Source organism: Mixophyes fleayi, chromosome 4 (genome assembly GCF_038048845.1).
Source record: "Mixophyes fleayi isolate aMixFle1 chromosome 4, aMixFle1.hap1, whole genome shotgun sequence".
In the NCBI taxonomy this organism is placed as follows: Eukaryota; Metazoa; Chordata; class Amphibia; order Anura; family Limnodynastidae; genus Mixophyes; species Mixophyes fleayi.
The window spans coordinates 103,459,359-103,531,447 of NC_134405.1; the positions used below are offsets into that span (position 1 = coordinate 103,459,359).

Genomic DNA, 72,089 nt, shown 5'->3' on the forward strand with positions numbered 1-72,089 from the left:
TCAAAATTCCCCACTTATTTCAATCAATAAAGCCATCCAATTCCTAGTATGAGATGTATCACTTTACATTATTATGAGGGGCTTCTTGATCTCAGATGGGCCGAATTCACAGTATAATCTCTTTGGGATCTCGTAACTTGCTGGATTTGCTATATTATACAATTTGTTGAAGTCGTATAATTGGATGAACGAAAGTATATTGGTTTAATATTGGTTTGCCGTGCGTATTGCGAAGAGTACGCCACGTGTTACGTGGCGTGGTGCGTTCGCACGGTAAAATACGCACGCACACACTCGCATTACAACAGTTAGTTATTTATATAATTTCATATTGGTTCTGTTACACTGTAATTCAGGAGCAGATAGTATTCGGTTTATTATTAGTCTATATATATATATAAATATATATATATATATATATATATATATATATATATATATATATATATATATATAGTGATTATATGTACATTGTAGTGTTATTAAAGGTTTAGGTAATAGGAAAGGTGTCATGCCTGATATCATATTGAAGCCCTAATCATCAGCAGCTGTCCGGTGCAGTCGGCGAAGAGATCGCACATTGCATACTTTAGTTATTGATATTAGAGAGTAAACCTTTGTATGATACTGGCTATGGAAAGGAGCAGACCCCCTGGAGAGAAGACCCCCCACCTTTGGATTCCTTAGATTGAATCAACCTATTACCTGTCTGGCCTGGACCCACCCAACGTCTGGACCTATAGAAACAATCTACGTCATCTCTATTGTTCACAATGAAACACTGACTGTATATATATTAGCTGCATCTCACTGGGGCCTCAGTCAACTCTGACACAGTATTCTAAACAGAATATTGTCCATCGGGTCCCGTGGGTGCGCAGCGTGCGCAAGCGATTGCAGCTGGTATGTATTTATCTTTTGGTATTGGCTGTGCTGTACTGTACTTTATCATAATATAATAATGTATTGAATTGTTGACTATTTACATCTGCTAAAATAAATTACTTTGTGCTTTGGACACACATTCAATTGATTGGGCAATGCTTATTTTAAAACGATAGAATTACTTTAATAAATTTCAGCATTATTTAAATTTATTTCTCCACTACAGATGTCAGACTCACTGGTCTATAGTTGTCAGCCACTTGTCTACTTACACTTTTGTGAATCAGGGCAGCACTTCCTCTTTTCCAGTCCTGTGGGACTACTAATGCTGATAGGGACTGGTTGAGTAATTCAGATAATGGTGTAAAGCTGGGTACACAATGATGCAATTATTGCGCAGATCACCTGATAAACAACCATTTGGACAGATATTGCATTAGTGTGTATGCTCCCACAATCATGTTTTTATCTTACCAAAATACATCTTATCTATTGATTTGGTTTTATAAACTTCTTAAAAATCATGATCAACCATGGAACGCTGTTGGACAAATGTGGACGTATGTATGTACTCACGATTAACAGTGTAGGCAGATCTCTATAGAGTGTACAGAGTCACTGTCTTTTCAGAAGATGGTCATGATAGATGAAGAGCACAGATCTGAAGATAAATTGTATAGGTGTGTACACATGAATCTGTATGCTCATCTGGACTATAAGTTGTTGGAAAATCGTTACAAAAATTGCACCTGAAGTAAAATGCAATAGTGTGTACCCAACTTTAACTTTATGTTGTTTTATTATTCTAGAGTGTATCCCATCTGGCCCTACAGACTTATCTTGTTTAAGTTTTGAGAGTTCTGTCAGGTTTATCGCCTCTGGAAATTGTCTCATGTCTACCTACTTTGCATTAATATTGCTGCTACTTAACTTAGGTTCCTCTCTTTATTATTTGTCTGTAAGTGCTGAGCAGAAATACCTATTTAGATTTGTTTTTCCCTTGTAGTCCTCCACAAGAGTTCTTCCCACCGTCTTTAAACGTACTTCTCCTGTCCCCTTTACTTGACAGTGCCATTTTATCCTTAGCATGAGCCTTTGTACATCTGGAGGCAGATGTATCAAGCTGAGAGTTTCTGGCGGATTTAAAAAGTGGAGATGTCGCCTATAGCAACCAATCAGATTCTAGCTGTCATTTTGGAGAATGTACTAAATAAATGATAACTAAAATCTGATTAGTTGCTATAGGGAACATCTCCACTTTTCAAACCTGTTTGATACATTTATCACCTTATGTCTTTCTTAGCCTCCTTCTGCTTAACCAAATATACTACTTTATCTCCATTCTTCATAGTCTGCTTATATTAAATAAAGGCAATCTTCTTTTTTTATTGCTTTTGAAGTACTTCTAACTCCTTTGAAGTCTAGATTGGCTTGCTTCTGTTAGGAACCCCTCCAGCCGGCACAACACAACCCGGAATCTACTCTGCCAATCAGGTGTTCACTGGAGCCCCTGATGGTGGGGACAGACTGGGCAGCAGACTGACAGAGGGTCGTGAAGTGTGTACCGGCTGGGGAGAACCCAGGCAAGCGGAGTGAGGTCCACGCAGAGGTCAAGGGCTGGCAGCAGACAACAGTATTGGTAAGCAAGCTGAGGTCAGGGGTCACAGGTGGATAGCAGAAACGGTAAACAGGCCAGAGATCAGGGTCACAGGAAACACAAGCGAAGTCCAATTCAAAGCCAGGGGTCATACACGGGAAATCAGTAGCGGTATCAAAATACAGGAACAGGAACAAGCAGGTCAGCAGACTGGAGCACAGAAGCTATAACCGGCAATGAGGCAGCAGACCTCATTGCCTTAAATACAGACACAGACCTATCAGCAGTTGAACACACTCCTGCAGAGTAATTACAAGAATCCAGCAGGGCCAATCAGGGCTAGTCCCTGACCTACACAGTTGCAGGCTAATGCCTGTTAATCAGCCCATAGACTGACTATTTATGCGCATGCGCCCGGCTACCAGCACCGCCGGGACGCAGCGCTAGTGAACTAGCATCCGGCCGTTGCCCTGGTGACGGCCGGACAGGAGGAGGAAATGACGTCCCAGTCGTCAAGGTGACGGTCGGGACGCTGGGGCGCATGAGAAGCGAGCCGCGGCGGCTGTGAGTACCGCCGCGGCTCGTGACAGCTTCATGTGAATATGCCTGATACAAATGTCTGTTGCTTTTAGGATTGTATTCTTTATTTTTCCCACTGCCACTGATGTATATTCAAAATGCCTCCACTCTGTCAACTTACATATTTTCCAACCACTACAAAGTCAGAACTCCTGAAATATGACACCTTTGTTTTTGGGTGGTATGTTTCATCACGTGTCACAAAAAATTCCACCTCGACATGCATGACATGTGGGTGTGAATGAGCTAATCAACACAAAATCAGCTGGTCTATCTATAAAAGAAATACTCAAAGACCCCTGACATTTACTATTAAACAAAGATCTGCCACTAACATTTACTTCAAGAGCTGATACTTTTCAGAAGTGTACTCCCTGGCTAATTCCAAGATGGAATCTTAACCTCATTTCATCAGAGCTACTGTAAAAACAAACAATTATACCACCCCTCTCCCATCATTAACAGCCTAATTTTAACCACATTTACCTTTTCACTCATTACTCAATGTATTTATATACCTCAAGCTTCATTCTTTCATTCCACACTGCAGTCCTATTAAATGCTTCACTAGCTTCCATTTAAAAACTACAAAAAAACAAAACAAAACAAAAAAATGGGGAGCCCAAATATCTCCTGTCACCTACACCCTTGTAAGCCCCTACTTCCAACGAGGGGACACATAGAAGTGGTGTCCAACAAACGGTCTAGTGTTTGGGTAAACAGAACTGTGGGGTTGGGGGTCACACAGGAAGCATTCAGACTTCACACTGGATATAGAGAAGACTACCTCAGGCCTCTGGTATGCCCTATCAGGCCCTCTGATATGCCCTATCACGTCTGTCCTTTGCAATGCTAGGTAATAAACAAGACTGCTATAATTGCCGACCTTATTTTATCATCAAATCTAGCATGCACAACGGAGACCTGGCTAGATGAGAAAGCAGCTGCCATCTTGGCAACCGCAGTTCCAACCAATTATTCTGTGATTAATTACGCAAGACAGAACCGCAGTGGAGGTGGAGAGGCAATCTTCTTTAGAAAAAAAAAAAAACACTTAATCTTACGGCCCACCCAGTGGCAATAACTTGCTCATTTGAGCATTGTCACGAGCTATAACACGGAAATGGCGCTCTACAGATCCGATACCGTCAGATTATATAAGAATAGTAATGAGTATAGGCTGACTATACCGGCAGCTACCAAATAGGCATCATACTGGAATGTCTCGAATGAATAAGATATGGGGAAATCAGACAAATTTATTCTCTAATAAAATATCACAAAATTACAACATAAAACATATATAAAACATGATAACAATAATATAAATCACAATAGTGTGGAACCAAGGATATATATCCTAGGATAGCAAGAAACTGGATATACGCTACCACAAATCTTATGTAATAGATATATATATCAATAAGGAACAGTCCTAGATTGAACAATAATTAATAAAAATAAAATACATAGTAATATCTAATAAAAACAATATTTCAGATATATCCGGATTAGGACTTCCTGCTAGTATACATAGTGTGAACAAACTTGAAAAAAAACTTAGTATGAGCTATAACAGCCCGCTTCCATTGTCCCAGGCCTGCATCCCAGCTGTCATGGCAACAGCCAGGACATCATTTCCGCCCTCCTCTGCCTGGACATCACCATGGCAGTGGCCGGGATGCTAAATTGGCACTGCATCCCGGCAAGTGTGGCAGCCGGGTATGTGTGCATAATGGGATTTTCTATTTGGCAGCATCTGGGGCTCATTAGTGTGTTGCTGGAGCTTGGCTCTTGATTGGTCACTTTCAGTATTTAGGGCAGGGATGGCTTAGCCTCCCTGACGGTTATAGCAACAGTGTACTGTACTATTGCTGACCAACTCTGCTCCTGACCTGATTCCTGTTGTGAGTCTAGTATTCCGGATTCCTCTACCCTGAGCTACGGTATTCTCAGAAGATTTTACTACCGTAAAGCTTAAGTCCTGGGGGCATCTGAGTACTTTTGAACAACAGCAGTTCTACAGGAAAAGGCAGCTGCTAAAGGTGAAGACCTCTAATAGCCCAGATCAAAAAACTTATCTAATAGCCGTAGTCCTAACAAGCATATTGTTGCCTGGAGGCCTACAGGTTTGTGTTTCAAAGTACTTCTCATCTACCGCCCCCCTGGATATGGGAAAATATTTCTACAAGAAAACTCAGATATTGTTTCTGGTCTTGTCCTGAAGCATCAAAGATGGTTTATCCTGAGGGATTTCAATGCATGGGTTGATGAACAACTCTCACATTTTAACTGACCAGAGTTCCCACCAGGTTTAATACCCTCTGTGTTTTCTTCCTGGCACACCCGAGGTATTAGCTATCTGAATTACCTCTCACGCGATGCCTTGTTCCCTCAATTCTCAGATATCCAAACAGCTATCGGCATACCCACGCGTTCCTTCTATCAATATCTGCAAATAAGAAACCTTCACAACTCCGTTAAATCCCACCTATCCTTCCGGCAGCTCACTACACTGTGCCGAACATCCATGCCTGGCCTTATCGACACTATTTACTTTGAGTTGACCTCCCCATCCACTCCTTCTCATGGCCCCTATGAGTTAGCTTGGGAACGGGACCTGGGTGACGCACTTTATGATGATGACTGGACCGAAATTAGAGACAATGCAGCCTCTAGCTCTATCTGTGTAAAGATAATAGAAAATGTTTTTAAGCTCTTGTACCGCTGTTACTTTGTTCCCACTCGCGTTCACAAGATGTTACTTGACTCCTCTGATAGATGCTGGCATGGGAACATTTCTTCACATATGGTGGGGCTGCCCAAATATAACCAGATTCTGGTTGGCCATACTTCATATTGACCTTCCATTAGAACATAAGTTTTTATTGCAGCAAACAAACAGACCAGCTCATTTTTTTCATGTAGTGGAGACACTTTGCAGACCAGCAAGTTTGGAGCCTCTTCCAAAGTGCAATGAATTTGAATTTTCTTTGTGGAGGTATCCTCCATCTGGGCTAGAATCCCAACAGTGCTGTCAAACAAGTGTCAAGGTTGCAATCTTGCGAATGTGGGCTATTTAGCCCCTCGGACTAATATCCACAATGAAGACATTGTGGATATTACCCTAAGGTTGCATCTCATCACCAGTAATCTGGTCCCAGTCTCAACAAACTTTTTATTATTGTGTATTGATGTAATAGGCCCAATATTCTCCAAAAAATAACAATGTCTTTTGCAGACAGGCATTTTTCCTGAATCTGTCAAGGAAGCAGTTGTCAGAACTCTTCTAAAAACCATGACCATGGGATTCTAATAGTGCACCTGATGAATTTCTGTTTACTGGATGGCACAGTCCTTAGCTGGTACAAATCATTTCACACTGGCAGGTCACAGAGAGTGCACCAGTGTCCAGCCTCGGACTAGCCTGCCAGGTAGCCGGACTATCCACCGATAGGCCCGGCGGGGTTGAAGCTCCATCCCCTCCGCTGTTAGGGCGGAGCTTATGGGGAACACCGGAGTTCAGATGTCGGCGGCGGCATAGCCGGATTAGGGGAAGGGGGCACGTGCCCTGGCCCCCCCTCTCTGCGAGGGCCCCCCGCATCAGATGGTCTCTAAATCTTTCGGGTAGTACAGCACCGCAGCTGCTGTACTACTGTCAAAAATGGCCGAATTGGAGCTGCTGCGTATGTGCAGCAACAGCAGCTCCAAGAAGCAACAAGAAAGTTAGCAGGTGAGTGTCAGTTTCACTGGACACATTTATACCATTAAAAACAAATAAATATATATAAATAAATATCAAGAAGGCCCTTCACAGCATAGCATGTTTATTGCTTGATTAAATATGTCACCTATAGCAGTGAAAATATATATATTTTCTTGCTGCTATAGGTGGCTACATTTGACATATTTAATCAAGCAGTCAAATAATAATCATGCTATGAAGGATCTTCTTAAATATGTGTATTTGCTGAGAGGAAGGAGCTTTCAAATCATGTAAGTTAACCAAACTTTAAACTATACATAAGTCTTTACCTGGTTTAACCTCAATCTAGGTGCATAACTGCGGCAATGTCTTACTCTGCTTGTATGCTTTCTCTGCATCTTGTCAGATAAATGCCTCCCTTTGTTACAATATATATATATATGTGGCAGGCTTCGATAATTGCTTTAATATTGATTAATAAAATAGAGGATCCTCTAACATAGTTGCTGCATTATATAAGGGTATACATACATACATACATAGCTACACACATACAGACATATATAGTCAAAATTGATGTTATGCTATCAATGTTTATTTTTTTATGCTAATTCTAATGTGCGGTATCATTGCTAGTTTTAATGTGTGGTGTCAATGCCCATTTTAATGTGGGGTTTTGTTGATTGTTTTAATGTAAAGTATTTTAGTTTGTGGAAGTAATGACCGTTCTTGTGCAGACAAGCTAGTACAGCCCTCTGGGAGAGCTGTAAATGTCGTACTAGCGGGCTATAGGTCTCGTAATGCAGCATGTGTCAATGCTTACAGCCTTATACCCAATGAAGACACTTTGCTCTTAATTTTAGATTTTAGCCCCCCCCCCCTCCCTGTCTTAAGTGCCCCGGGCCCTCCAAAGCCTTAATCCAGCTCTGGGCGGCGGGGCCATTTCCGTCAAAAACTCACTACCGCGCAGGTGTAGAGAGCCGTGTCTGGGCTCTCTGCACCTGAACGGTAGTGTGTTTTTCACTTCAGCAGGGGAGGAGGAGTGTGCTGTCTTCCTGGTATCACGGCCACCGAGGAGCAGGATGCTGGAGCTTTCCACACAGGTAAGTGAGTGCCCTTCCAAGCCAGCTTGTCATTTTTTTTTTTTACCAGAAAGGAGCAGAGAAGCCCGGAGGGAAATGGGGGAATGGAATCAATACACATACTGCAGACCCCATCTAAATGGCACCTTATAATGAAACTTGTTAATGTCCTTCAAAATAATACTGCTGTCACGGATCTCAAACAGAAGTACAGCTAGGAGTCATGGATAGGTGAAAACACTCTGTGTTTATTTGCAGAGAGGTATTAACAACAGGTAATAAGGAGCAGTGATAAATACCAGGTTCCAGCTGATGCAGAAAGTAGCATGAATGTCCAGAAACAATCAGGTAAGGACAACAGAAAATTACATCAGGATAGGACAACAGGAAAGGACAACACAGGATGGGACAACAATAACCAGCCATGTGTGCTGGGGGAAACAGGTTTAAATGGACCACACCCAGGTGCATGGAATGATTAGTGAACAGGAGGGTTAACCCCTAATGCACACAATAAGCACAATAGCAGCTCCTCTGGTGAGTGGAGGAACTGCCAATACAATAATAGGACGAAAGGGCAGGAGCTGCCATGCAAAGCAGTATGTACTGCGAGTGGCTTGCAGGCAGATCCTGACATCTGCAGCATAAAAGAAAAAATCTACAAAAAATGTAGGGAATGGAAGCTTTTTGTTTGACAGCAAGTTTTACTTGTGTAGCTTAAACATACTAAAGCCTTATAAGATGGATCACAAGTAAAAATAAAGACTTATTTACCATGCCCCAGTCCAACACTGCCAGTGTCTCTGTCATGCTGCAATCCAGGGGGCTCTATCCTATCTCCCATGCTATTTGCAGCATACATGCTACCACTGGGTGAAATAATCAGATGTCATGGCCTGGACTACCACTGTTATGCAGACGACACTCAACTGTACCTGTATTTCAGGTACGAAGAACCAAATGGAGTGGTTGAGTGGTTTTTGGCTGACGTTGAATTCTGAAAAAAACAGTTCTGCAGCCGTGCCAACCAGCTGGGATTTAGTTTGGGGGTTCTGATCATGTGCGCAATCTTGATGTTGTACTCGATTGTGGCTTGATATTTAAACGTCAGTTTCAGTCATGATCATATCTGCATTATTGCATCTGAAGAACATAGCCATAGCCAGAAGATCTTCCTACACTTATACATGCATTTGTGTCCTCATACTTGGACTACTGCAATGCACTCTGCTTCGGCCTCTCAGAAAAAGAATTGCACCATTTGCAGCTGGTACAAAATGCAGCAGCCTAACCAGCCCTTTTCCTGCCAAATAACATCTCTTTTCCATTCCCTTTACTGGCTGCCTGATAGATGGTGAATCAGTTTCAAGATTGGCGTATTGATATTTAAACTCCTATACAACCAGGGTCCTAGGTACTTAAAGCATTTTCCGATTCCCTACACTCCCACTTGCTCACTTCGATACACAGATGAAGGACTACTAACAGTTCCTATAATCTTCCATAACTAATTTGGGGCTTAAGCTTTTAGCTTTGCAGCTCATACTCTCTGGAACTCGCTGCCTCATACAGTCCGCCAGGCCCCCAGTCTCGAAATCTTCAAAAACAGACTAAAAAGACTTACTTATTTACTGAAGCATTTGATTAATGCCCCTTAATTTTTGAAAAACAAACAAATACGTAGCCCTTTTGTTCTATACTCGGTTAATCCTTTATGTTCATTTTATATTATGTATTTTTAATCTATTACTGTAAAGCACTTTGAACGCGACTGGGAGAAAAGTGCTATATAAAGAAAATGATCATTTTTATTATTGTATATTTGTCTTAGTGTTCCTCTTTGCAACACCAGTATAACACCCCCTTGTGGCGTAACCATGCATGACACCCAGATGTCTAAGTTTGCAAGAGCAGGAGCTGAACAACAAGATCTGAGTTCAAAATAGAAAGTTCAGTGGTTCTAAGATTTGAGAATGAGAGAGGAATAAAGAGAGGATTTGAGGAGTCAATAGAGAAATATGTAACAGAGAAATTAAGTGTTGTGGGTACATATGGCAACTTCAAGAGGAGGAGAGCTTAGGCGAAAAAACCTAACTTATATGAAAGAGTCGGATGCAGAGAGTGTGGGAGCAGGCTGATGAGAAGCCTAGGTTGAGAACTTGGGTACCCCCAAGTCCTAGATCGATCTATATAGGAAAGAGATATTGGGAAGATAATAATTCAACTGGGGTTACGAGGGCATTTATCAATTACCCAAACATTTGCACGGCAGAAAGAGAAGGGAAATGGAGAACACTTGGTATGCAGCTAGTGATTGTTAATTTCTGAGACAAGCTTAATATCTCCCAATAAGCCCGAATAGAATGAGGTGATATATTATGATTATGCTGTAACCAGTTGAATGTGCTCACATTATTTATGTTCCAGTGACTTATGATATGTGAAGTGAAGAGAATGTGTATTATGACCTGGCACACATATTACCATCACCTGTATATGTGTATTACTTCATGCACCTCATTATAGTAACTATACTAAACATGCATGTGAAGGGACTCTCGCCTACTTTGACCTACAGGATCCTTAAGTTGGAGAGACTAAGCTTCCGCTGGGTGTTAGACTTAAGTGTAATATCAGGTAGGAGTCCCGAAGGACACACTACCACAACACACCCCTGCAAACAGGGATAACACTAGATATCACTCCCCCAAACACTGCTGACAAATGATAGTAAATGTGTTAAAATACACAGAGAAGACAAGTCCAGCATTAAGTTTGTCTTATGCCAGTGTGACTGTCACTTATTTAGGTGTGATAAAGCAACTACTTTTAGAAAAGAATTATGTTTGGCATCTTTACTAATTGTTTACTGTGTCTCATATTCATTTTGGAAAGCTGTGCAGGAATTGTGATGACTTAAAGCATCATCTAGCAGCAGAGTAACCTTCAAGCATGTCGCTTGACAGCCATTCCTCATGTGTCAGCAGAGGTAAGGCCATTCACAAAGAAAGTGTAATGACAGACTGCCCAAGACAACTGTCATACTAAGCTGAGGGATAGGAATAGAAACAAAAGGTTTCACACGTGGATATTGCCCATTGCAACTTTCTAAATCCTTTTGAAAAAAGGCAACATATTTATGTCACTGTGCTTTTAATATGTTTTGGTAAGCTGGCACATAGCCCTTTCAGCTACATGATCTGACGTATAACTCAAGGATTATGGTTTACCAAAAAGTTACACTAAGAAAATCATACCATACTTCTATGATTACATGGGTTCGTGGGTACCTCCCTGCTAAGAGTGGACGCTAGCTCTCTACCAGCTTAATAAAGGATGGCCTACAGCCCCGTTTTATTGAGATAGTGATTTAGATCTTAATACCAGACAATAGATTTGTGAAAACCCTGCTTGACTAGTAGTTGCTTTGTAACCCAAGTTCATAAATTAGAGTACATTGTGTTGGGCATCCAAGTCACTCAAACTGGTGAGCATAGTATGGGTTCCAATGGGACCTCATAATCCAGGATCCCCAATTTAGAGTTCATGACATAGCATCCATATAAACCAGTTGTACAGATAGTCCACCCAGTATAAACATCACATTTAAAGTCCAATCTCAAGCCACATTAGAACTACACCTTTCATTAAATTAATTAATTTTTAGTTTTCTCATTAAATACTGCTCGGCTTGGACTTATTCATGCTGTAAATGAATCATTAGTGTAAAAGGACATCAGAAGTGTCTTTATTAGATTCAGCACTTTCTGTGGTTAAAACTTTTTTTTCCTTTTTACATTTGGCAGTCCCCCTAGAAGTGTACTTTTCTTCCATTGTGCAATTGAGTGGTACATAATGTGTCTTATTAAGAATATAGAACCAGACCCGCTAACTGAGAGCTGGGGCACAATTAAAAGTAATTTTGTATAGTAAAAATGGCTATATGCCCCTCTACATTCCAAAAATGCCCCTAAAAAATGCATCCTCTCCACCCATTTATATCATTCTTATTATCACAAAAACACAAAATTAAATGTTGTCTCTGCACTGCTTAGCACCAGGGTGCTGACTTTTGATCTGCGCTCTGGTCATTTGTGACTCATAAATGAGGAGGAGGAATAACTTGCATGTTATGATGTCAACATTCAGTATACATTGTAGAGCAGTACAAAAAGACAATACAATGTATCACCAATACAGTGATTAACTTAAATTCTAAACCCCAGGGTCTGATTAAGGGTTTAGGCTGCCCTAGGCTAATACTTACATAGCAACCTTCCACGCCAGGCTAATAAGCAGTAGGTAAAAATTAATCCATCCTTAATTTAAAAATGTGTCTTTTTTTATACACACACACACACACACACACACACACACACACACACACACACACACACACACACACACACACACACACACACACACACACACACACACACACACACACACAATGGGAGTACGTCAAGTTTAAAGTCTTATCTTCTTTCATGTTTTCTTTTTGCTTTGGAGAACAGCTATTCTCTTATATTTTAAAATGACTTTCAGATTCTACATCTCCCTGTCACAAATTTGAATGCCTAAATATCCTTGCGCCCTAGGCTGCAGCCTGTTGGATATTCAGGTCCTGCTAAGCCCTTTCATTAGGTAAAACATTTCTGACACTTCTGACAGTGAGTCACTATTTAAAGTCAACCAAGCTAGCAGCTGGTTTACAAGTATCAGGGGCAAAATGTAATAAATCTTAGCTATCCCTGTCCAGCAGATTCCAACATCATAAGAATGTGAGAGGTGTTTATGCCTCCTTATAGTGTAAGCTATAGCTTATCCTAGAGGTGAGGTGTTTATGCCTCCTTATAGTGTAAGATATAGCTTATCCTAGAGGTGAGGTGTTTATGCCTCCTTATAGTGTAAGATATAGCTTATCCTTAATAGAGGTGAGCTGCAGCAACAATTCATAACACGTTTCTAAAACTAGTGATCAGGATTAAAAGGACAATGCTATCTAATTCCCTGGAAATGAAATCACTGTATGTTTATACCCTTACCTGGTATGGAGTCTGAAGTAATCTTGCAAGGTTTTGACCCTAAAAATGTATCTTGTCCACCCCTTTATATCATTCTAGTTATGGCAAATCACAAAATTAAATCTCGTTTCAGTGCGCCTACTCCATACTTTGCAAGGAATGCGTTTACTCTTCCCAAATCCTCGCATCGGCTGATGCAAACTTCTGCTGCTCTGCAAACTGCTTTGGAAAAATCTCTGCGCATCTGTGCAAATCGAAGAGTAGACTGCCATCTAAAGGGATTCTGCTCTTCACCCTGGTAGTTTGTGATTACTAAATGAGGCCCAATAAAGTGGAGAAGGAATAACTGGAATGTTAAAATATCAACCGATACAGCAGGAATTTCCTGTACAAAATACAGCACAATATATCACCAATACAGTTAATGATTTAACCATATTATTATGCAACACATTTCTGACACTTCTGACAGCAAAAAGCTATTTAAAGTCAGCCAAGCTAGCAGCTGGTTTACAAGTATCAGGGGCAAAATGTAATAAATCTTAGCCAACCCTCTCCGGCAGATTCCAACATCATAAGTATGCAAGGGGTGTTTAGTCTCCTTATAGTGTAAGATATAGATTATTCTTAATGGAGATGAGCTGCAGCAACAATTCATAACACGTATTTCTTTAGCTAGATATAGTGATCAGGCCTTGAAAATAACAATGCTTTCTGCTTCCCTGGAAATTAAATAACTGTACGCTCATACCCTTCCCTAGTATGAAGGCTAAAGTAATCTTGAAGGTTGTTCTTGCTGAGAGAGCCAAAACACACAGACAAGACAGAAGGGTAAGGACACTTCTCTGGTAGGAGCTAAAAAACAGCTATGTACAGAAAATGCATGGCATACAGTAAATATGTAACCATGTGCTGTGTTATGGATATGAATGTATGGGCTCAGCACCTAATAATTGTAATCTATTTTTGTTTATATTGATTGTATAACCCCGAAGGTTGAGATTGTCTCATGATCTGCCACAATGCCTAGATGAACAGAAATGTAACATTTTAAACAGTGATAATTTAGCATATATTTAAGCTGTATCATTACTAAAGTAACAGCTGTGTCAGCAAAAATTTCAAGGAAATTCAGGGACTATTAATTCATATTGTTTTGCATCTTAATTAATATTGTTTTGTAACTTTTTCTGCAAAGCTGTAAACTTGGGGGTAAACATATGCTTAAAGTATTGTACAACAGTATATTCACTTATAAGCGGACAGAAAACATCGAGCATGCACATCCAATTCTCCCAGTACTTTTTTTTTTTACTTCCAGTATTATTTACACATGTTTTTTTTTACACTTTTGTTGTCCTAGGACATTATGGCTAAATCGGGAAGTGGGGCTGCTCTTAGAAATGAAGATGTTTCCAATGTATCCCTTAGTGACGTGCGGAACAAGACAGAGGGAACGTCAGGGCTGCACACTGTAACACCTGCATTGCCCCAGGGACTGGACCGGGAACCTACGTATAACTGGCAGGCTACAAAAGGCTCCCTTAAAGAGAGATTTGCTTTCCTCTTCAACAACGAGCTGCTAAGTGACGTGAAATTTGTTGTGGGAAAGGGCAGGCAGGCCCAAAAGATACCATCCCACAAATTTGTCTTGGCTACAGGGAGCGCTGTGTTTGATGCAATGTTTAACGGTGGAATGGCCACCACCTCTGCAGAGATTGACTTACCGGATGTGGAGCCGGCAGCTTTCCTGGCACTCCTCAGGTACCCAATAACATTGCCAAAATTAACCATAAACCAAAACATCTTTAGTTGATAACAGTCCTTGTTTATATTGGGAAAAAGCACACCATCACCATTTAAAATGTGTTGGATGCAGCTTTATGACTACAGTCATTAGCCATGTTTCATGGGATGCTAGGACTTTTTGGACCAGCAATAGCTATGACATAGCCTGCAGCTATTCTATTCAAGTACTTGGTCACTTAATTTAAAATATCCCTGAGCCCAATATCTAGTAATCCAAATCCTCAGTAATGAGTCACAGTCTGTGTTTACTGTCCGAGACATCTGCCCAGTTCTGCAGCGTCAGTTGTCATCATGAGCTCAACAACATTCAAAACAACGTATACAGTCTGGCTGATCTAAATAGCCAATTATAAATCAATGTTGGCATCCATGTACAAACACTTATAAGATTAATACAACTAATAGATCTTTGGACGAAAAAAATTCAAGAATATACATGTGAAATTCACACTTAGCACACGTGATAAGCATATTTAGATTCCCTTTCAGCATGATTATCAACATCCTGTAACGATGACACATTTGTACAACTATTCAGTTTATTTCATGTACAGACTTCTGCATAGACTCATTTTGGCGTCTGTACACTAAAAACTAATGTGGCAAAACAACCACAGTGTACTCTCTCCCTTGCAGATTAGTCTATTTGCTATTTTTGATTTCTACCATATAAAACAAATAAATGTTATCTATATAGTACTGGTTCAGGATTATTTTACATATATATTATGATATATATATAATATTTATAAAGAAAGTTTACTGTCCATGACTTCTGTAAGCTTTTCAGGAAGTAGCCTGGTTTTACAGTACTAGTCTGCTGGGTAAGAGCAGGGCATTGCTTTACATGGCCCTGGTCCTCCACATTCACCCAATAGACCAGGATGTGCTTTGATCTAGTGCAAGTAATCATTCTACTTATCATTTGTGGTTAATTTTTATCTGTAATTTTAATCAAGTTCATTATTAGGAACCTTTACTGTCCATCTAAAACTGATAAAATCTGTTAGATATTAATGCAGACTTGCATTGTATTATTATACATCCATCTCACAGAGATTGCCTTATTGGTTCCTGTTGTACTATACTACATCTAGGATTTATACAGAATTAAGGTACCCAAACAAATGCTGGCAGTTAAGCTGAATGTTGAGATCTTTGTCAGATATGACAATGAAGTCAGGGCACCATTAGGGGGAATTGGTCATGTACAACATACACTGTCAGATGCAATCAATGTTTAACTGAATTTACTGTCCATCCTGATTTATTGATCTTCAACAGCTGTTTATCTGGTACAACTGTCTCGTTGGGTCCTTGCATGTTGCAGTTTGCAGCCAATTAGGTCTAAAATGGTCATCAATATTGCAGTATGTATGGCTCTTTTAGACAGTCTCAGCCAGTGCTTACAGATATCTGGTTGATATGACACTGTTCATTTTGACACCAACCACAGCCATGCATAAACTACTCCTTTATAATGAGAACTAATATAATAGTTATTTAACTTTTTATTACCCTATGTATGTGAAACATAGATTTCCACATTTTAAACTGTATGATACTACTCCACTTGACACAAAAAAGTCCATCTTTTTCCATGTTAGATTTCTCTACTCTGACGAAGTGCAAATTGGCCCAGAGACAGTGATGACCACTCTATACACTGCTAAAAAATATGCTGTTCCAGCTCTGGAGGCTCACTGTGTGGATTTTCTCACCAAGCATCTTAGGGCGGATAATGCATTCATGCTCCTCACTCAGGTAACTCACGTATATGATGCAAAACATTCACTAAGCCTACTGCCACCAATACAATCCCCACTCACTTTAAGCATGAGCGGAGCAACAAAGGTTCCTAAGAAAGGCAATCTAGACAATCAACTCCAATGTTGCCCCTAAATTATACTCATTATTTAACATGTGTTACAATTTTACTCACCCTGCTATCTCATCCTCCAGATACATTCATCAGTAATACCACAGACATAATGTTTGAAACTTAAGTACACTTGCTCTGTCTGTGAGAAATCCATTAAAGAACATCTTGAGGCCATTCTGCAGAACAACTACGCAGGAAAACTAAAAGTGACCCTTAAATTGCAGATCTGAACCTCCAGCCCAAATACTGAATAGACAAATTTATGTTGTGTATGTACAGACTGCTCTCTCCTTGTGACACTTTAGACTTAGACAATGCATTAGCTAAGAAATATAAACATGCATGACAATTAATTACTAATTACCATGTTTAACTTCCATTTATGCCATCCACATGTACTCTCTCTCACCTACTCTCTCCACCCTTCAATACTCAAAGCAAGAACCCGATCTTGTAATATCCTCTCTCCCGTGGGTGTCCCACTTTGCCCCTTCATATATGTCTCCTCCTGCTTATTACACTAATATAAATATAAATATATATATATATATATATATATATATATATATATATATATATATATAGATTAACCTTCTTTACCAAGAACGTTCTTGGGGGCAATTAGTGACTGCAATAAAATTAAGTTTGAGACTTGAGACTGCATAATTTGTTTTCCTTTGTTGGCTAGTCTCTTGTGGCTTCTGTGACTGATCTTGTGATTGCAAGTATCATATATCCCAACTAAGTTAGGAGGGGCAAAAATGATTTTGAGGGGACTGTTCCTCCATTCTGTGGATCAGTACTTTTGACTCGATTCTATGTCAGTTTGTAAGATGACGAGTGTCCCTTTAATGCCATATGTGCCACCAGCAGCAGGTACATGCAGCATTGAAGGGTTGTTTTTAGGGAAGAAGGAGTGGCTGGGTCCCCTGCGTAGGAGTTGTAAATGCTTCATTTTAGCATGACCAACCCATTTTTTGCATCACAGACCCCACCTGTCAAGATTTGGGACAACCAGCAGTTGGGAGGTATGCAGTATTATTGCTTATTATATATTAGTCCTTCTCCACCTCCCATACACTTTTCAAGAACAATGATACAGTAAAATTTCTCCATCTGTAAATTACAATCCACAACCTGGATTTACTCAATTTACATAATTACAATGCAATAGAATATTGTAAAAGACATGTCAATTTAAAATGTGAATTATTTATGCAAGCAGCAATCTAGCCAACAAGCACACACTATACAAAATACACTGAGTTCTGTTAAGATACAGAGGGGCATATTCAATTGATGGCGGGATCGCCGAAAATCCCGCGCTCAAAAAATATTACCGTTATTATGGTAATATCTCGCTGGATTTCAGCTCGCAGCGAAATCCAGCGAGTAAATTACCGTATTAACCGCCGTCAATTGAATATGCCCCAGAAAGTTCCACAAATATTATTCAATATTGCAACATACATGTATTAGTTGCAGATTCTTTTTCATGGCAAGCAGAGGTTGGAAATCATGGAAGTAAAAGACACAAATTAGATACAATATATGCCACTAATATAACAATTAGACCAAGAAATACAAGTGAACACACTACACATCAGCTCAGTATTTAGTTTCCTGATGATAACTGAAACTAAATAATGGTCATTGTGATTTGAGGCATGCGAGTTGCTTGTGATAAATGGATGTATAGCTTGGGAGTCAGGAGAAATGTACTAGTTTATTTCTGGACATGTTTAGTAGGAGTTTGTATTCCTGTCTGTAGCCAAGGAGGTATGTGAACTGAGTGTCATGCCTAACAGTTTATAAATAAGTAACAAGTCACATGTACCCTTATAATATACACATATATGAGATCAGGGCCACCTTAACTACTTTATGGGCCCCCGCAATGCAGTGTACCGGGCCCCTAAAAGAATATATATATATATATATATATATATATATATATAAATAGTGTGTGTGTGTAAAAAAAATATATATGTATGTAAAAAAAAACGTGATTATATATATAATCACTTTTTTTTTTTACATATATATATATATATATATATATATATATATATATATATATATATATATATATATATATATATAGGGGCCCCCTTAACTTACCTTAAGTCCGATCCTCTTCTTTTTTCCACGCCGCTGAGTCTCTTCTGCCTTCTTCCGTGCTGTGGTTGCAGTGAATGCTGGGCGTGACATCACACCCAGCATTCACTGCGATGACAGCACGGAAGAGGGGACCAGGGAGGGAGCCGGATCACCGCTGATGTGACCGCAAGGTAAGTATTAAAAAAAAACAAAAAACATTTTTTTATTTTTTATTAGGATTCGGACGTGCCCCCCTTGCCTGCAGGGCCCCCGGGCACCTGCCCATCGTGCCCAATGGAAGAGACGGCTGTATGAGATCATTTACTAACATTGCATTTAGTTGCAAAATTTGCAGTGACCCAGAGCAACCAATCAGCAATTAGCTTTTCTCTGTCTAGACAATGAAAGCAGTCAAGTAGTTTAGTGCAAATTGTGCACCTTAAGGCAATATTCATAAACAAGCCACATACTATATTTTAAATAGAACAGAATCCATTGTAAGTAGAGGTGAACAATGCTTGACATTCTAGTCATTCTGGGTTTTCTGTCTATGGAATTAGTTGCTTCACCTATAAACTGTTGCTATTGTCAAAATCAACAGAGTTGTCAGTGCCTATTTTTACCAGTGCATACTGTATACATCCAGCACATTGGAATACCTGGTTCATATTTTGAGCAACATGATAAGGAGTACCCTGGCATATATGCCACACAACCAAGAAAGCTAGAATGTGACAAAATGGTTGTTGTTTTTTTTTAAAACACACTCTAAGAACTATATAAAGGGGGGAATTCAGCACAGCATTAACCCTATTACCATTAATACCATTAACAAAAAGCCAGCGTTGTAATTATGTGCAGTAATAACGGCTCTTACCGTAATAATGGTAAGAGCCCACAGGTCACTATACTTTTGACAGTAATGCGACCAAGTGAATATGCCCCATAGACTGGCTAGGCAGCAGCTAAGACAACGTTAGGCAACACTTGCAAGCACGATAAAAAAAAGTATACGCTCAAGCTTGGCCACACCTGCATTTTTTGGAGGGTCATCTACACTATACACTATAAATACACTGTATGAATACAAACAGAAAAAAGTTGTTGTCAGATCTTATCCTTACCAGTACAAATATGTATATGTGTAGCACAATAGAAATATAAAGTATTGGTTCTTATTTTGATCAAAACATTTAAGTCTGCAAGCCAACATCAATGGTCCTCATTGTTTATGAGTTGCTACAGTCAGTTGTAGTCATGTTATTAGTGTCCACTAACAATACTGAAGGAGATTAGTAATGAAAATAATTCTGCAACAGCAACCTTAGCTAAAAAGTTGCCTTTGTTTTAAACAGAAAAACAAGTCACATGTCGAACATGAACAGCATTCCCAGGTACAAGCCATCATCACACTACAAAATAAACAGAAAACATGCGTAACTTATATCATTTGAACATATGTAGAGTATTGCTTCAGTCCCACTGTGTTCACATATTTCTTGTACTTCCAGGCTCGGCTGTTTGATGAACCTCAGCTGGCTAGTCTCTGTTTAGACACAATAGACAAGAGCACAGTAGATGCCTTAAGTGCAGACGGGTTTACTGATATAGATATTGGTAAGTTTTTCGTGTTTTTTTTTTGTTTTGTTTTTTACAAGGAGTATAAATTCTAAAATAGATGCTTATCATTTGTTTATGCCAGGGGATTTTGTATTCATCCGAGATCAAAACTTTATCTGTGAATCAGTTTTGCAACTTATCTGAATCCTGTTATTCAACGTTATAGGTCCTTAGCTAATTCTAGTATCTTGTATCAGCTCCAAATAATCAGATTCTGGTATCAAGCGCTATATGATTCTCACCTAATCCTAGTATCCTGACATCCGGTATCCATTACTGTTCAAATATCCTATTTCCTGGCCTTCTAATTCTGGTCTCCTTGTTGACTAACAACATCTTCTCATGTCAGTCTCCCCTGGTACTCATCTGGAGAACCCTGACCTATGGAATGTAAACATTGAAGCCCAAAACTCCTTGCAGGTGTACCTGGCTAAAACCTTTGCCTCGTTAGACTCCGTGCCTCCGTGGTGGGTGGAGCTAAACCGGGCAGATTGTAAAGAATCCAACTGTTCCTGTGTATTCTGTGATAGTAAGATCTGGCCAGCATGGATTTGTCCCCCAAGAACATGCTCCAATATCTTTTGGGCAGAATGAACCAGCAGGAAGCTACTCAAGTCCAGTTGGTCAATGCCTTCAAGGCCCGTCTACTCGGCTAGACGCTCTTCAAAATATTCTGGGTAAACCTCGTCCTCCTTCATCTGTAGCCGAACTTCCTGCTGCTATAGCTGCCCCATTACCTGTCTCCAGTTTGTGACTTCCTGCTCCCGCCTAGTACAACGGAGATGCTATAACCTGCTGAGGCTTTCTGAATCAATGTTCCATCCAATTTTAACTGCTTCCACATAATTTCACTACTGAGAGTGCGAATTATTATAACTCTGCTGTCAGGGCAAGCTCTAGCCTGGGTCTCCCCCTCTATGGGAACGAAACCCAAGACTGTGCCTCCCATATTGTTTCTTTTCTCAGAATACTTGAACCCTGTCGTACCTCATCTGCCACCTCCATTATCCTGCGGTTTAGTCAGGAATCACGCTTCCTTGGATCAATACGTGACCTAATTCCACACTCTTTCTTCTGAACTACAGTGGAATAATGAAGCTTTGGTAGCAGCATTTTGGCAATGGTTGTTGAATCGCATTAAGGATGAATTAACTCTCGAGAGTTAACTTCCTCCCTTGACTTCTTGATCTCTCTTTGCAAATTGGGTGTACATCAGTTTTCGTGAAAGATCTCTAGAGAAAGCCTAATAACTGGTCAGCAAATTGGTTCTAACACCACGCTTCCAAAATTCCATTTACCCTGAGGATCAGGAGAGGAGATTAAAGAATAATCTGTGTCTTTGCTGTACTAACTCTTGTCACGTCCTTGTGGCTTGCCTCAAGCGTGCAGGAAATGCCAGGTCTTAACCTGTTTGGGAGAGATCAGGTTAGATTCCTCCAAACACTCCTCTTTCTCATAGTCCAAACATCTGATCCATCTCAGTTACCTTTCATTGTCTTTCTGGGATGCAGACCACTTCAGCTTTTATCAATTCTGGAGAAGCAGGGAATTTCATCTCCTCCACTCTTGTAAACCAGTAATCCCTTCCAACCTCTCTTCCTGTGGTTTTTATCTCCATTGATGGCAGTTGTATTTCCAGTGGTAATATTCATTATCATACATCTCCTTTAACTCTTCAAGTGGGAGCTTTACACCTGGAACAGATATTTCAACAAACAATTTGAGATCTTGCCACCTCATCAGGCATGGGACTGCCCCATTGATTTTCTTCCTGGGAAAACCGCTCTGTGGGGCCATGGGCGAGTATATCATAGAAAACGGACAGCGGGAATTCATCAGACCTTCTTCTTCACCAGCCGTGTTGTAAGAAAAAAAGGACGGAACCCTTCGCCCATCCATATTGTGGCCTCAATGCTTTTACCCTTAAAAAAAAACGCTACCCTATTCCTTTTATTATCAAGTTATTTGATTGCCAAAATCTTCACTAAGCACGATCTTCTTGGCGTCTACAATTTGATTTGTAACTAAAAAGGAGATTGTAAAACAGCGTTTAATACTAGACATGGCCATTACAAGTATTTAGTGATGCTCTTTGGCATCTGTAATGCCCCAGCATTTTTCCAGGGCTTTCTTAATGAAATTTACAGATGTCTACTCCACTCCTGTGGGGCTGTCTATTTTGGATGACATCTTAACATTTTCTAAGGATCTTGTTTCTCAACCTCTTCAAGTTTCAGAACTCCTTACTCGTCTACGCAAACATCAGCTCTACTGTAAACTAGTGAAGTGTTCCTTCAAACTCACTCAAATGCCTTTTCTTGGGTATATTGTCTCTTGCTCTGGTCTACAAATGGACCAAGAAAGTTTGTGCCATTCTGCAAAGGCTTTGTCAATTACTACAGACAATGTATTCAGGGATACTCCATGCTAGCCAGTCCTAAAAAAGGGGCAGATGTTAAGAATAGGAATAGGACTGCAGCTGCGTCTGAAGCATTTATTTCCCTCAGAGTGGAATTTTCTTCACCACCTGTCCTCAAACAAACTGACACAAATATGCCTTTCTTCTTGGAAGTTGATATCTCTTCAATCGATGTAGGAGCTGTACTTTCTCAGAGATCTTCCATGGGGAAGTTGCACCCTTGCGTTTTTTTCCTGAAAATGCCCTCCTGCCGAAAGAAACGATACAATTGGAGATAAGGCCATCAAACTTGCCCTTGCTGAATGGAAATATCTTCTTGAAGATTCCCGCTTTCCTTTAACCATATTTACCAATCGTAAAAATCTTCTGTATCTCCAATCTGCTCAATGGTTGAATCTATCGCCAAGCCCGCTGGTCCCTGTCTTTTTTCTTTATTTTATCTTCATATTACCTTTGGACCGAGGAACAGGAACAAAAAAAGCTGATACTCTCTCTCAAGTGTTTGAAGACAGTCAGAATCTTGAATTGACAGAAAATCATTCTATTCTGGATCCCAAATTTCTCCTCTCTACCTCTGTGAATCCCACTATGACTCCTCTTCCCAGCAAGACCTTTGTTCCTCCCAAATTTCGGAAGAAACTTCTACAATGACCGCATTCTTCTCACTTCTCTGGGCATGCTGGTTCTCAAAAAACTCTGGAGTTCATATCAAGAAATTTCTGGTGGCCAACCTTCCATCAGGATGTAAAGGAATTCTTTTCTGACTCTGTAACCTGTTCTCAATACAAGATCCCTAGTCAAGCACCCTTCGGTCCTCTTCTTCTTCTGCCCATTCCTATGAGACCATGGATCCACATTGCCATGGAATTCATCACTGATCTGCCTCAGCGTAAAATAATGTAACACAATCTGGGTAGTTGTGGATCATTTCTCTAAAATGGCCCATTTAATCCCACAAATTGGTTTACGTTCTGCCTCGACCCTTGCTAAAAGCTTCGTCAAAGAATTTCCATCTACATGGATACCCTCAGGAGATCATTTAAGACAGTGGAGTTCACTTTGTAGAGGTCTTAATATCAAGAAACGAAGTACTACTCCAGCACTATAAAATGGAGACAAAGGGCTATATTTAGTAAGCTGCGGGTTTGAAAAAGTGGGGATGTTGCCTATAGCAACCAATCAGATTCTAGCTTCCATTTACATAGTACCTTCTACAAAATGATAGCTAGAATCTGATTGGTTGCTATAGGCAACATCCCCACTTTTTCAAACCCGCAGCTTAGTAAATCTAGCCCAAAGTCTTTCTTGCAATGAGAAACATACATTTAAGAGTTCCATGTATGAAATTTGTGCCCAAGTGCATTGGACCCTTAAATTCTTTAAGCAATCAAACCAGTGGTATTCAATTTGAAGTTCACTTCACATCTCCAGTACCTTCCATATTTCTTTATATAAACCGCTCATTATCAATCTTTTTTCTTCTATGTCTCCTCTCCATCTATAATCAACATTTAGCATGAGGATGAATGTATAGTTAAACATATAATCGATTCCAGACATTTGAGTGAAGATTCAGTACTTGGTGGATTGGAAGGGTTTTGGCCCTGAAGAACGAGCGTGGGTTGACTCCTCTAATGTTCACGCTCCTACTCTTTTGAAGTAATGCCAAGTTAAATTTACCAACAAAACCTTTGTAGGATGTTCAGTGCACACCCTTAAGAGGGGGGGGGGGGACAGTCATACGCAGGACCCTCTGGCTGACTTACCTGGGTCCGGTGCACAGGCCTGGCCTCCTCCTCCATCGGGCTCCCCTTCAGTAGCTCCAACGCTCCATGATCCAATGGCAGTCACCATCTTGGTTTTTTTTGTAATTTTATTTTTATATAATCTTACATGTTTAGCCATTGCCAGATTATTTGTCACTCATCTGCCTGACTATTTAAGGCACCTGTTCTGGCAATATGGTGCCAGATTTTCAAGTCCAGTTAGCCTGTTAGCTGCTGGATTGTTTGGCTCCTGTATGTTGTGTTTCCCTTGTGAATCCTGATGCAGCTAATCCAGGTATCCTGTATCCGTTCTTATTTAGCAGATCCCTGTATCCAGAGATTTATGCTTATCAGCTAATCCTGCTATCCTTGTATTCGTTATTCTTCAAATATCCTGTTTCCTGGCCTTACAATTCTATTCTCTCCTTGTCTACTAACAACATCTTCTCCTGTCAGTCTCTCCTGGTACCCATCTGGAGAATCATGACCTGTGGGGTGTAAGCAGCAAAGCCCAAACCTTCTTGTGGGGATCCCTGGCGAAAACCTTTGCATTATACTCCGCGCCTCCATGGTGGGTGGAGCTAAACCAGACAAATTGCAAAGAATCCAACTGTTCCTGTATATTCAGTGATAATTTATACCCATGCCAGAGAGCTAGCCAAGGCAGAGGAAAGTGCAAAAGTCAAGAAGTACATTACCCACTTATGCATCCCATGCCAGGGAGTTACACAAGTATAGTTTAAAAAAAATTATATAATGGATTAAAAATGTAACAAAAAAAATTCCTTTTCCTAAGGTGTAATCATACAACACCAATTGAAACATTTAGGGCTAGATTTACTAAGCTGCGGGTTTGAAAAAGTGGGGATGTTGCCTATAGCAACCAATCAGATTATAGGTTTCATTTATTTAGAACCTTCTACCAAATGACAGCTAGAATCTGATTGGTTGCTATAGGCAACATCCCCACTTTTTCAAACCCGCAGCTTAGTAAATCTAGCCCTTAGTCTCAGCAAACAATACAGCATATTCTCCTTCTGTGTTGTTAGTAGAGATGTTCACTGACCCCCATCAAGTCATTTGCAGTCAATTTTGACCACCTCACAGGGCACAATATTATTTTCATACACTTTCAAACAAAGACTGCAGCAACCTGGTTGGATGCTAAGCGACAGAGCAATGACTCAAATACACGTCAGTTCCTAGCAAATCTAGGAAACTTTGCCACACAGCAGTGTCAGTAAAGAAAAGTTGTGCAATTAGCAATGAAGCAATGGAGCTCTCCTCTTGGTGTTTTACCTATATAACAAAGTACAATGTGACTGCAGATTTAGAAGACCAAGCCTGCCAGACCTATTATTTCTATTTCAGCAATGACAATTAGCAATGGAGCTCTCCTCTTTTTATGTTACCTATATAATACAGTACAATGTGACTGCAGATTTAGAAGACCAAGCCTGCCAGACCTATTATTTCTATTTCAGCAATGACAATTAGCAATGGAGCTCTCCTGAATGTAACTGGAGACTTTGAAGAACACTACTACCCCTCCTCTTTCTATTCTACCTATGACGCTGCCCAACCACACTACAGACTGCAAAGAACTGTGCTACCCCTTATGTGTCCCTCTGTGAAATGGCGCTGGATCGCCGTGGAGGGCGGTACTTATAGAATCCAAAGCTTGCGAGATCCGACGACGTAACAATGACATTTTGCCTCGTTTTCAATTCCGAGTGCGTGCAAGAGTACCGATCCAGCTTGGCTCGGTACTCAGATCTGCTAAGTTCGTGTGTGTTCGGTTCTCGGGGAACCAAGCCTGAGCATCTCTAGTTGTTAGTTAACTTTTTCAAATCTTTTGTCTGTTGTAAATACTATGCTTGATGGTTAAAACAATTTTATAAAATGTTAAATAAACTTTACTGAAAAAAAAAGCTGTAAAACATAATTGATGTAGTAAAGAAAACTTCACCAGAAATCAGAATTCCTTGTTTAATCCTTTAGATATTTACAAAATATTTTTTTAAATTACTTGTGCTTTGAATTAATACTTACTATATGACATATGTCACTTTTGTCTCTCTCCTGCAAGCCTCCATCAAAGGATATTGTGTAAACCCACAATAATGTGTCTCTTTGAATTTTGCACAATAGAACAATAGATCCAAAAAGTCTTGATTGGCCTTGACATTGGCATCTATAGCAGAGAATGGAGGGATGTGTTCTGTTTAGCTTTAATCTGAAATATAAGCTGTCCACCAATTCAGAATTCAAATCACTATTTCACTACAAAATTGTAAGGACATTTTAAATGAAGAGGTCAGATTTACCTAAGGAGGTGCTTATATCATCTTTAGGTGTACATGGCTAAGCATGGGGATACAGACCTGTTACACCTTTGCCAAGGGTAATACAATACTTTGTGGTTTGTATAGAAACTATAATTAGCATATAGTATTATAATAATTGTATCTGTGTCTTTAGAAGTGTACAGTGACTTCTCTTTAGGGGCAGCACCCTCCTTGTTCTTTTGGGTGCATATTTTGTGTTGGTTCGATGAGAGATAATTCAGTTGTTAATATTCATTTTTTTAGCAACCTACTTTCCCTTACTCTTTTTTTTTGGTTTATTATGATAATTTATTTTGAATGTTAGAGTACTGCTTATGGTATCAATATATTCATGTTGTCAGAGCAACTATCTGCATTCTCACCAATGTATGTTCTAGAAACTTGTATTCAATAGCTGGTTTTAAATTCTCTTTAGATACACTGCATGCAGTTCTGGAAAGAGATACACTGAGCATTCGGGAGAGTTGTCTCTTTGGAGCTGCAGTACGCTGGGCTGAAGCAGAGTGTCAAAGACAAAAGATTCCAAATAATACAGAGAACAAGGTGAAGGTTCTTGGAAAATCCATGTCATTGATCCGCTTCCCATTGATGACAGTTGAAGAGTTCGCTGCTGGTAACTTTACAACATGCATTTCATTTTAGCAGAGACGATTTTCCCTTATCAGCTTATGCAAATGCCATATAAACAGAATGTTAAGGGTTATGTTGGGAAATAGTGTGCTACTCTGCTGTTTCTTTATTTTGATAATCATTAGAGAATATCCCCCGCACAAGAATTTTTTTCTTTTTCTCTTATAATATTTTACACACAAGGGCAGTACAAAAATTGAGATCGTTGCTATTAGGTGCTACTTTTAGTAGTAATATATCACAATAGAATAAAAAAAGAAAGAAAAGCAATACTATTTCCAGTGAAGGCTCACTAAAGACGCAAATATTTAGTCCAATACTGGGAAATTATTGTTAATTGTGTTAATAACACAATATAAAGATTTATTCATTTAGATGACCTGTGCAGTTTTTGATCATGTTTGATGGTTAATTAGGGATTCTCATTGTGATTATCGTGGATAGGGAGATACATAAATATAGGTGATTCTACCACCACTACACTCTCATATGTACTCCCATCACATTTACCTGTCCCAGACTCCAACATTTTAATATTTTGCTTTTTAATTATTAAATTCTTTTTTAATGCATATCAATAAAAAAAATTTGGTTTTATGAGTTATGTTTATGTATTATCCATCTTCAACAATCCCCTCAATGATATGGAATAATTTCCCAGTATTGGACTAAATATTTGCATCTTTATTGTGCCTTCATTGGAAGTAGTACTGCTTTTCTTTCTTTTTTATTCTTTATTTTGATGTCTACTGTCCATAATGTTGGCAAGCATGGATATCATACCTATAAGAAGGCCCGCCAGCTATTACTAGGATTATGCAAAACCGCCATTCCAGGATAAGCAAATCGACTTTTAGACAAAATTAGAATCAATCAAATCACCAGAACTCTAATTTAATTAAATTACATTTTAATTGTTTTCCCAACTTAAAGAAACAACTTGCATTAGTTATAAAGTTTCCTTTGATTTTCAATGTAGCTGCACTAGCACCTAGTAAAATATTTCACTAATGTCCCGGCTTCCCCCTAGCTGGAGCTCTGGTGATTTTCAACTGGGGCTGTGAGAGGAACAGAGAAACTTCGGAACAAAACAGCTGCATGTATCAGCTCCTGAGGATTCAAACTAGCAGTAGGCGGCATGATAGTAAAATATTTTCATAGGTTGCAGTGCTGCTTTAAAGTAATGGCTGTCCCACATCTATTTGACTAAATATCACAGTATATGACAACTGTCAACTTCCAGAGCTAAGGGTAACCCAAATCATATACGTGAAAGGGATGGCAGATTTTAGAATGCCAAATTCCTACTTTCATACAGAAGCCAAGGTATCTTCCAGGTAAAGTAGATAACCCAAAGACATCATCACCAGGGTTCCGCTGCAGGAGAGAGGGTGTGTTTTAGAAACACCAGAGTAGCTTTCCCAAAATGTCTCATTAGATACATATTTGAAGTCTACCATATTGTTACCATGGCATGCGCCAACTCTTGGGAAACAAGCTACAAATTTATCATTAGCAAATCAATTTCTATGGCAATATGGCTGCATTAATATTTTCACTTTTCACAACCAGTGTCACCAGGAAAAACATGGCTGATAAGCAGTTCAAAAACAATAAACTAGAGACATTCCTATATTTTGTTTTTGTCATGGCAGGTCCTGCCCAGTCTGGAATTTTGTCAGATCGGGAAGTGGTAAACCTCTTTCTGCATTTTACAGTAAACCCTAAACCTCGTGTAGACTATATTGACCGACCACGGTGCTGCCTCAGGGGAAAAGAATGCAGCATCACCAGGTTCCAGCATGTGGAGAGTCGCTGGGGCTACAGTGGAACAAGTGACAGGGTCAGGTGATGACACAGACCATTACAATTCCTTAGATGTCTAACACAATCATAACTACATGCCCTATTATTAAAAATAAGGCATAACGATGGGTCAGCAAAATATACTGACATGAGTTGTTCTCCCCAGGGAACCTGTGTTGAAAGTGTACTATCTTGTGGGCTAAAAAACTATTCAGTCTATCAATTCCCTAGGAACTAGTGGCACCATTGAGGCATGAGGCACTGCATATTAGCATTTATTAACATAAAATGTGGTAAATATGAGCTGTCATACTCACGAACACTAGATATTTATGTATTTATACACACACATCTCATGGCCAAACGTGAAGATGCATAAAATCATGCAATCTCCATAGTCAAACATTAGCAATACAATGGGTCATACTGAAGAGCTCAGTGACTTTCAACTTGCCACTGTCATAGGATGCCACCTTTCCAACAAGTCATTTTGTCACATTTCTGCCTTGCTACAGCTGCCCCAGTCCACTATTAATTTCTGTTATTGTGAAGTGGAAACATCTAGGAGCAACAGCTCAGCTGCGAACCAGAATGCCACTCAAGCTCACAGAATGGGCGTGCCGAGTGCTGAAACATGTAAAATTAAGCTATCCTCAGTTGCAACACTCTACATGGTTCTAAACTGCCTCTGGAAGCAATGTCAGCAGAACTGTTTTTCGGCATCTTCATCCTCATGTACTGGATTTCCATGGCCGAGCAACAACACACAAGCCTCAGAACTCCCATTTGCAATTCCAAACTTCTACTGGGGTGGTGAAAAGCACGAGATCCATCAATAAATGGTTTGGTGTGGAAGAACTTGGCTGGCCTGCACCTGGCCTCAACTCCATTGAACACCTTTGAGATGAATTGAAACGCAAATTGAGAGCTAGTGCTCATCTCACAACATCAGTTCCAGACCTCGCTAATGCTACTGTGGCTGAATGGATGTGAATCCCAGCAACCTTGTTCAAAAGCCTTCCCAGAAGAGTGGGGTATATTATATCAGTAAAGAAGGGACCAATTTCATATTAATGCTCATAGTTTTGGAATGAGATATTCAACAAGCTCATATGAATGTGATGTTTTGAAGCCACGAGGCACAGTGATATTGAAATATACCTGCATCTGGGGATAACACATATTGATGCGCTTGATTCAGCTGGCAATCTGCAGATCAAGGCTGCATACAGAGTTACACACTTGTATAGTAGTGCACCCAGGTTAAAGGCGCGCGCGCGTGCGTGTGCGTGTGTGTGTATATGTATATGTATATGTATATATATATATCTATACACACACACACAGGGACTGTGTGTGTGTGGAGAGCAAGGCATAAAAAAGGAGGACCTTTGCACCTGGGCAAAACCATGTTGCATTGGAGGGGGAGGTACATTTAAAATGTGGGGACAGATTTATAGTTGGGGTAGAGCATGTCCTAGATTAACTTTGAATTTCAGGGGGGTAAAAATAAAGCAATCAAGTATTTGTGTGCTAGATGACAAAACAGACAGTCTTTAACTTATGTGCAAAATAATAAACTAATTGGCACCCATTGCATTGTAACATGGTTTGTCCCGGAGAACATTTACTCCTTTTTTGCCTCACTTTCCTTAATGCCTCAGGCCCATAGTGTGGAGTACTAGAGTACTGTTTCCCAATGTTATATTGTTCCATTGGATCCTATGAATAATAGCTGATGTGCCCGAGTGTGTTAGTAGATGTTAATTTGCGTTGCCTCATACCTCACTGATGTCAGTAGTTTCTTGGGAATTCATTATCCGGAATACTTGGTGCTTCCCATGCTTTGGAGTACCATGCCTACAATATGGTGACTTTGCACTGCCCCTGGCAATTCCCTTATAATTAAACATGTAGAAGTTTCTTCCTAGTAACTTTTTTGGTTATATACACAGATCATGGGGTAAATGTATTACCTTCCCTTTACAAGGCAGCGCCGCTTTAAATTTAAATGCCGAAGACGCCGAACTCGCGGGTGTTGAAGATCCCGGAGCTTAATACATTTACCCCCATGTCTTTTTATAAGACCATATCCCCCGAATAGCAACAATAGCTGTTGTTTTTTATTTTGGCACATTCTGGACAAAGTTTATGAATAACAGATCCTACATATGTCTATGCATGTATACATACATTTATATCTATACTCTTATGTTTATATGAGCCTTTCTCTCCTCCAGATTTACAGTTAGTAGAAGTATATCTATAGTTGGTTTTGGACTTTATGGCTCTATACATGGACCCACAGATTACCAGGTCAATATACAGGTACATAATATTTTCTCAATCTATGTATATAGTTGTGTATTTGTGTCATAGAAATATGTTCCAATGCTGCACCATTTGTGTTTTTTTAATTGCTAGGCAAATAGATGTACAGAGAATGTTATGAAGATATACATGGTTATAAGGGATGGGGAGGGGTGCGTCAGTGAAGTAGGTTGCATGGTTTTTTTAAGTGATTGTATAGGGTTTGTCATCCCCAAAAAAAGACATTGGTGTCATTAAAACATCCAATCAATACTTGTGTAAATCACTATATGTCAAAAACAAAAGTGGATTGCAATAATTACCCTTTCATTACTTCACAAGGAACTGACATTGGCAGAGGCTCTGCTTCCTCTTAGAGTGGACCACCTAAACATTAAACTGAGACATGAATTGGCATCATAGCTTTTTTTTTTGTTTTTTTTACAGTTGCCATCTGCTACAAAACTTTTTTTTCATACTCAGAGTCAGTGCCAGATGACATTGTTATAAAGTATTTGAGAGAGTTTGTCCCACGCTACTGTTGGCAACATGCACAAACCACTTCTAAACCCCCATACAGTCACATTCTGAGGAGTCCATGTTATTATTGGTTTAAGAAACTTGCATTTACTACTCAGCAGAGGTACACAGACTGGTTCAAATCATAAATGCATTGCAGGAAGTGGGGACAGTGTTCAAATAAGAGGCTAGTTAGTAGCAAAGGGTAAGTTGGCACTAGAGAAAGCAAAGGGGGAGGTGTCACTAGAGAAGGAGGATCACCGAATTTCAGGTGATGAACACTATAAGGTGAAGTTTAGGGTACTAGGTTTAAATAGCATATAGCTGTTATTTGGGCTGAACGAACAGCCCTAAATGATAGGCTCAGTTTAAGCTAATAACACATCTCATTATAGGGACTGTCACCTTAAATATTTTCTATCCTTGTTAGTGCCTATTACAGAATACATACTAGCCATAGTTTATGACCAAAATCAGTGGCTGTATCCTCTATTTCTTTGCCTGCTTTCGGACATATTTTTGATCTTTTCTGACAAGGTCACAACCCCACTAACATCCCAGACTATGTCACACCTATCCCATGCCAGTAGTAGGGATGTGCACCGGCCACTTTTGGTGTCTCGTGTTTTGTGTTTTGGATTCGGATTTGCTTGAGGTTTTGGGTTCGGATTTGTTTCGCAAAACTCCTGACGAAAGGTTTTGGTTCGGATTTAAGGTTTTGGATTCGGATTTATTTTGAAAAAAACATAAAAAGTGTTAAAATCAAGTTTTTTTGGTTTATTTTCACTCCTACGCTATTATTAACCTCAATAACATTCAATAACAATCATTTCCACTAATTCCCAGTCTATTCTGAACACCTCACACCTCACAATATTGTTTTTAGTCCAAAACGTTTCACCGAGGTAGCTTTCTGGACTGCATAGTACACAATTTGGTACCGGGGCCACAATACCTCCGCCTTCAAATGGTCTGAATTCCACTGCACAGCTGCCTGCTCCTACATCCTCTGCAGCATATACAGGGTGTAGTTCGAGCGTGTCAATACCTCTTGTTTTTGACGATGACAGGTCATTTTCATTCATTTATGATTTGGCAGCAACAGTCAACGTTGTTTAATATCTGATACGCCTCTATCTGGACTGCATAGTGAAGTGGCCCCGGTACCACAATACCTCCTCCAACTTTCAAGTGTAGTGTTTATAATTTATAAAAACTACAGTAGTTATAGCACGTCAATAACTCTTGTTTTAGACGACCATGGTACAGAGCATTCATCATTGAGATCCCATCAAGTATGTGAAAGACAGACAGCGTCGAAGTGTTATTTGTTGACTTTGTTAACCAAAAAATTGTCCCTGTTGCAAATATTCATGCAATAAAGAGTGACTTTTTCATATAAAGGCTCAAGCTTTCAAGTGTAGTGTTTATAAGTTATAAACACTACAGTAGTTCAAGCACGTCAATACCTCTTGTTTTTGATTATGACAGGGCATTTTACTTTTGGTTTAATTTGTTGAATTTGTTTTAATTTTGTTTTACTTTGTGCTCATGGCAAACGACTGTTGAATGGTCACATAATGGCAAAAAAAGAGTTGCAAGATGGAATTGTCCTTGGGCCCTCCCACCCACCCTTATGTTGTTGAAATAGGACATGCACACTTTAACAAACCAATCATTTCAGCGACAGGGCCTATCAAACAACTGTGGCTGAAATTATTGGTTTGTTTGGGCCCCCACACCAAAAAAGCTATTCATCTCTCCCTGTACAAACTAAACAGGCTCTACTGAGGCAAAATGTCGTCCTCATCCTCAACCTCTCCCCCTACAGTGTGTACTTCCTCCTCCTCACACATTATCAATTCGTCCTCGCTGGACTCCACGACCACAGGTCCCTCTGTACTATCTGGAGGGCAGTGCTGTACTTGATTGAGGAATTGATAATTCATTTTTATGAACATCATTTTTTCAACGTTCTGAGGAAGCAACCTCCTTCGCCGCTCACTGACCAGGTTCCCCGCTGCACTAAAAACTCTTTCCAAATACACACTGGAGGGGGGTCAACTCAGGTAAAATAGAGCCAGTTTGTACAGGGGCTTCCAAACTGCCTTTTTTTCCTGCCAGTAACATAGCAGTACCACTGGATTTATACTGCTGAATCAGTGAACTTTGTAATATTGCAGTACCAATGGACTTATACTGCTGAATCAGTGAACTTTGTAATATTGCAGTATCACTGGACTTTTACTGCAGAATCAGTGAACTTTGTAATATTGCAGTACCACTGGACTTATACTGCAGAATCAGTGAACTTTGTAATATAGCAGTACCACTGGACTTATACTGCTGAATCAGTGAACTTTGTAATATAGCAGTACCAATGGACTTATACTGCAGAATGAGTGAACTTTGTAATATTGCAGTACCACTGGACCTATACTGCAGAATGAGTGAACTTTGTAATATTGCAGTACCACTGGACTTATACTGCAGAATGAGTGAACTTTGTAATATTGCAGTACCAATGGACTTATACTGCAGAATGAGTGAACTTTGTAATATAGCAGTACCAATGGACTTATACTGCTGAATCAGTGAACTTTGTAATATAGCAGTACCAATGGACTTATACTGCAGGATTGTTTTAGGATATTTTTTTTTTTTTTATAATTACTTTTTTTGTTATTTTTTTTATAACTTTTTTTGAAATTTTTTATAATTTGGGAATAATGGGGAAATAACAATGCCCTTAGAAGGACAGAGCACAGGACACAGCACCACTGGACTGAACAGGACACAGCACAGGACCCAGCAGCACCACTGAACTCAGAAGGACAGAGCACAGGACACAGCACCACTGGACTGAACAGGACACAGCACAGGACCCAGCAGCACCACTGAACTCAGAAGGACAGAGCACAGGACACAGCACCACTGGACTGAGCAGAACACAGAGCACAGCACAGCACAGCACAGCACAGAACTGAACAGCACGAGATATAGCAGGACAGAGGACCACCTAACACACCCTCCCTCCCTCTACCCTGATCAATGCCCGAGTGAAGATGGCGGCGATCTGAGTATCGCGAGATCCGACAGCGGGATTATGACTCAGAGCCTCGCTTTCAGTTTTGCAATTGGCGGGAATACCCGGATCTGTCTCGGATCCGGCTCGGATCCGCAACGTTCAGGTGGGCTCAGATTTCAGAAATCCAAGTGCGCTCATCTCTAGCCAGTAGATCACACCAAACACCAAACTTGTAGCAGAAATATAACAGCACAATAACACTGTCAGCGGACCTCTGAGAGGAGATAATAGGATTCTTGGTTTGAGGAATCAAACAGTTGTAGTGTACTAAATGGTTTGTTTTGCAAGCAGACTGGTAGCACCATTGTAGAAACTAAGCAGCATTTTATAACAAGAGTATTTGTATACATCATTCAATTAATATTTATATTAGACAAGTACTAAAGGTAAAAAAATAAAAACTATATAGGGTTAATGTCTCTACCTTTACAAAGTTAAATAATAGTTTGTCTTGTCATTTTGTTCATTGTCTCTCTTTAATATTCCTTCAACTTTCTTACAAGTTGTGTGTTTTTTTTTAAGTAAAATAATTTAAAAAGCATTAAAGCTTTACTTAATCAAGTAAGGAAGCAGGGTTGACAATTCTCTATTGTCAACCCTGCTTCCTTTCTATTTAATCATAAATCATTAATCCATGGTGACATGACTTTAAGTTATTAGATGCCCCTGTGTTTGTCTAAATATAAATGACATAAATAAACCAGCCAGTGAGATTACATAATACAGATTTCCAACAAGTCAATGTTGGCTATAACATGATGAATCCAATATCCAAGTTTTGTGTGCGTCAATCATGTCAGGTTTTAGGTCGTTGGTGGATCCTTTGGTAACTTCTAAGGCCAATTCAAGCCTGCTGCTGAACAACATAAGTTCAATGCTATACAAGTCTACAAATATAAATATATAGTGAAGAGTTAAATTTCTTTGAACAAAGTAGTTTTAATTGTACTCCCATGAAAAATAGGAAATCTGAAATGTTTTATGAGAACTTAAAGGCGTTTTTTGGACTTGAGAACATTTAATAATAATTCCGCAGAACATTTCTGCCACTTCATAAGACCTTAATAGTGAGCACTTAACGCTAAATTACAGTCGCATCAAGTAAATTCTTGCTTTCACTTCATAGCAGTCATGTTTTGTACATCATTGCAGATCATTGAATATGAAAAGAATCAAACAGTGGGACAGAATGATACTGGATTTAGCTGTGATGGAACACCTAACATATTTCGTGTTATGTTCAAGGAGCCTATAGAGATTTTGCCAAATGTCTGCTACACAGCATGTGCCACACTGAAGGTGAGCAAGTATACTTACAGGAGTTCAGGGTATTTGTACCTCTTTACTTGTATATCATTTCCTGCTTTGCTTTTTATAAAGGGACCCGATTCTCATTACGGCACTAAGGGACTAAAGAAGGTGATTCATGAACTTCCAACATCCAGCCAGACGTGCTTTTATTTCTTCAGTTCTCCTGGTAACAACAACGGCACTTCAGTGGAAGATGGGCAGATACCAGAGATAATATTCTATTCATGACATTTCTTTAATATGGCATCTAAACCATAAACCTTTCATATTTTGTTGATATATTAAATACATATTTTATTTTTATCAGAGTCATTTTTTAATGTTGCTTTGTATTACCATGCTAAACTCACAAGTCATGAGGCTTAATAGGAACAGTTCAGCTAAAATACAACTTGAATGTCCACTTAAAGAGGTTAGATTTATTTGACATTATTATATAACAATACAAGTGTACATATCCACTGATATTTTTTAAATGCAGTTTACATGTTTGACATTAGAAATTATTGTTTCTGCAGTTACCATACCTATTATTGTTTATACTTGTGTTAATGTTGCATTGTGGAAATGTTTTTCAGAGAACTTGTTCCATTTCTGTGTGTTTCCACACACTGTAAAGCATAACAGTAGTAGTAACAATGGGCCGGATTCATTAAAGAAAGGTAAATAAAAAATTGAGTAAGTAGTCTCCTGGACAAAACCATGTTAAGCTGGGTACACACTACAGGGTTTTTGTCCAATAATCGGCTCAACCAGCAGATATACGACCCCTCGTTCGAAAGTCGGGTCAGTGTGTGTAGTGACACAATGGTCAAAAGTCTGCCCAAATGGACGATTGTCGCATCATTTGGTTGGTCGTAACGTCCAATATTTTCTTTCCAATCTCCTTTCCGTTGTGTAGTGTGTATAAATTTCCGACCTATCCAACCGACATTGCTTTAGTGTGTACGAAATTAAAATCATTGCTCACGACAACATGGCTGTAAAAAGTCGCTAACGGGACAGCCGCTCTTCCCTTTATTGTCCTAAACAAGGCTAGTGTGTATGCAGTCCATGGACCGAGCGATCGGACCATCGATCGGATGTAAAAATCGATCGGCATAAAAAGTTGGTGGAAAATTCTGTACTGTGTACCCAGCTTTACAATGCAAGGGGAGCAAATTAGTTTTGTATTTTGCACATAAGTTAAATACTGCCTGTTTCTTTATGTAACACACACATACTTGATAGCTTATTTGTACACTGAAATTTAAACTTGATATTTGTGTGCTACATGAAAAAACAGTCAGTATTTAACTTATGTGCAAAATACAAAACTAATTTGAACCCCTTGCATTGTAATATGGTTTTACCCAGGAGACTTACTCAATTTTTACTTAACTTTCCTTAAAGAATCAGGCACAATATGTATATTTTTACTAGTGTTAAAAAAATCATCTATAAATACCAGTGGGTATCTACCTTTACTGAGCTGCAATACATATGAAATAACTGAACAGTTTGTACTTAACTAATATGTCCCCCCATGCTCTTTTTCACGTCTCTGCAGTAGATTGTCATATTAGGCAGGAGATGATTATCTAATTGAACAGACAGAGTTTGAGTGACAGCTTTGCTGGCTTGCCTTGTAGAAATACCATGTGGATTGGTTTTATTCATACACTAAGGCAGGGCCAGTGATCTCACAATAACTCAAATGCCTGCAGAATCAGCTTTTTAACCTGTATGAGATTCCACCAGAATTTTGGAGCTTTAGCCGTCTAAAATGCAATGAGGAGGTAGCAGTTTACAGAGGTGCAGTGGAATGTAAGGTTCCCACTAAAGAATGTATTGTACCTCCATGCTTCATAGTTGAAATGTTCAATTTTGGGGTATAGCACTCCTTAAAGATGGAGAAAAAGCCAGACATTGAAGGATGGTGTCCTTTTTATGACGGTCACTGTTATCCTACATGACTTTTACATAGTTTTATGTGCCGGTTTGCTGTTATATGTCTGAGAAAAACTATTTGATAAGGCGGTGACTTGAGTTTATACATTTTAGACTGGTGTCATGCAAATGGCTAGTGTTAGATGAGGTACAAAATGCCAATATTAAGATATGCGGTAACATTAACTCTAAAAAAGGATCACGACTTAGAGTGTTGATATTTTTATTTTATATTTTTAAAGCATGGGATCTTGACGAGTTACTAAATCTTCCAATAGGTCCTACATTTTTACCATTAACAGATCCATTGCAAACTGCTACATAGTAATGGCTTTTATGGGAGGTCCTTGGTAGAGGTGAGCAAATCCATTGTGCTGAATTTGAAAGATTCAACGATTTCAGAATCATTGAAGAAGACCATAGAAGGACAATTATTGTTCATCTGTTTGGGGTCTTGCAACTTTTTGAATCGTATAGATACATATAAATAGTTACCCCATTTCAAAATCATCATCACCGTTTATTTATTTGTAAAGCACCACAAAACTCAGTCTGTGTTACAAATCATACAAATTCCACATAAAACAGAAGTACATGTAAACATGAGACAGAGGGAACAGAGGGCCCTGCTTGCAAGAGCTTACAGTATAGATGATATATGACAACAGGGTGCCCAGTTCCCATTCCTCCCATAATTAAAACACAAAAAGTCTGGGTAAAAAAGGTCATGTCCTCAATTTGCCCAGCCAAAACCCCAACCTAGTAGGCCAGGTCCTATTTGACACCAGAAATTGAATATTGGAACTGTTGGGAGGGTGATATGACTTCCTTGCTCCATTTATCTGTAACTCAAACACTGGGCACCAGCTGCATTGTATAAATGTTGTATACAGCTCTGGAGGTTTTCTCTCCAGAATGACTAATTCTGTATGCAATTCTCAGTATGTGTTATTATTTTGTGCAATTTATGTAGATCCCTGTTTACTGATTGCATTTACATTGGCACATTGGCATGCGCGGGCGCATGCGCAGCAGCTCTCTCTCGTGGTTTTTGGGTGTTTTTTGGTCGGGGGGGGGGGGGGAGAAACCCCCCCTGACAATCCTGCGTGTGCCCCTGACAGTGGCCACTAGATTAAAGTATATATAAATTAGAACTACACAGCACTCTCATTTTGTATGCTGCCCTACTCAACAGCTTCTGGGTATCACCAAATTACCCAATATATATGTAAAACAAGTCAGTATGGGCGCTGGCTAATACACACAAAAGGTTGTTTCAATACAATGAAAAAAGTCTTGAATTATACCAAAGCAAAGTTAATCAAAAGCTCATGTGATCTATGTAATAATGATTCATCCTATGGAATCTTCTTTATTTGGGCTTCGTTATAAATTTTCTTTCAATTCAGAAAACATAAACTGAAAGAAATATGTATTGCAGTGCAATACTTTGGTATATACCATACAATACCTCCAAAAGTGTTCAAAAAGATAAAGGGAGAACTAAAACCAGACGGCTATGTAGATCTCCTGAATGGTGTTTTAAACTGGCAAAATCACCTCCACCAAGAAGAGTTAGGTTAAATATAGGATAAAATATCCCTCATACCACCCCCATGTAAATGCACTCACAATGTTTTACTAATGCTGCGACTTAAAGATGAAAATAGGCAACACTTCTATACTAGATCCTCTGCATTCATCAGCTGCGATTTTCATGGATCACTACACTCAAAATATCATAGATGTCATAAATTCACATGAAAGGAAAGAGACTGGAACAATATTGTGTATTACCCTTTATTATAGTGCACATAAAATGATTTGCCTGTTTAAAACACTATGGGGGAGATGTTACAGGGGCAAGGGACACAAAATACTCCGTAATGTTTAATGAAAACTCTAAGGCTTTTTCTTGATTCTAGGTATTCACCCATTTTAGTAAAGTACACCTAAAAAATCCCTGGTGCAACCAGTTGTCATTAGAGATCTCATAGCTGATTGAAGTTCAACTATGTACATCTTCCAAAGAACAATATCTCTTTTGTAGAACATGGTAACATAAGCATAATGTTATGGTAATGCTTCCCTGCTTTAGTGAATGAAAAACATACCAAAAAAGAGGTTAAAATGTATTTAGCAAGATATAGATAAATCTTGGAGGAAACCCAGATGCAGTGTGTAAGGTGCCAAGGAATTGGAAACAGATTTGTACTGCAGTAGTACAATAACCCAAAGTATACCGCAAAAGCAACATTGGCTTTGCTTAAATACAAAAAACACTCAAGTACTGGAATGGCACAGACCTCAATCCCACTGAAAATCTATGGAATGCTTTAACAATTGCTGTTCACTAATTGTCCCTATCCAACCTGATGGAATATAAGTAATGTCCCTTCCCCAAGCAGAGAGAAAAGGTTAGCACTGCCTATATACAGTATTGATGACAGTATATACAGCATTAGTGTCAAAAACTCTAACAATAACAAAATTGTATCAGTCCAACATAGACAGTAGTATCAACTGAAGTCAGAAAGTCTTCAATGCACATCTGTCAAAGTTCAACATCACAGGAAGGACTCAAAGAAAAGCACTGACACAGAGTGGATAATGAGCTATTCAGGTGACAATAGTGGCACTGAACAAAAACGCAGGAGAGAAGCCTCCGATCGATCCAAAGAGTTTAACGTCAATTCATAAAAAAAGAATAAATTGCACTTCCAGTTGAGAAGGAGATGTATTTTGGAAAACTAGGCTACTTCCCAGAATCAGAAAGCAATTTGGATCATCAAATGCCTCAGACATACTGAACGTGTTTCTAAAGGTACAAACCCCTTACATGGACATGTAATGGGGAAGCAAATAGTATATAGCAATAATTACAGATGTCAGATATTTGTAATTAAGGTGAGTATACATACATAAAAACATGCAGGTATTATTATTATTATTATTATTATCATTTATTTGTTGGGCGCCACAAGGTTTCCGCAGGTATAAACAAATATAACATACTAGATCAGTGGTTCCCATACTTTCTCAGCTCGAGGCACCCTTAGGGTCACCATAATTTTTTCAAGGCACCCCTAAGCAAAAATAATTACCGGGTAGTCCCGTTGTTTAAGTAGTTGGGTCAAAATGATGTAAGATGTATTTAGACCCCTTCACCATCACATTGTGCCCCTTTATCATATCACTCTGTATCCCCTTCGCCATCTCACACCCTGTGTCCCCCTCTTCGCCATCTCACACCCTGTGTCCGCCTCTTCGCCATCTCACACCCTGTGTCCCCCTTTTCGCCATCTCACACTCTGTGTCCCTCTTCATCAGCTCACACTCTGACCCCCCTCCTTCAGCGTCTCTCTGTCCCCCTCCTTCAGCGTCTCTCTGTCCCCCTCCTTCAGCGTCTCTCTCTGTCCCCCTCCCTCAGTGTCTCTCTCTGCCCTCCTCCCTCAGTGTCTCTCTCTGTCCCCCTCCTTCAATGTTTCTCTATCCCCCTCCTTCAGTGTCTCTCTCTTCCCTCCTCCTTCAGTGTCTCTCTCTGTCCCCCTCCTTCAGTGTGTCTCTCTTCCCTCCTCCTTCAGTGTTTCTCTCTGTCCCCCCCTTCAGCGTGTCTCTGTGTCCCCCATCAGCCTCTCTGTGTCCCCCTTCAGCCTCTCTCTGTGTCCGCCATCAGCCTCTCTGTGTCCCCCTTCAGCGTCTCTCTCTGTGTCCCCCTTCAGCGTCTCTCTCTGTGTCCCCCTTCAGCGTCTCTCTCTGTGTCCCCCTTCAGCGTCTCTCTCTGTCCCCTTCATGGTGTCTCTCTCTGTCCCCCTTCATGGTGTCTCTCTCTGTCCCCTTCATGGTGTCTCTCTCTGTCCCCTTCATGGTGTCTCTCTCTGTCCCCTTCATGGTGTCTCTCTGTCCCCCTTCATGGTGTCTCTCTGTCCCCCTTCATGGTGTCTCTCTCTGTCCCCCTTCATGGTGTCTCTCTCTGTCCCCCTTCATGGTGTCTCTCTCTCTGTCCCCCTTCATGGTGTCTCTCTCTCTGTCCCCCTTCATGGTGTCTCTCTCTCTGTCCCCCTTCATGGTGTCTCTCTCTCTGTCCCCCTTCATGGTGTCTCTCTCTCTGTCCCCCTTCATGGTGTCTCTCTCTCTGTCCCCCTTCATGGTGTCTCTCTCTCTGTCCCCCTTCATGGTGTCTCTCTCTCTGTCCCCCTTCATGGTGTCTCTCTCTGTCCCCCTTCATGGTGTCTCTCTCTGTCCCCCTTCATGGTGTCTCTCTCTGTCCCCTTCATGGTGTCTCTCTGTCCCTCTTCATGGTGTCTCTCTCTGTCCCCTTCATGGTGTCTCTCTCTGTCCCCTTCATGGTGTCTCTCTCTGTCCCCCTTCGTGGTGTCTCTCTCTGTCCCCCTTCGTGGTGTCTCTCTCTGTCCCCCTTCGTGGTGTCTCTCTCTGTCCCCCTTCGTGGTGTCTCTCTCTGTCCCCCTTCGTGGTGTCTCTCTCTGTCCCCCTTCGTGGTGTCTCTCTCTGTCCCCCTTCGTGGTGTCTCTCTCTGCCCCCCTTCGTGGTGTCTCTCTCTGCCCCTCTTCGTGGTCTCTCTCTGCCCCTCTTCATGGTCTCTCTCTGTCCCTCTTCGTGGTGTCTCTCTGCCCCTCTTCGTGGTGTCTCTCTCTGTCCTCTTCGTGGTGTCTCTCTCTGTCCTCTTCGTGGTGTCTCTCTCTGTCCTCTTCGTGGGGTCTCTCTCTGTCCTCTTCGTGGGGTCTCTGTCCTCTTCGTGGGGTCTCTCTCTGTCCTCTTCGTGGGGTCTCTCTCTCTGTCCTCTTCGTGGGGTCTCTCTCTCTGTCCTCTTCGTGGGGTCTCTCTCTGTCCTCTTCGTGGGGTCTCTCTCTGTCCTCTTCGTGGTGTCTCTCTCTGTTCCCTTCGTGGTGTCTCTGTCTGTGTCCTTTAATGGTGTCTCTGTCTGTGTCCTTTCATGGTGTCTCTCTGTGCCCCCCTTCACTTCCTTTACTTACCTGCTTTCCTGGACGTCTTCTCTGCTGCTGCTCCTTCTCACTGAGGCTGACGGACGTGATGACGTCACGCCCGGCATTCAGTGAGGAGGAGGATCCGGCGCTGGATGATGGGTAAGTTTTTTTTTTTTTTTGTTTTCTTTTTTCTTCTTTTTCTTCTTCTTTTCCTTGCTAGGGATCGCGGCACCCCTGTGACAGCGCCGCGGCACCCCAGGGAGCCGCGGCGCACACTTTGGGAACCGCTGTACTAGATAATATAAAACACAATAAATGTAAGTGTATATGACAGATAAAAACAAACTTGAGAAATATTGCAAAGCAGACTGGATAAACAATGCAGTATCCTGATATTCTGCTCTTATCTTGCCAACCGCACCTTCTCTGTGTCCACATCTGGCTCTGCCTCCACCCCCTCCCCTCTCCCGGTTGGAGTCCCCCAGGGCTCTGTTCTCGGCCCCCTACTATTCTCGCTCTACACTTCCTCATTCGGGACTCTCATCTCCTCCTACGGTCTTCAGTATCACCTCTATGCTGACGACATTCAGCTCTACGTATCTTCTCCTGATCTCTCTCCCACTCTCCTCTCTCGTGTATCTGACTGCCTCTCTGCCATCTCCTCCTGGATGTCCTCGCGCTTTCTCAAAATTAATATCTCTAAAACTGAACTAATTGTCTTCCCTCCCCCCAGGCTCCCCTCTCACCACAACCTCTCTATCGTGGTTAATAATTCAACCATCTCCTCTGTCACCCAGCTCCGTTGCCTGGGTGTCACCCTTGACTCCTCTCTCTCCTTTGTCCCCCACATCCAATCTCTAGCCCAAACCTGCCGCTTCCAGCTGCGTAACATTGCTCGCATCCGGCCCTTCCTCTCACAAGATGCCACCAAAACCATCATACACGCTCTCATCATCTCCCGCCTCGACTACTGCAACCTTCTCCTTACTGGCCTCCCCCTCTCCCACCTCGCCCCCCTTCGCTCTGTTCTCAATGCGGCTGCCCGACTCATCTTTCTCTAACGCCGCTCCTCCTCTGCCTCCCCTCTCTGCCTTGCCTTACACTGGCTCTCCTTCCCCTACAGGATCCTTTTCAAGCTCCTCACCACCACTTACAAAGCCCTCTCCCAGTCTACTGCCCCCTATATCTCCAACCTCCTCTCCATTCACACCCCTGCCCGCTCCCTGCGCTCGGCCAATGACCGTCGCCTCTTCTCCACTCTGATCACATCTTCCCACTCCAGAATCCAAGACTTCTCCCGAGCTGCTCCCCTCCACTGGAACGACCTCCCTCGCTCCATCCGTCTCTCACCCAGTCTGTGCTGCTTCAAACAGGCACTCAAAACTCACCTGTTCCTCAAAGCCTACCAACAATCCACTTAACCCTTACCTTGTTGCACCTTCGCAAACATCCTTCTCTCGTTCTCCCCTCTCTCCACCAGCCCCGCCTTTCTCTCCCTTACTTTAATGGCTCCCTCCTGTGCCTGTTTGTCCACCCTCCCTTAGGATGTGAGCTCGTAGGAGCAGGGCCCCTCTCCCCTCCTGTCTCCATACCTGTTCTTCTACTCCATCTTCGCTCATATGTCTGCCCGGAGTTCTGAAGTATTGGTACTTTGTGTTTATTGCTCTGTACCATGTCACCCTGTATGGTCTCCTGTTTGTATTATGTACGGCGCTGCGGAAACCTTGTGGTGCCTAACAAATAAATGATAATAATATTAATAATAATATACAAATCTAGAAGATACTTAACCAAATACACCTACTGCTGTAATTGCAAGAGTCAATACAAAGTTAATTATTGACGGTTTTTATATTTGAAATATTTATTTGAAATAAATGTACTTTGATTCCATGGGGGAATTCAGTTGGCCACATTACTGTAAAAAGTAACGTTATTACGGTAATAGTGTGTTTAAATACGGTTACTTTATTACGGTAGATTCAACGTCAGCTTTCTGCTCGCAGTTCCCTGAGCTGCGAACAGAAAGCAGGGTTAAATTTACTGTAATAACGGTAATAGGTTTAACGCTACGCTACTTCGGGGGGAATTGCAAGGAAGATGTAAAATATTGATAGCTGCTGTACCAGTAAGCTGCAGATTCTATAACAATGATGGGCAACCTGATACACTTCAAGGGCTACGGTGGCGACCCTCTAACTTTCCAAAGGTGCAGCACATTACCCATAATCTCAGTAATTAAAACAATACCTTTAATCAGAGAAATAGACAACAATCTGTAAAAACATATCAGTAGGCATTTTAATTGAAGATAGGCAAGTGTTACAGCTAGAACAAACAAATCTGACAACTCATTGTGACTTCCCACTTCACTAGGTTTTCCAGCAGCTTATGAAAGTTAGGTGAATGGCTGGGACAATCACAATGCAATCCTGCAGAGAGGTTTCCATCTGTCAACCTTTGAGCTCATTTTCTTTTTTTAATGTAATTAAATTAAGTCACAAGACTAAAGAGGGACTTTAACACAACCAGGACATTGTTGGCCAGTAATGCCCTATTCTTAGGGAATTATAACTTTAAAAAAAGAACCTAATGGGTTCTCTATACAGTTGCCAGCCCTTAAAATATTTTTGCTGATAAAGTTATACAATTTTACTGACATAAAACATTTTAGTATTTATGTATAGAATTATACAAGGTATTGAAAAGTCAAAGTGATAGCATCTAGAGGACAAATGGTATCAGGGAAATAAGAGGGTGCAGGTCCACATTTAAACTCACAATGACCATTGGTGTAGTTTAGTAGTAATGGCAGTTTGTTTGTTTTTACTGGTCTCTATTTTTTGTTACAGACAACTAAAAATGTGACTTATTTTTTTCACTGTCAGTAAATTCACAGCTACCTGGCCACCATTGTTATCTCTACCTATTCTGATGTATCTATTGCTACAGAAAGGGGTATTTACAAACATTGATCAAAGTTGTAAATCTAGTAAGCAATCAGTCTGACACAAGTTAGACAAAGTAAATGTCTTATTGGTTCCTATATGGGTTACAGGCTTCCACATTTGAGCAATATTAGTAAATATCTCTCAGCCACCAGTTTATTCCACTGGGGTGTTTCTTTCTTTCTCCATAGGACAGGGTCAGGGAGGAAGGAGCTGTCAGTATTTCTGTCCTATCAGTGGACTGAATGAACATGGAAGGAGGAGTTGAAGAATAAACACATTTCACTCATTGTGAATTTGTATTTGCTCATAATTTTACATGACCATAATTATTGGCGTGGGGCGTACAGAGAAACAAGACAAATAATACGTTGTAGCAATAATTTGTCTTTAAAACATCCGTATTTTACTCACGATTGCTGAAAGACTTGTAAAGAAATGACATTGTCTAGTTTCTCCTTCCACATGTAACGCAGGCACTTAGGGCCTAGCACCGAACCGAGCCGGGGACATTTCTAGACTGTACTGCCGGCTGTGATGCGGTTCTCTCCCGCCACAGGGGACTACGCCGCTCGGGTCTGGTACTAGACTCATGCTGGTCCGTTCCTGCCGCACGTTTCCTAGGTTTGTGATCTCTCTAACCCGGGCTGCAGGGGCAGACCGAGCTCACATAATGCCACGGAAAGCAAACAAAGAGGTGAATGCTCCAGAAGCAGTAACTTGTTATCACTGAATATATATATATATATATATATATATATATATATATATATATATATATATATATATATATAGTAAATATTAATGCATAACCTATACTTGCAGTGTGATTACTACATTATAGTATATATTTCACCAAAGTATTTACTGAGGAACCTATGCTAATAAATGTAAACAAAAAGTATGTTTCAGTAATTAGTCTTTTCCATACAATAATCTTTAAGATAAACTTTTAAATTAATCTCAAACAAGTTGACATCCATAACACTACAGTTGTAGCTACAGGAACAAGGAGTTGTTTACTTTCTGATCTGAGTGATTATATGCATAAAATGAACTCTGTTGACAGCATCAAATCTCCCAACATACCATGTTTAACAGATATCACAGGTTAATGGTTAAATCGATTTATCAACAGCTATATTAGGTATTTGGCATATGTTCATTCAAGGAGGTATTTGAAGGAGTACTAAACCCCCATAATATTTTCATTTATTAAATGAGGATTGTCCATCATAACCCTTTCAGCCTAGTACAAAATGCCCTGCTCCTAAACTTTTCACTTATTTTCAATTTGTAGTAATCTGGGCCAAATTAATTAAACAATGTTTTAATTCAACCAGGTAACAGAAGGAACAAGGCATTTTGTACAGGCTGTGGCATAATTAACTTTTAAGTAACCTTTGTAGTCACTGACCTGAATGTTAACTTCCCATCTTAACTTCCTATCCAGGCTAATCCGCTGTATGTCCAACACCCCTACTGGCCAGCAAGTTCTGTGCCCACAGAGTAGGCTGAGGCGCCCTGTTGCCGGCAGTGCTGCATAACTTGCAGCTACTCTAATTATAGAATTATACTGCTGCCTAGCCTCAATTTGCTAGCACTATCACCCCCCTCCTCTGTGCAAGGTAGGAATCCGTAGAGAAGGGGGGCATTTGTGAGCGGTGGTGGGAGACTGAGGGGAAGGCTGCCTAGGACCCTTCTGCCAGACCTTGATCCTAATCCACAAACTATTGAAGAATTTATTTAGTTTTTAAATACCTAATAATCACATTAACATAAACATACAAATAAAGGTGGATTTGTAATTTCAGTTCTTGTTGACTTAGGTTAGAGCAACAGTGGTCAAAGTGGGAATTTAGAAGCGACGGCATGGTAAATGTAACTGAATGGCTGGAGAAAGCCTAGCCTCTGAGGCTTTAGGGAATGTGATAGGTTTCATTTAATTTTAGCCATAATTTTACACACTATTTAGCAAAAAACAAAGATTTATTAAGTGCTACCCCACCTCTCACATGTCAGACAGGCAGACACAAACACACACACACACAAAACACACTGATAACATCTAGAATGCAGAAATTTGTCTCTATCACTAAAGTATCTGGCTGTGTCCTGAGATGCTGAGAATGGTGTTGAGAAATAAAGAGATAAATAGTAGCATTTCTGGTTTGTTCATTCTGTTCTTAAATTTAACATTTTTTTTTGAAGAGTTTTGCCAGAGCATCAATTTCAGGTGAATTAACTTTGATCTTACAGTGTGTCTTTATTACTGACTGAGGTAAGTGGCAGCCATTTTTGTGGAGATCAAACTGCATTGAGGCCTATTTAAATAACTCACTCACTGTGGCTTCTGCATCGAATACAAATTTGTTTGTGACAATTGATCATCAAGTGGCAGTAACTAGTGTCATTGTAAAAGTGGGAGCAGAGCTGTTTGTGGATCAGTTTCATAAAGAAGGGACAGTTGAAGGAAGAGGGTCCCTTATTGCACCCTGCTGTCAAATGTTATGGCTCCTTTTTTAGGCGTAAGTGCTTGCAGAAGTTTTAAAGAACACAGTCTGCACTAGATGGTTGTCAACATATCTGATAGGACAAGCCACAGTTGACCAATTGGCTGCATTGACAACATTTAATGCTGGCTGTGTACTTTCAAATTCCTATATATGTTTGAGTGTGCATAATGGATAATGATCTGCAGCTGATCTATAGGTGGGCCGTCACAAAATTTGCATTTGCTTCATGATAGACTTTTCTAAAATAGTCCAAATATTTTTCTTTGTAAGATTTGAAACTGAGCAGAAAACACATTTGAGTGCAATTTGAGGGAAATGTTGGTAATTTTAGCGCATAAGAGGGTTAATTGGAATGTAGTTACATACATCCTATAAGAGCTGTGACTTATACTTTACCTAAACAAATAAGAAAAAGAATGATTGCATACACTAATATAAACAAAATATATATTTCTCCTTGCAGGGAAAAGGGCAGAAGGAAAAGGCGGTACAGACTGCCCATCCTATAGGTCCTGTTGCAAGAGACAAAACTGGATCAGTTATCATTGCTATTCATGCCAAGCCGGGCTCCAAACAAAATGCTATAACAGGTAAATATTTAAACAATCACCTTGGTACAATCCTCATACATGGATGTGCATTGTGCATGTAGGGATTTTTAAATTGTGAAATGGAAATTTTGCTCAACACACAGAGACACGTCATAAAGGAACACACCAACTGACCTTAAAATTACATTACTTTAGCAATCTGTAGTGTTAAATAATCATTTACCTAATTACTTATCTTTTTAACCTTTTTGACTACTGAATATTGTATTTTCAAGGTGTCTGGTCCAACAAACTTTAGTTTTCCTCTTTGACTTTTACATATCCATGCATCATCAGGGGTTGAAGTGGGGGTGTATATGGTGGTATGCCATCCAGTGGTTGAATTGGCTGTGTATAGGGTGGTATGCCATACCGCCACTTCTCCTACTGCCTTCACTGTAAAACTATTAAATTCCATTTATTTACATTACCATTATATTTTTCATACTGACACTAAATGTCCACTTTGACCACTGTGCATCATAATGAACCAGGTTAGATATTGTGATGTGTGTCTCCTGGGACCCTGCCTTCACAGAGCTACAGCCTGCATTAAGCTGGGAGACTACAATCTTCTGCAGGCTGTATTTTGGTAACTACAGGGTTTCCTGCTGATAGGCCATCAGCATTCCTGAGGAAGAAGGTGAGTTTTGTGATGAAACAGCCCCAGCGATCATATCTGTTATCTTATTGAAAGATACCATAACGTTTTGTGTGTGAGAGGAAAAAACACCTGATTTTACTTACATCACATTATCTTGGAGCAATAACAACCCTTACTATGTAGATCTTTTAGTTTGTAATCCAGCTAGTGCATTGATATTAATGTATTTATATGATAGATGTGACATCAGAGTCTGTTGGAGTTGCAATTGCTGCTCCTCCATCTGAAGGTGAGGCGAATGCTGAGCTGTGTCGCTATCTTTCGAAGGTTCTGGAAATAAAGAAGAGTGAAGTTGTCCTTGACAAGGCAAGTGGATTATGTCTTGTAAACTTTCATCTGTACAAGTTTAAATAGCAAACAAAGGGGTTTGCCCACTTTTGGACAAACCCTGCTTCATTATAACCTGCTCATCATCTAGCAAATAAGGTGGAGGTTCTCAGCCAGGACCTTCCTCTTTAATTAAAGGCAGGAGTGAAGGATTTGTCCAATCGTACAAAATGGCTGAGAGCTCCAGATAATTTGGTGGGGAGCCCATGGAAGGATCCACCTATTTACTAAATGTGAGGGTCATGTCAACTCATGCAATGCAGTGGTTGAATTTCTTTTTACAATTTTTATTTAAATACATTATTTATTTAATTTGCCCAATGATACAACACAGCTGTGATGTACCCTCTGCAGTTGTATTGAGAGCAGCTTTATTTTGTATCTTAGGACAATGAAAATAAACAATTCTACCTTGTGCTATAAATACATAACTAAATAGCATAGGAGGAAACTCTATCCTTAGAGTAAGCGTGGGGGACATAAGGTAAGAATCTGAAGATGTCAATGTTCCCAGGTATTGAATGCTCTTTAACCTACAATAATGTCTGAAATATCAAAGTGGATGTGATAAACTGAATTGGTTATAATTAGGATACAGCTGCCATTGTTTCAAAAGGATCAGTATTGTAAACTATCTGATGACAGTTAATACTAGGAGTATTTCTAGACGTTATAAAATAATGTCTTCAGTTTTTCCCATCCTCTCTATGCAGTCCATCGTATGACTGTCACTGTGTGCAGACGTGCATGATATTTTTGTATGTAAGCTGTTAATTACCAATCATTTACATTAAAGGAGAAATTTGACTATTTTGGAGATAATTGTGCAAAATATAATTACTATGCTATGTTAAATTATCATATGTGTTCTCTATTATAGAGTGTATCTAGCTCTTACCTTGACTGCAGTGACTCCATGTTTGGGAGGCCCTGTGTCTATACAGTCTTATGTCTATGGTCAGCACTCATCATAGCATCATCTATCAAACTTCAGCAGTTACTCAAGAGTGTATCTAGCAAATGACTGTTCATAGTATAGTGTTGTTTAACCCCCTACAAAATTTGACTTGAAAGTGGACTTATCAGATCTGTCCCATCAGATGAAATTACCCTAAGGGACGTGAAGCACCACTTTTGCTCCTGTGACCGAAAGTAAAAAAAATAATTCTGTATTAAAGCTTGATCACCACTTACTGTAATTTGTTACTAAAGTGCTTATTCCCCTAGCCAGGACCATCTTTCATGGGGCCCCTCTGGTTGTGTAATACACAACTGACAAACTAAGTCAGTTTGCCACTTTACACAAATGGTGGGGTAGGAGGTATAGTGGGAGCACCAAAGCAAGAAATTGCAGTATGCGATTAACGGGAACCTTGGGCTGAGTCACTGGGCTACCTGCATTTTATTTCTTTTAAAATGTTCCTAATAGGCTGCTGAGCTGTGTCCTACTAGCCAGCCGCAGGCTGCATGGAAATCTATGATATAGCCAGAAAGCTACAATCCCTTAGATGGTACGCTCCTCTGAGCAGGGCCATCTCTCCTCCTGTTTCCACCACTTCTAACTCTGCTCTCCAGCTACTTAGCCCTCCTCCTCGAGGGTCCTCCACCCCACGTCCACTCTCGCTCCCTCCTCCCCCCTGGGGGTCTCCCTGTCTTCCGCGCCCTCCTTCTTGGGCCCCGTCGTTTGCGGATCCTCCCTCCCCCTTCCCCGCCCTCTCTAGCTGTGCATTGAGCTTACTGAGTTGCTGTGTTTTCTGTACTGTGCTGTCTCCCATTGTATTGTGATTTTGTTTGTCTCTGTACGGCGCTGCGGATGTCTTGTGGCGCCTTATAAATAAATATTAATAATAATAATAATAATAAAAGCTGTTTGAAGACATTTCATGTGAAACACCTGCCTGGATTTCCAATAACGTATAAAAGGGATATACCTATTATTTAAGGGTTGACTGAGCTTCTTTTAAACTCACAATTGTCCAAAACATATTTTATTAAGATAGTAACATTAGTTTGATCTCAAGTAGAAAAACACTAAACAGCTGAATTTAATACTTTTAGTAGCCTTCTCTATCTGCTGTGATGGATTCTATCTTGGATGTATTTGAACAATATCAATGGAGATTGCCTCCTGTTACTAGTGCCACCTCTAGGTAGTGTTATTATTATATTTCAGTTTGCCCATTACATTGCCATGTACCTTTTCTGTGCCCATTGCAAGCTGGATCTTGCAATGCAATACTGTCAAGCATTGCAATGCTTGACAGTATTGCAAAACTTTATTTCGACCAGCAACAGTTGCAAGGATCTTGGACCGGTTTTTAATATACATAATATTTCAAGCTTGCTGTATTCATTTTCGGCATTCTGGACCTGGTAAAAGTACATGCAGATTAATTCTAGTCATTCAAATGCAAATGAAGACTGACTGTTGTTGTCCTAACAGGGTGGAAAAAGTCGAGAAAAAACTGTGAAGATTATGGCCGCTATCACACCAGAAGTTGTTTTAGAGAAGCTGCAAAGTGAAGCATCCAAAAATTGAATCCAAAAAAATGGTACCATTGCCTTGTGCCAGCGGTGACTACTAGAGAACATTTTGCATAAGCTGCAGTATTAGTCATTGCTGTTTAAATTTGAAACCTTTTCCAGAATTAATGCAAAGAGAAACTGTTGTCACAATGATTTCTTAAGACAGATTCCTTTCGGATGTATGGACATGACATTTGAAAACCAAAGTATTGGATAAACAATTAATCCATGTATTTCTGTATTTGTGTCTTTGACACTGGAATAGCAATTGTATCAAAGGACAAATAAACCCAAGAATAGACTATATCATATAAAGCTAAAAGTAAAAAAGTGTTTGCTGCGCTATTTGGCACAATTCCATTTAATAATATAATATTTGCTTATATAGGTGTGTTTTTTCTCTCTGTATTTTTACTATATTAATATCAGAAACTTCCCCTTTAATCCTCTAATCCTCTTATGGAATCTGGCTTCCAGTACTTGAAGAGAGAAGCCTATTTATTCTGAAGTTGAAAAGAGGCAGAATAAATAGATAAATAGTTGGTTTGTGCGTTCTCACAGGATTTACTGAATTCCAGCAAGATTTATACCAATTTGTGGCTACACAGAGGCTGCCATGTCCTCCAGGAGAGGCTGGTGCACACACAGTAAACATTGGGCCAGCACGTGAGAGAACCATGGGACCTAGATCATCACCTCTCATCCTGCAGCTATTCCTGCCAGTGGATAGGACAAGTAACACTTGTCATATTTTGGTCTGGCGATGAGGCAAACTCAATTATAGGAAAGTATATACTTAGCCCATTGGCCTAAAGCCGCAGAATTGGGGGGTTTGCGTGTTTCATTGTCTTATAACATTGTAACTTAGTTTTTATTTATCTGTGCTGCTGTGTGTGTGAGCTGGTATGTTGAGGAACATATGATTACCAGCTTAAATAAAACGATTCTTAATCACTCTTAATTAGTGGCAGAATTTTTATTCTTCTATACACAGGGGCGCACGGAGGATTTTTAAGGGGGGGTTTCCCCTCCACCGAAAAAAAAAAAAAAGCGAGAGAGCTGCCGCGCATGTGCCCGAGCATGCGCAGCAGCTCTGTTTAGGCAGCACTGTACTATACAGCAGCCGTGGCGCTGTCAAAGAAGCAATATGTAGGGCACTTCTTTAACAGAGACCCAGAAACCCCCCCCCCCTGCGTGCGCCCCTGATACACGTGGAGCTTTGTGAAGTTTAGGCTTTGGAATCTGATAGTGAGGGTAGGACATTGGTAAGATTTATGGTTTTTGCCCCTTCACATGGTGTAGCAGGAAATTTGCACAGTGTAAGAAGCCTTGTTTGTAGGGTCAGCTTGGAGGTGATATTTGCCACTGCTTTCAATGAGCGAAATTTGCAAATCCCAGCTCACAATATGGTGCCGGTATACCTGTGCTTTAAATATTTCTAGCATTGTAAACATGAAAAAAAAAAAAACTTTGTAAAAATAAAAAACATTTGAAATAAACATAATACAGATGTTCTCATACTTGCCCATTTAAACAATACCCACATTATTATGGAATGAGTAGTTCTGAAGACATCAGGATGGTGAAAAAGGAGAATTTGGCCATTCCATGCCTGACTTCTTCACCACAGGGCTCAGAGCAAAAACCATCTGCACTGATGGGCTATTCTGTTGAGTGGCTCGGCATGAATATGTGTTTAATTAGTTAGGTGCCATCTGGGTGTTAAGTTACCCCCACAGTACACCAGCACATATACAGTGATTCCAAATAAATATAATGGATACATTTATTAACTTAATATTTTAATGTTGTAACATTGATTAGAGACCAATGAATAAAATAAATTATGGCAATGTGTGTCCCTTTAACGTTTTAGAATTCACGTTGTATCGCTATGTGATTGCTTTAATAAATGAATATTCTTAGAGTAGGAATAGAATTGTGTTAGACATATGTTCCTTCACCCCATTACCACAGTTGTACTTCTACATGTCAACTAATTACCGTGTGTTGGCTTTAATCCAGAAATGATGGTAAAAAAATCTATTAGCATCCCAGAGAGCTGTCACACCCGTTACCTGTTACAGTAACACTAATTTAATTAAATGTGATTACAATTTTAAAATTGGTTCATTAGAAAGTTCATGATGAAACATAGCTGGGGAATGCATTTCACATGAAATTTGTATTCAGAACTAAGAAGTTGGCACCTTAATATGTGAAATCTGAAACAGATGGACCCAGAAGAAAATGAATATATGCAGTGTGTATTTTCCAGTGAATATTATAATGAGAATAAAACCTCTGTTCCGCTCAGCTGAAAAGGTGCAAACATAAGTACATAAACTGAAAACCTGATCATCTGTATTATGGGGCAGAACAGTGCAGGACTCACAGCAAAATCTGGATAGGGGCCCAGCACTACAAACAGCTAATAATAAATTATTATCGTAGATTTGTAAGGAGCCACAGTCTACCACAGCACTGTGCAGTAGGAAAACATAACCTACATAATACACGGACATACAAAGCAGACAAAATAAATGCAGACATGAAAACAAAGGGTATGGAGGACCCTGCTCATTATAAAGCTTACATTCTGTGGAAGAGGGCACAGCTGAAACAAGAGGAGTGAGTGTGGCTGAGAGTATAGATTGGGATGGTTGTGAGGGTGTATTAATGTGAATGGTATAATCAGGGATAAGGTAAGCTTTAAAAAAAGAAATGGGTTTTTAGAGAACGTCTAAAGATTTGAAGGCTGTGGGAAAGCTTTATTGGACGTGGTACGGAATAAATAAATGGGAAACAGCACGGGAGAAGTCTTGCAGCTGCGAGTGAGAGGTGGTTACCAGAGACGAGACAAGGCGCAGGTCAGAGGTAGATCTAAGGGGGCGGGAGGGAGAGTATTTTAATATGAGATTTGAGATGTATGAAGGGGTGGGGTTGTCGAGGGCTTTGTAAGGGTGAGTAATTTGAATTGGATTCTGGAGGACACAGGGTGCCAGTGTAGGGATTTGCAAAGTGGTGCAGCAGATGTGGAGCGGTGAGAGAGGAAGATCAGTCTTGTTGTAGCATTTAGGATGGATTGAAGTGTGGAAATATGGGTGTCGGGAATGCCAGATAGCAGGAGATTGCAGTAGTCAAGATGGGAGATGAGAGAATGGATAAGCGTTTTGGTAGCATGTTGAGTAAGAAAAGGGTATATTCTGGCAATGTTTTTAAGGTGGAATCGACAGGACTGGGAGGGAGTCTGGATGTGAGGAATAAAGCAGAGGCCAGAGTCAAGTGTGACACCAAGGCAGTGCGCTGGGGGGACTAAGGAAATTGTGATGTTATTAACAGTGAAGGAAATTTGAGGGGAGGTGACAGGAGAGAAGATAATAAGCACTGTTTTGGACATGTTGAGCTTTAGGTAGCAATGGGACATCCTTGTGGAGATAGCTGAAAGACAGTTGGTTACATAAGATAGTACAGACGAGGAGAGGTCAAAGGAAGAGATATAGATTTGGGTGTTATCTGCGTGGTCTTTTACTGGAGGCCAATAAACGAATTAGTGAACCAAAAGAAGAGGTGTACAATGAAAAAGTAAAGGGCCAAGAACAAAGCCTTGTAGGACCTCTGCAGATAGAGAGAGTGGAGGGGAGGATGTACCAGAAGTAGAAACACTACATAGCAGTTCTATAGGTAGGCAATGAACCAGGAAAGAACTGTATCATGAAGGTCAGTTGAGTGACGGGTATATAGGAGAAGAGGGTGATCAACAGTGTCAAAAGCAGCAGAGAGGTCCAGGAGAATGAGTATGGAGAAATGACCCTTAGACTTTGCAGTAAGTAGATCATCAATCACATTTGTGAGAGCAGATTCAGTGGAATGTTGGGGACGGAAGTCTGATTGCAGAGAGTCGAGAATGGAGAGGAGAGAAAGTGAGACAGGTGTTTGTACAATAATCGCTAAAGTAGTTTGGAGGCAAAGGGGAGGAGAGAAATAAGGCAGTAGTTAGAGAGAGGCTGGATAGAGAGATGGTTTCTTTAGAATTGATGAGATGAGGGAATAGGGTTGAGGGGACAGGATGTAGGGTGGGATGATGAGATAAGTGTAGAGACTTCCGGCTAGATTTACTAAGAATCGAGTTTGGTGGCGGTTTGATATCACCATCCATCGTCGACGGTTTAGTGGTCCAAACCGTCGCATTTACTATAGGACGGTTTGAGGCTTCAATTTAAAATGACTGGCGGTGTATGGCGGATTGAAAAGCTAAACCACCGGCGGTTTGGATGAAACCGTCATTAAAACTGCCAACCAAAAGACAGGACAGGACAGTTTTAATACCTGCTTGATAGCATAAACATGCCGTTTGAACTGTTTTGCCTTTCAGAACACAAGAGAAAGCACCACTGACATTTAAATTATTTTGGCAATCATTATATATTGATTAAGTGGCAAAATGAAATAAATGTTAACTTATGAGGGGAAAAACTTTTTTCATTATATTAAGTGGATAAAGTTATTTAATTATTATATTATTCGGACAATATGTAATGACAAATTGTACAACATAAATAATTATATCCACCATTAACAATCGGTTAATAATATTATATAGTCACATTTCCCACATAATATAATGCTATAATAGTGTCCCCTTAAAAAAATGTATGAAAAAAATAATAATCATAAGTTAATATTATATTCATTTTGTCCCTTCATCAATAAATAATGGTTTTCCAAATAATTTAAATGTCAATGGTGCTTTCTTCTATGTTCTGAATGGCAAAATAGCAATGCAGTTTGAGCAATCTCTCCATTCACAACCACCTCCTACATTTTGGCCGTTTAGATGGTTGATTTGCGGCAGTTTTGAAAACCCAGCTTAGTAAATCTGGCTGTTTGTATGTTCATCATTGCTAAAATCGGGATGGCGGTTTGTAAAGTGGTTTTGAAAAATTTAATTTCTGGACGTTTTAACAGCGCTTTAGTACATCTGGCGGTTTCAAAACTACCAGAAAAGTAGTTGAAAAGCGGCGGTTTGAGCAAACCGCCCTTTAGTAAATCTAGCCCTTCATCTTTACTTACTAGAGAGAATGAATTAAGGGTGGATTTGAGAGGTTAGTTGAAGGTGGGTGGAGTTGTGAAATTTGGTATGATTAAATATTTTGTCGAATGATATGGATATTTTTCTTTGAAATAGGTGGCAGCAGTGTTTTGTTTTTGTAAGAAAAAAGGTGCCAGAAATCATATCACATAGTCACTGAACACACACCCACACACGTCAGTTGTGTAACGAAACATAACGTTCACCGCCCGCAGTAAGCTCTCAGCGCGCGACTACACGACCAATCACAAGCTGAGCAGTGCCATCACAACCAGCGCGGACAAAGTACGTATGCATCGGACTGGACACACAAGCAGCCCACATGCACTGTTTTAATGATTTTGCCGCCGACCTGCTACACCCGACAGGGCGATTCAAGTCCACGTGGACCAAACATCAAATGTTCAAAAGTTACTTTCAAAACTTGAAAAATTCGTAGAAAAAAGGTGCCGGAACTCAGTTCTGTGAGTTCTATGACAAAAAAAAGCACTAGGTGGCAAAATCATGGGCTGTGAGGGTGGAAGGCAGAAGAGGTGCAGGTAGGCAGGGAAGTGAGTTGAAGGTGGCAAAGAGGTGACGTGGGTTGAAGATTAGGCGGATATTAGAGATTTGAAGAATGTTTTTTCGGCAATTGAAAGGGCAGTGCTGTAAGATAAAAGGATGAATTTATAGTGGTAGAAATCAGGATATGAATGAGATTTCCTCCAGTGGCGCTCTGCAGTGCGGGAGCAATTGGCAGGTAGCGGGTTGGTTTAGTGTGCCATGGTTGGGGTTTGGATCGTAGGAGACTGTATGTGAGAGCTGGAGCTGCATTGTCTAGGTCTGACGTGAATGTTTTGTTATAGGAAGAGGCGGCATGATTAGGGCAGGACAATGCAGAAATAGGAGGCAATAGTTGTTTTAGTGAAGATGAGAAGTAGATTGGGTTAAGGGTACTTAGGTGTCATTGTGTAAATGTAAATTTGAGTGCAGTGGGGAGAGCATGAGATAAGGTGAGGCTGAAGGTTGTGGTTGGAGAATGGGAATGCTAAGTTGTTGAAACTAGAGATGGAGCAGTAGCGGGAGAAGAAAAGGTCAAGGGAGTATTTATTATAGTGCATGGGAGATGAGGTTCACTGGGAGAGACCAAAAGAGGAAGTAAGTGAAAGAAGTTTAGTGGTAGAAGAGACAGTGGGATTATCAATGGGAATGTTGAAATCACCTAGTATGAGAGTAAGCAGGTCAAAGGATAGGAAATAAGTGAGCCAGGCTGCAAAGTTGTCAAGAAATTGGTAAACTGGACCTGGGGGGTGATAAATGACAGCAACACGAAGGTGAAGAGGTGGAGCGTGGGAAAACTTAAGGGTATAGATAGAGGATAGTGTGATAACCAAGGAAGTTGGTTGTCTCTTTTGCTTTCATTGTGGGAAGAACTCCAGCACTGAACTCTAGACTTCTGTTGGACTGGGCATTCTGCAGGGATATATGCAGCTCACAAAAACTCACTGGGTCTTGTTACTTGGTGGGCCTGATCTAACAGGGAGACCAAGGGCTTGACTGCAACTGCGCTGGTAGAGGAGAGATTGTCAGACGAAGCTGCCAGGATTAAGCAAGCCAGGACATTAAGGTGACTGAAGCTCCTTAACTAGTTGGGTAAGGGACAGATAATGTGGTAAACCTGCCTGGCATTTATTTACTGTTTGTATATAGTATACTAGAGATTGTTTTTATTACAATAAATGTACTGTACTTTTCTGACTACATTTGCCGGAGTGACTTTAAGAACTGGGTATGCTTCCCTGGCATAGTAAAGTACCCCTGGGCGTCCAGTCAGCGTGAAGTGGTATTAATTGGGCCAGATAAACCTGGTTATCTTCACAAAGTTTATGAAGGGGAGTTCCAATATTTGTAGATTTTCTTCATTTCTAATGGGGAATGTATTTGGATTCAGAAGTGAACATATGTATTACTTTCTAGTGTTGGTTACTTAATTACTTCTGTAAAAATATATTTGATGATTGGATTAAACCATTTTAGTTTATTGGACCGTAATAATTGAAAGAATTGTCTTATAGTTATTGTATTGAATAACATCCTATTTGAATGAATGAAGTGGCCTTTGCCGCTTTGCGATTAGAGTAATTTCATTTTCTTTATTAGCTCCTTTTTGTTTAGTATACCCTATCTTATGGTTAAAAGTCAAATCAACCATCTGTTCATGGATATTCTTATTCTTTTATTTTGAACGGCCTTTGTTAATTATGTAACACCTGTCGGTATGCAATGAGACTGCAAGATCCTGTGAGAATTTTCTAATGAGGTTTGTGCCTGTTTTGTAATATAATTAACGTTTCACATTAACTTTTTTTTATATAAGAATGCTTTTTAATATAATTATTGCTTTCGATCTTGAACAACTGTGACATAATTTTAATAACCAAGAGGAATGAACTTTACAATATATAAGACCTATATCTCATTTGTACCACTTTGTTCTTGAAAAAAATGGGAAATTACCCCACAAAAGCATAGAAGTGGTACAGTTTTGTTGGCTCAACTGAAATGACTCTTTCTTCATTTCTACAGATTAGAAGAAATCGTCAATGTTGAAGTTCTCCACATGAACTATTGCTGAATTTATTATTGTTGGTAATATATAAAATAAGGTATTGTACCATTTATACACCAATCAGTCACAACATTAAAACCACTGACAAGTGAAGTAAATAAAATTGATTATCTTGTTACAATAACACCTGTCTGTCACGATAACGATCTGGAAAGGCCACTCGCTGGTATTAGCGCAACTGATCAAGGAGGTGCGGAGTCTAACGCACCCCCGGTATCACCAGGGACTTCGCTGCAGGGGCAAATGGACTTCGATGCAAGAGGGTGCACACTTCGCTGTTCTCCAAGACCGTTACCAGTGTAACGAATGGAGCAGACAAGAGTGGTGAAATGAATTCAGGTCAGACCCAAACAGTAAGTGAGGTACACAGGGGGGATCCGTGGAATGGTCAGGGTGAGCCAGGAGTCCAAATGCAGAGGGAGTAGTAAGGTGCCAAATCACAATCCAAAGAAGGGTTAAGGGTCAAGTTGGGTCAGAACAACAATACAGAAGTAGAGCAGACACAACAGCAATCGCTGGAGCAGGTGATGAACCAATACTCTGCATCCTAGGGGTGCCAGAGGCTCCTTTAAATACAAGTAGTTTAGCCCTGATTGGTGCAGAGAAGATTCGGCTGTCAGACACAACTGACAGCTGACAGAAAGCACCACGTTAGAAGCCAGTTTTCCCTCCGCTTATCTCTTCATTATCATCAGCAATATCATCATCAGCTATTTATATAGCGACAATAATTCAGCTGCGCTGTACAGAGAATTCACATCAGTCCCTGCCCAATTGGGGCTTACAGTCTAAATTCCCTAACACATACTCTGAGACTAAGGTCAATTTAGTAGCAGCCAATTAACCTACTAGTATGTTTTTGTAGTGTGGGAGGAAACCGGAGCAAGCGTGGCAAGTACAAACTCCACTCAGATAAGGCCATGGTAGGGAATCGATATGACCTTTTCTCTAACTAGTTGGTAGCACCTTCAAGTGTTCTGTCGTTTGAAATGACAAAGGATATTTATGAAAACAAATAAATGAATATTTATTATAATTAATAAATTGCATTTGTGAGTTGCATTCTTCTCGGACAGACACTAGTTGAGACATTAATATCTAAAATGCCGACAGGAAGCGTCCTGGTGCCATCGGACATAGGGAGCAGGAAGGACCGTCCTGTTGCTAGGCAACGGGACCTGTATGCTCGCTGGAGTCGGGCAGCCGTCCTCGGCACCTAGTGACAGTGCGGGGACGGCGCCTGACATTGTCAAGGGGTGGGATATTAGGCAGCAAGTGAACAGTCCGTTATTGAAGTTGATGTGTTGGAAGCAAAAAAATGGGCAAGCGTAATGATCTGAGCGCCTTCGACAAGGGCCAAATTGTAATGGCTAAACGTAAGGGTTAGAACATCTTCAAAACGGCAGATCTTGTGGGGTGGGGTGTTCCCTGTATGCAGTGGTTAGTACTTTCCAACAAGAAAGGACAGTCTGTGAACCGGCGACAGGGTCATGTGCACCCAAGGCTCATTGATGCACGCGGGGGCCGTAGGCTAGCCTGTCTGGTCCAATCCCACAGAAGAGCTGCTGTGGAATTGGACCAGACAGGTTAGCCTACGTAGCACAAATTGCTGAAAACGTTAATGCTGGCTAAGATAGAAAGGTGTCAGAACACACAGTGCGCTACATCTTTCTGTATAGCCGCAGACCAGTCAGGGTGCCAATGCTGATCCCTGTCCACAGCAAAATGCGCCTACAGTGGGCATATGAGCGCCAGAACTGGACCATGAAGCAATGGAAAAAGGTGTCATGAATCACATTTTCTTTTTCATTGCGTGGACAGCCGGGTGCATGTGCGTCGTTTACCTGGGGAAGAGATGGCACCAGGATGCACTATGGGAAGAAGGTGAATCGGTTGAGGCAGTGTGATGCTCAGGGTAATGTTCTGCTGGGAAACCTTGCGTCCTGGCATTTATGTGGATGTTAATTTGTCATGTAACACCTATCTAAACATTGTTGCAGACCGAATACCACTTTGTGGCAACTGTATTCCTTGATGGCAGTAGCCTCTTTCAGCAGGATAATGCACCCTGTCACATTGCAAATTGTTCAAGAATGGTTTGAGGAACATGACAAAGAGTTCAAGGAATTGACTTGGCCTCCAAATTCCCCAGATCTCAAATTGAGCGCGCATCTGTTGGATGTACTGGAAAAACAAGTCAGTCATGGAGGCACCACCTCGCAACTTAAAGGATCTGTTGCTAATGTCTTGATGCCACATAATACAGGACACTGTCGGAGGTCTTTATTGGTATTCTTAAAAAACGTTCCCTTTTAATCCAGATTTCAAACTTGCAGCGAAATATTAAAAACATAAGGAATGAAAAGAATAAGTAGTGATTAAAATGGTGTACTCTCCACCAAGCCTCGCTATGTGATCCTGAGGTTTTTTTGTATTGTTGTATATCTTATTTTGTAAAATAAAAGACAGTTTTAATAAATGGGTTGATGGTGAATCCAAAGAGATTTTAATAGGGATTTTCTCACTCGCACTGTCAGGACTTGACATTCTTGCTGACTGTGGACTCTATAGGTGTAATACTGTACCCCAACCACAGGGCTGCTGTTTCAGCGATGCAACAGTTCATCAATCCTACTGCTTTCCTTAGCAGTTAACAAGCTGCATCTGTTGCTGGGCTTTTAAAACTATGGCTTCTCCCTACATCCAGGGCATTGATGAGCTTATTTTGTCACATGGCTGCAGTGCCTGTGATTCGATCCTAACCCTGTTCCTGCTATCCCGTTTGCTTAGTCTTGTCATGTTTCTGCACTCTTGAGTTCCTGGTCCAATCTGCTATTGTGTGCTATCATAAATTACTGACCATCTTGCAATCCTGAGTTCCTAGGCACTCTGCTACCCATTCGCTATCTATACTGAGTTCCTAGGATCTCTGCTAGTCATGTTATCTTGAGTTCCTGGCACCCTGCTACCTGTGTCCATTCCAGAGTTCTTAGCATTCTGCTATCCATGTGCTGTCCTGAATTTCTGACACACTGCTGCCTGTGTGCTATCCTCAGTTCCTGGCAATCCGTGCAATTCTGATATACCTCTCTGACCAAGGACTCCCAAACATTGTCAATGTTTGCATGTTTTCAAGTGTAATAAAGAATTTAAAATTTTCATAGATCTCTTACCTGAAGCCTGATCTGCTTTTTTTTTAACCAGCAGTGGAAGGACTTCCTTTCCATCTAGTGCTAGACCCAGGCAGTCATTAACAGTTTTTGGGTATTCGATCATTGTTAAATAGCATTCAATATGAATACTTTATAAAACAATGTGGTAACAAAATTTTGACATGGCGGTTGCCAGATACCAGATGATGTCAGTGTGACCTTACCAGTACTTCCTTCTGGTCATGTCATAGCTGGCATATCAGCTAGCAATAGGTCAGTATTACAAGTGATCTCTTGCTAAAGAAATGAAGCATTGGCATGTATCACATGCCCTCCCCGCACCATAAAAAATGTATATAAAAGTAAAACCACAAATCTTTGTCACCCATTCTGTGACAGATATATTTTTTCATGAATGTAGGATACACGATCACAAACCTATGAAGAAGGAAAAAAAAAAAAGTGACACTATTGCAACTTTTTTATAGCCACATCCCAAACCTAACAATTTATACACATGAATGCATGTGCAGTTGTTCAAAAGTAAGAAAAAAAACCAACCATTCTGATCCTAAAATCTATATCTCTATGCCCTATAGTTCCATCAGTCCTTGTTAAAAGTACACATATTTGGTTTTCCTACACTCACAAGAACACAAGTCAGTTACATTATGAGATAATGTCTAAGTAATGTACAGAATTATCATGGATGTGCCCATTTTTCCCCATATAAATCCTATAAAATATACTTATCCATTTCACTATGCTACTAAATGAAAGCCATTCCACCCCAAACAAACTCAGTATATTTTTCTTGGATGGACTAGATGAAATCCATACTTCCCCAGAAAAGAAAACTTAAACTGGTCGTAATGGTGCTATATCCCTCTGGCCATTAATTACATAGTTAATCTAAATGTAAGATGGTGGTGCTCTAAAATACAGTATAGTAATTGTTGGTGGATCACTTAAAAGTAACTTGTATAAATTTATTTCCATTAGTGGTGCAGTGCACCAATGTATAGAATTGCAAATGTATTGATTTCTGATGCGTTAGGCATAGGTTGGAGGAAATTAGTTTTTTTTAAGAAAGCCAAACCCATGCTAATTAAGTCTTTTCATGTCAGTGACCAACACCTTTTTATCCTGTATCTTAGAGATAGAAAACTTAACAGCAATTTAGAAAATCACAGATTGATGTAAACATTAAGTTTAAATTGCATTAATATAATAGCTTTGTATTTCATCTGTAGTAGAACATCTGGAAGATCACTAGTACCTTTAACTAGTGTGTAAATATCCTTGTAAGGACCCTTGAGCAATAAAACGCAGTCCTTGGAGATTGTGCCGGATGCCTGTTATCTGCAGTATCCTGTGACCAACAGAGAAGAGCTTACACTCTAATCCCTTCCTCGGCTGTCCTGTGTTGAACCCAGCATCTCTGAGTCAATGCTCTACCTGCCACCCAGCAGCACTGATCCATAGGAAGCTGTCAGGAGGTACCAGGCAGCCGCAACACCCATAGACAGACTTTAACTTGTAAATTGGCATCCACTGTATAACCCACCAAGATAATCAGCAGATACTAGCACACTCCCAAGCTTGTTAAATAAAGTAATTAGGGCTGGAGTCAGTGTTTCACATAGAGTTTGAGGCTAGGATATAGAGATCTGCTTTACAAATGATGGGTTTGCTTGGGACAAAGTGTTTGTTAGGATTTGGAAAGGCTAGACTAGTTCTGTCTGTAACCATAACAACTTAATTAACTAAATGGATTTAATTTGACAGCGACAGGCCTTGGAATGTGCTGCCTGTTTTCCGAGTATGCCAGGGGTGATCTAGACTACTTATTGACTCGAGTAGAAGCCTAGGGTGGAAGAGAGCGAGAGCGCGAGAGAGCGCGCTGTTGTTGGAATTAAGTTCACCCGTGTATAAGCCGAGTGCCCTTTTTCAGCAGAAAAACTCGGCTTATACACGAGTATATATGGTATATTCATTTTCAACTCGGAGGGGTACATTTACTAAACTGCAGGATTTTAAAAGTGGAGATGTTGCCTATAGCAACCAATCAGATTCTAGAAGTCATTTTATAGAGTATACTAAAAAAATAGAATCCGATTTGTTGCTATAGGTAAAATCTCCACCTTTTCAAACCCGTAGTTTAGTAAATATACCCTAGAGTCTTGATTTTCATACACATTGTCTACAAACAAATATATACAATGTCTGGACTGTGTTAGATACATTTACCCCCTGGTCTATAGAGTATCAATCTGCGGGTTCTTCAACACCCGCGTGTTCAGCCTCTTCCGCGATTAAATTTCAAGCGGTGCTGCATTGTAAAGGGTTAACTTCCCTTTACAATGCAGCGCCGCTTAAAATTTAATGGCGGAAGAGGCTGAACACGCGGGTGTTGAAGAACCCGCAGATTGATCCATTTACCCCCAGGTGTCAGTAACCCAATAGCACACAGAGCTCCGCAGCTGCCTCACTAAAGCAGCCAATGATGGCCAAAACGGAGCTTCTGCGCATGCACAGCAGTTCTGTTTCAGCCATTATCGGCTGCTTTAGTGAAGCGGCTTCCAGGTTTCGTTATGGAACGGAGGAGGGATGCCGACTCCAAAGGCAAGTATGAGGAACACTATAAATTGGAGGCACATCCATGCGGCATGATGTGAATTGAGAGCACAACTATGTGGCACAATTGGAACTGGGGCACTACTGTCGGTCCCATTACTATTGTTATTAGCATCATAAAATAAGGCAGGCGTGCACACACACACACACACACACACACACACACACACACACACACACACACACACACACACACACACACACACAGTACTGGATTTTAGTGGGAGAGGGAGGGGGGAACCCCACAACACTAGGTCACTCTCCTGAGTTCTATAATTAAATTATTTCCATATATAATGTAAATAAATCAGGTGGTGCATCGAGAACATAAATAATTACTCAAAAAAAAAAGAAGAAAAAAAAAAGAGGATGTTCTGTATAGGGGAACTCAGCGATTGTAATGGTAAGATTTAGAACACTTAAACCTTTATTAGTATTCTTAAAAACGTTCCCTTTTAATCCAGATTTCAAACTTGCAGCGAAATATTAAAAACATAAGGAATGAAAAGAATTAGTGATTAAAATGGTGGACTCTCCACCAAGCCTCGCTATGTGATCCTGAGTGGTATATAATGTGAGTTATATAGTTCCACAATCAATTTCAATAAAGATATCACCGATTTATTGTTTCAATGGTTCTTATTTTTTACATGGAAAAAAAGCATTCATATGATGCGCAGAGAACTATATTGCCTTCTATATATACCCTCATTAGAATTAGCACTGCACCAAATAGGAATAGATATATAACAGATATAAACTGCTATATATCGTGACCCGTTCGTCCAATAAAGTCGGACTAATACCATATCTGGGGCAGCACGGTGGCTAAGTCATTAGCTCTTCTGTCTTACAGCACTGGGGTCATGAGTTCAATTCCTGACCATGGCCTTATCTGTGAGGAGTTTGTATGTTCTCCCCGTGTTTGCGTGGGTTTCCTCCCACAGTTCAAAAACATACTGGTAGGTTAATTAGCCGCTAACAAATTGACCCTAGTCTGTGTATATATGTTCGGAAATTTAGACTGTAAGCCCCAATGGGGCAGGGACTGATGTGAGCGAGTTCTCTGTACAGCATTGCAGAATTGGTGGCGCTATATAAATAAATGGTGATGATGATATCTAAAATTTTTAACAACTATTGTCCACTCTTAATATATTTATATCCATAACAACATGGTATAATGGATTATAGTCAGCCAGATATAATTACAATGATGGCAGGATAATATTTGTTACATAGTTGTGCCCTCAATTCACATCATGCCGCATGGATGTGCCTCCAATTTATAGTGTTCCTCATACTTGCCTTTGGAGTCGACACCCCTCCTCCGTTCCATAACGAAACCAGTTACCAATAATGTGGTTTCTAGTAGCTACCATTAACAGAGTATCAATTTAATTGTATTGACAGCGATGTAATTATGCCACCAATAGCAGCTGTAATACAATGAATAACATTCACAAATGCTGTTATTTGCCCAGTAGTATGCCTTGTAACAGTTATTGCCATTTGCATGTCCTATAGCTGCTGTAGAAAAAGTATTATGTATCATTTGTACCCACTTCAGCTAATAGTCAGTAATATAGCCTCTAGTTGATTAGTTATATGATCTCTAACAGTTCTCATTATTGACATGCCTTATAGCAACAGAGGCAAAGAAAGGTTTAAGTTTTATAAGTGTTACCATTACAATCACTGAGTGCCCTATACAGAACATTATTTTCCTCTCCCTTACTAGATTTTAACCAGCACACTGATAGAAAAAGGTTGCCAATCCCTGCTATAGACCATCTGGATGCTACACTTTCTATAAAACATATACACACACCTATCCGCATTAGATTCAGGTACTTTAAGCTGCTTGTAAATGGTCACGTACCACTAATTTATCGAGCAGTATTTTTCATGTTATAACACAACCATGTTAAAATATGAATGAAAGTGGAATCATAAATAAAACAAGATAACTAAAGCAAACCAGCTACAGCTTTTAATTTTCAAATAAAATATGGCAGAAATCCTTCCTATTACATATTTGTATTATTGTCTTGTAACATTTCACAATTGCTCCTAAATTCATGTGCTATACCCAACCAAGTCCAACAATACACACGTCTTGAAATACTGGTTAGGAATCATGATTATTAAATTAATCATGTTAAATTAATCATAGGTAGTTGTAAATGAAATATTTCATGGTACTCGTCCATAGTTATAAAATAATAAGTAATAACAAGCTTCAAAAAAGATGCTTGTACAGCAGCAGCATCATGCTTCAAATTAGTGTTGGCCTATTAGGTGTTATCAATCACAGTCCCACTATATATGGTTAGAGAACTCTCAAATTCTTCCTATCAACTTATTTTGACATTTGTCCAAGCATGAAGAATATGGAAGACAGACATTCTGTCAGACAGGGTTCTCTTACCATCGTGAAACAGTACGTTTATAGGTGGTGTTACATAAATATAATTCACTATGATGTAATCACTATATGAACCATTGATCAAGTACAAGTGTAAAATATATAAACAACAAGTTGTTCTTATTGAAGAAAATAAAAAGTATAGTATTATTAATAACTATCAGGGTAATATCTCTGTTTGCCAGAATGAGAGCCATAGGATCCTTCCTGATGATGGTAAGAACGATCTTGTCTCTGTTGGTTATAGCTGTTATAGCTGTTTCCCCAGTTTCTACTACCACGGTGTTGATTATACTGGCTATAGCTGTTGCTGGACCAATCACGTCTTCTATCCCAGCCTCTTTGAGGTCTATTATCTCGATACCTGTAAAATTGATTGAAACAGTAAGAGTCACAACAGTATGGCCTTCATTTAGGAGTAAATATGCATAATAGTCAGATAAAGGTAGTGGGAAAGCTAAACAAAACAGCAAACACCTGGGTAAATGACATACTGAAACCAAGGACTCATGCTAGACTATCCTGATTGCAGTAAGTTATGTCTAGCTTGGCTTTATTATTATTATTAATTTTTATTTATAGGGCGCCACTAGGTATCCGTAGCGCCGCACAGGGACAAACAAAGTACAATACAAGGTGAGACAGCACGATACAGTAAACAAAATGCACAGTAACTCAGAGATCTCAAAGCACAGCTAGAGGGGAGGGGAGAGGGGAAGGTCCCGCATACAGCGGAGCCCAAGAGGGCACAGAGGGCAGGGAAACCCCCAGAGAGGAGAGGAGGGAGCAAGAGGGAACGGGGAGGAGGAGGGCAAGGTAGCTGGAGAGCAGAGTTAAAAGTGGTGAAGACAGGAGGAGAGATGACCCTGCTCGAAGGAGCGTACAATCTAAGGGGTGGGGTAGACAGACAGAGAGACACGAGGGAGGGAGAGAAGGAGGATAAGGGAAGGGGAGTGAAGAAGTGGGAGACTGGAAGGCTTTAAGAAAAAGGTGGGTTTTTAGAGCCAGTTTGAAACTGGACAGATTAGGGCAGGTTCTGATAGAGGGAGGGAGCTTGTTCCAGTGGAGGGGGGCAGCGCGGGCGAAGTCTTGGATACGCGCATGGGAGGAGGTGATCAGGGGAGAAGAGAGGCGACGGTCATTGGCTGATCGGAGAGGGCGGGAAGGAGCATGAATAGAGAGGAGGGTGGAGATGTAGGGGTGCAGTGGAGTTGGCGAGGGCCTTGTAAGTAAGAGTGAGAAGCTTGAAGAGGATTCTGAAGGGGAAGGGGAGCCAGTGAAGGGATTGGTAGAGGGGGGAGACAGACGCGGAGCGGCGAGAAAGGAAGATAAGCCTAGCGGCTGCGTTAAGAACAGATCGAAGGGGAGCGAGATGAGATTGGGGCAGGCCAGTAAGGAGGAGGTTGCAGTAGTCCAAGCGGGAGATGATCAGAGAGTGAATAAGACATTTGGTGGCATCTTGGGAGAGGAAGGGCCGGATGCGAGCGATGTTACGCAGCTGGAAGCGGCAGGATTTCGCAAGAGAGAGAATGTGGGGGCTTCAAGACGAGTTCTCAGCGATTTTGTGATTTGTCAAGTACCAAGACCGCTAAACTTGGGAATGTTTCATGAACAATGGTGTCTAAGGTGATATCGGCAAGGAGCTTGGGGAAATTAAACAAAAACAAACAAACACACACACCAAAAAAACTCGCAAAACACAACATCGCAAGTGCAAAAGTTGGAGCAACAGCATACTTCAGAATCACAATATAGGTGTATGGATTCAAAGTAAAAGTCACGCAACAGCAGATTAATTGATTGGAAATTTCAACCTGTGGCGACAATAGCCAGTCATCAATAACTGTCAGACAAGGACCCCACATAGTAGGATTCCATAATTGGGTTGCAGTGCATAAACCACTAATCACACATGTCAGAGCAAGTTTACACATTCAGTGGTGGAAAGATCACTGGCAAAAGGACTACTGAGCAGGGTAGCAAGTGTGTGTGTGATAATAAAATGACTGGATGAGAGTAAAACAAGATGTTTGAAACATAGTGTTAAGCAATATTAAATGGTTTTAACTGTTCTTAATAAAAGTTTCTTAATAGTTTACATGGACCTTGCTTTAGCTCACACTGGAACACTCAGTACTAGAAGGTAAGATGAACTTTCTATACAGAAATGGAAGTTGCTCAATCAATTTATAGATCCACATCATGTGCTTAAAAGTGTGGGGTTATCTAGAAAGGAACAAATACAGAAGAAAAAAAAAAAAAAAAAAAAAAAAAAAAAAATCTACCAGCACATTGCTTGGAACCAGTAAGAGCCGCTATTCTACCTGTACACAAAAACCTCAATTACACACATTTGTAAATGTATGATAAGGCACCTGCCCCGTCAAGGCACTTCTGATAATAGGGCAGAACTAACAAACCATGAGTCCCTATATTGAGAGTCATACATTAATGTGTTTATAAATAGAGCTAACTTACCAAGAGGTACCCTAGTAGCCTCCAAATGGCAATAGAGGACGACCAGCACTCTCCATCAGCTACTGATAGCAAACATGCCTCAAACAATACAGACATGGAAGTTGCTCAATCTATTTATTTACTAAACAATGATTGTGCATTCAAAGATGAAGTTTCTGTAAACTGTTTAACCAAAGAATGTCCCAGGAAAACTGATATCCTTAGAGGCATAACTGTGGTAATGTGTGCGATGTAGTAATTATGTCTTTATCTTTTTCCTTGTGATGTCATACCGGGTATAGAATATTGTGCATCTGTCATAGTGGGGTGGCTGATCATTTTTGAGCCAGATACCCTCACAATTGCTTGCTTTGGAAATAAAATTACCTTTCATCTAATCTGAGCCATTCATAAATCTGCCATGACATATGGCACCAACCTAAAGAACTTTTCAGCCCTGAAAATTTCTTTCTAATAGTGAAGGGATTTGGTGGTTCTGTAATGTTTTTCTGCCATGGTTTGGGTGGAGTCATTTTTGTACTTCCTACAAAGCTAATTAATGGTACAGGATGATTATCTTCACCCCTTGCTGAAGCATTTCTTTCCTGATGAAAGGATATCTTCCAGGAGAACAGTGCCCCCATCCACAGAGCACATGTGGTCGTCTAATAGTTTTATGAGCAGAACGCTGATGTTATACATATGTCTTAGCCTTCTTAGTGACCAGATCTGAACCCAATCTATGCAATATTTTGTAATGACGCCCGTAACATGTGTATACTACACCA

The 72,089-nt window shown here is 40.3% G+C and overlaps 2 protein-coding genes across 4 annotated transcripts; both read left to right on the forward strand.

Moving 5' to 3' along the window:
- The first annotated feature begins 10,762 nt into the window (after positions 1–10,762).
- Positions 10,763–36,784, forward strand: BTBD1 (BTB domain containing 1). 3 transcript variants are annotated; one of them, XM_075207918.1, is made up of 11 exons: positions 10,763–10,838; positions 13,635–13,704; positions 14,237–14,637; positions 16,290–16,446; positions 20,020–20,058; positions 20,176–20,281; positions 27,233–27,430; positions 29,166–29,295; positions 31,494–31,581; positions 36,323–36,469; positions 36,551–36,784. In XM_075207918.1, the coding sequence occupies exons 1-11, from the start codon at positions 10,825–10,827 to the stop codon at positions 36,707–36,709; spliced, it is 1,509 nt and encodes a 502-aa protein (XP_075064019.1). In that variant the 5' UTR covers positions 10,763–10,824; the 3' UTR covers positions 36,710–36,784. The 3 variants fall into 3 exon arrangements, with proteins under 3 accessions (XP_075064019.1, XP_075064017.1, XP_075064018.1); XM_075207916.1 differs by having other exon boundaries at positions 10,764–10,838; positions 29,103–29,295; XM_075207917.1 differs by lacking the exon at positions 20,020–20,058 and having other exon boundaries at positions 10,766–10,838; positions 29,103–29,295.
- A 9,786-nt stretch (positions 36,785–46,570) lies between these two features.
- Positions 46,571–53,888, forward strand: C4H15orf40 (chromosome 4 C15orf40 homolog). Its single transcript, XM_075207919.1, has 4 exons — positions 46,571–47,001; positions 49,284–49,410; positions 50,253–50,380; positions 52,845–53,888. The coding sequence occupies exons 1-4, from the start codon at positions 46,897–46,899 to the stop codon at positions 52,938–52,940; spliced, it is 456 nt and encodes a 151-aa protein (XP_075064020.1). The 5' UTR covers positions 46,571–46,896; the 3' UTR covers positions 52,941–53,888.
- The last annotated feature ends 18,201 nt before the right edge of the window (positions 53,889–72,089 follow it).

Excerpts from the sequence above, each read along its gene's own strand:
- BTBD1 (XM_075207916.1), top strand. Across the intron at positions 14,638-16,289 it reads GCTTTCCTGGCACTCCTCAG|ATTTCTCTACTCTGACGAAG; the intron begins GTACCCAATAAC and ends TTTCCATGTTAG. Across the intron at positions 20,282-27,232 it reads GTTTACTGATATAGATATTG|ATACACTGCATGCAGTTCTG; the intron begins GTAAGTTTTTCG and ends AATTCTCTTTAG.
- C4H15orf40 (XM_075207919.1), top strand. The coding sequence starts at position 46,897 with ATGCTGGTCCGTTCCTGCCGCACGTTTCCTAGGTTTGTGATCTCTCTA. Across the intron at positions 47,002-49,283 it reads CACGGAAAGCAAACAAAGAG|GGAAAAGGGCAGAAGGAAAA; the intron begins GTGAATGCTCCA and ends TTCTCCTTGCAG. Across the intron at positions 49,411-50,252 it reads CAAACAAAATGCTATAACAG|ATGTGACATCAGAGTCTGTT; the intron begins GTAAATATTTAA and ends TTTATATGATAG.